Source organism: Pinus tabuliformis, chromosome 3_2 (genome assembly GCF_031772625.1).
Source record: "Pinus tabuliformis cultivar Carrire ecotype Pingquan chromosome 3_2, CPIR1, whole genome shotgun sequence".
In the NCBI taxonomy this organism is placed as follows: Eukaryota; Viridiplantae; Streptophyta; class Pinopsida; order Pinales; family Pinaceae; genus Pinus; species Pinus tabuliformis.
In genome coordinates, this window is record NC_142302.1 from 635,231,162 (window position 1) to 635,303,250 (window position 72,089).

Genomic DNA, 72,089 nt, shown 5'->3' on the forward strand with positions numbered 1-72,089 from the left:
GACAAAAGGAGGTCAACCTTCACCAAAACTTCTTGTTTAGACTCCCACACATACTCATAAAAAATGATAGCACAGGTTGGTTATCCAACACCAAATCCATTCGTAACTTGATCCTCGTGAACATCACATGTGGAATCAGAAACAAATGAACACAACACACCAAAATTCGAAGTATTAAAGGAACCAGTGGACGGAGGCCGATGGGATGAGACCATGTAACAATAATCAGGCTTGCAATCTAAATATGTGTAGAGATATAGAGTAGGTGGGGTAGGAGGAGATGGTGACAGTTGAATAGGTGGGTTCACAACTTCTCCCACCTTGTCCTGCGGAGCTAGAGTTGTTTCATGAGAAGGGGACGAGGGGTCACTTGGGACAACAACATCATCCATCTCAAATGTAGAAGCTCCAACACCGAGGTATCGTTGGAGGGAAATGTTCCCCTAGGGATTTTTGGGTTGAAACCCTAGCAGACTGAAAGTTATCTATACAGAGAAACACACATTCACACAACCATTATGCTATTATAAGAAAATTCTATGATAAAGGGAGCATACCTTAGGTCCTACGTTTGAGAAGGTCCTTTAGGGTACAAACCCTTCTTCGAGTTCCTTTTGTTTCTTTGTCCTGCAAAACAGCCAATTCCGGAGAGCACAACAGTATATGGACAAAACCTTATAAAGAAACCATCTTCATGTTATAAAGAAAGGTAGTTAGTTATGAAATTCAAACAACCATTCACGTATGAATTCTAAACATGAATATCATAAACATAAAGAAGATTTATATCAGGAACCAAGACATGTGTTTCTTTTATTATAGACAAACAAAGTAGAGAAAAGGAATAATTTCACCTGAGTCACCCTTTCGAATGCTCCAAGCAAAGCCTTCTTCCGGATTCGTCCAGCTTCAAGCCTTTAACGAACTCTTTCCATGCCTTACTCCCTGATGTCACAAGTGGCGGATGAACATCAACACACAGGGAAACAAGGGTTTCCTGTACAAATGAGGAAAGTGTAGGAGGCACAAGGCTCTTCAGACCTGACCAGGGGAAAAATCTCAGCATAATAACCTTTCTCTTCTTCTTTCCTCCTTTAGGCCTTCCCATTGAGGTCTATTTATACCTCTCCCAAAGTAGTTTTTTAGTTGGGAGTTGGTTGGGAATAGTTGGGCCACGGGCACTAACAGGTGATCAGTAGGTAAAACTCATGATCTCCGCCTGAAATTAAGGATTTTTATATATTTTTAAGTGTTTTAATACATATACGTGGGTTGGGTATATGCCTCCCCGCGTATACATGCATTTAACTCAGGGCAATGTCGCGTATAAGGGATAAAACACTCTTTTTTAAATTTTTGGACCAGGTCTGGAAGGAGGGGTTGCCCTAGGCCATGTGTGCAGCATCACAAACCATAAGAGTGAGACTTGGAGCTATAACAGGTATGTCACGAGGGAGTCAGAAGTTTGTAAATTGTGCCAATTCTTAGAGATGTAAACAAGGTATTGAAATATTCCTTCCATAAATTTCCATTTAACTTCTTCTTCTGGAAATTCAAAACAATAATGAAGAAAATGATCATAAAAGTGATCAAGTCATTCATGAGGTGCTTTTCACAATTTTTATTTTTAATGAAGTGTTATATGGTCATAAAGAATGAAATCATGTCATAATTCTCTGAACATGCAATCGAAAAAGTATATAGAGGCTATAGGTAATGTGTAGCCTTACACCTTACCTTTGTTCTTCTTCCTCTTTTTGCTCCTCTTCTTGTTCTTTCCTCCTCATCTCCCATTCTTCCTTCGATTCTTGTTCTGATTTCTGCAATCTCAGTTTTGTTACCTGTAAGCTCTACTTTTATCTCTTCCTCTGATCCTCCATCTTTTTCCTCTTCTTCCCTTTTTCTTCTGCTGCCAAAGATGCCTGCACAAATATGTAATCCACTTTCAGTCTGCAACTTTGTTGTTCCTCTATTATGTCAGCAACCTCCTCTTTCCCTAACCTTGTACTAGATTTATGCCTTCTGTTGTTGCTGATAGACTTGTTGTAAAGTTAGTGTTGACTCCTTTTCTATGAATAGTTCAATGTCCGCATGTATTGGCAAGTTAATTGGTGCTTTCCCAACTGCTTCCCCAGTACTTCTTTCAGTCATCTTTCTTGAACCAGTTCTCTTTGGTGCCATGGTACAATGCCTACTAGAGAGAAGTGTTTCACGAGTGTGGTACCATGGGTCATAAAGGAAACTCATTACAAGCAAACATTAGCTCTTGCAAATCTAACTTCACAACATGATCAAGAAATAATTGGAGTTTTCTGCTCAAAAAATTCCAACCCCTTCTCATTCTTTAGAACCTGTGTTTATAGAAAAGTCTACAAACTAAAACAAGTTTTTAGCATATTCTTAATTGCAAATTGCTAATAATGAAACAGATAAAGTGTATCTCTCAAATACATGCACATACACATCTTTGCAAGAATCTCTGCATCTAAAGATCATGTTGTTACTGGATTCATGGCTGGAGATAAGGATGATCAATTCAAATTTGATGAGGTGGCATCCAAGTCAACAATTGTCCATGAGATTTTTCCTCACGAAATCCTGAAAAATAGGGTTGAGTGATGCCTTCGAAAATCCATAACCTTGAAAGATGTTAGAAAATAGAGAGAGGTTTTTTTAAATGGACCAGTTAAGGACAAAAAACACTTTTAGTTTTGAAATATGGGTTCTCATTTGTTCAGAATCTGATTTTTTTAAACAGTTACTGAAACATGATTTCAAAATATTGAAAAATAGGATTTCAAATATTCATTAAGATATTACAAACCGTGACACTTGTGTAAAAATTGAGAGAGGTTTTTGTTAATGGCTCCTTGTTCGATAGAAGACTCTTTCATATTTGGAGAATGGGTTTCTAGTTGTTCTAAAATTGCACCCAAATTTACTGTCTTTTATAGGCAAAAATAGAGTTTTAACTGACAATTTTTACAAAAGTTCACTGACACTCCCGTTGTCATTGTTTTACCCTTGTTTATTACAAATTCGCATTGAAACACCCATTATCAGTGCTTCCAAAAAAAATCTCAGACTAAACAATGTGATAACATAGTCTAATCATTTTTGTGCATTTGTAATATTAATTTTGAATAGTGGTTTGGTGTGGACCTCTGGTTGTTTATCTTAAAGGGTTTCTTCAAGTTAGGCAAATTGGTCATTGTTTCATTAAAAGTATTTATTTGAATGGTTTGAAAATCGTTTCTTATTATACTCCATAATATTATGTTCAAAGTGGTTTAACTAGAATTTTTTTGGGAAGAGGTTTAATGACCTATTGGGACAATTTTTGAGTCTTTGATGGTATTTTATCTTTTGTAAGGGACCCATGAATTGTTTTGCTACGTCAAGGACATGTTTGAAAAATTCTCAATGAGATCATTTGAAATGTCTCAAATTCCATAATTTAAAATTGACATCTTTGAAAGAGGCCCAATAGAGATTATCAAATGCATCTGAATGCCAATCTTTCAAGTTGCACAAACGTCTTATTAGGGACATTCAAATGTTTTTCTTTTGTACTATTCTAGTACTTTGTTATGGGCATTTGAATATTGTTCTTTTGATTTGATTTAATTTCTTATTAATATTTTTAATAAGTTCATAGGGACATTCAAATATTGTTCCTTCAAATACTTTGATAATTTGTTGGGAATATTTGAATATTTTTATTTTGAGTTGACTTGATCACTAGTTGGGATTGTTCAACTGTGCCCCTTTCAAGATGGGAAGTTGAAGGTAATCAAAATATGCTCTATTGAGTTGGCTTGATGGCTTATTAGGTGTACTAAAATATTTTCCTCTTAAAAGTGGTTGATTACAACTTCTAACAAGCCTGGTGGGCTTATTTCTTATTTCAAATGTGGATTTCTAGGATTGGCCCAATGATTTATGATGGATAAATAAATTATAATTTTTCAAGTGGGTTTGATGAATCTATTAGGAGTATTCAATTTCTTTTTTTTTTCAAATTGACCCAATGACTTACTAGGGAAATGAGAAAAAGGTTATTTTGGAAAGGTACAACAATATGTTGGGTGGACAATTAAAAGGTTGTCAATGGCCATGTTTGAAAATATCCTAATGGGAAGATCATTTGAATGGTAAGAGATCTCTAGAAATATGTCCAATTGAAATTTTCCAAATATCCTAATGATTTATTTGAGATAGTCAATAGTCACCATAGCTGGCCGTGTATGCATGTTCCTTCTCAACATATAGACAAGGTCATCTTTTGATTAACATAGTGAGTATATATGAACATGTTCTTTGAAATGAATAGTAAAGTAAAGAACATTTGCAGAGGCAAAAATGAATTGGTGGAACCTTAGACATAAAGGAAATGTGAAAATACAAAAGGAAAAAAATGTCCCCTCTTATCAACTTTAGCATGGAAAGGGAAATAAGAAACCATATAAGATTAGTTACACTATGTGGAATATTTCTTAATAACATTCATATTATGTTGAGGTCATAAATTTAATTTAACATTAGAAGGAACCTCCAAACTTTTGGTTAACAAGGACACACTATGACAATCTGAGCTAATCTAGATTTGGTTTTTTGTGATGAAGGTTTTAATTACTTCATTTTAGTGTGATATGATAAGTAGAAAATCTACGAATTCAAGACAAATACTCTAAGAGTTGATTTAACAATACCATCAATATATCTATATTATCAACGTATAAACATTTTTTATCTCATTATTTAACATTTATTATGCGCTTATAAAATAAATGTTAAAAAATTAATTTAAACTTAAACTTAAATTAATTGTTCCAAGAGGTGCTCTATAGAGAGTGCAAGGCGAGATGTATAAACATAAATGTTTGTAAAATTTTAACATTTAATATTTACATGTCAACTCAATTAATTATTAAAGATTAAAAGTAATCCGAAATAATAAAATTCAATTTGTTATATTGTTATTTTCTTTTTTTATAAGTAAAACTATGAACAATTTTTGAGATGAAAGAAAATCATAATATACATATCACATAAAAATATATCACATATAGATAGTATCTATACTTTAAGATTTATTTTTCCATATAAATTAAAACAAGTGTTGCAGGGTAGCTTAGTCCCTACCACATTAGAAATTATGCTATGTGAGAAACTACATAGAAAAATTAAAACCTACATTAGTCAATGCTAAATTAATAGTGGTCAACATGCAAATTGAATCCTATAGTATTTCTTTGGAAGGAGCTAATAAATTGAGATTGCAAGTGGATATATTAATTGATTAAGTCTACACATTTATAGTCTTAGTCCTGCAAAATTGTTGAGGAAAGCATAAATAATTGTGGGAAGTGACTCTTAAGTATATTATTTATTTCCCTCTATGTTTAGGAAAAAACTTGCTTAAATTATGGTGGGAGGTAATTGATGGTAAATATGTTATTTATGTGAGTATGATTTAAGATTAGAGTTAATATTAAGAAGTATCATTAGACTTAAGATGTAAATTTTAATCAATCTGTGATTAAATTTTATTTTATTTTTAAGGGTTTGGTTTCAATTTTTTGTTTGAAATTGGTTGTGAAGACGTGTTTTATAATTTATCGTAGGGAAATGTTCATGTTAAATTGTAATATTTAAAATTAAAGTGGGATAATGATATAAATTAAATGGCCTAATAAACATCAAAAGAAGTATCTAATAATACATCTCATTTTTTCAAGATTTAAAAAAATCATAAAATTACGTAAACCAACATAGATCCATCTTAACTCTATATCAACCAATCACTCATAAAGGAGCGATAAGGGCAAGATGTAGAGAGAGAGAGAGACGAAGGGAGAGAGGTATATAGGGAGACAAGGAATGAAGATAGTGAAAGAGTTGGAGTGTAGAGAGTGTGTGCGTGTGAAAGGTGGGGAAGACAAAGGAAGGTGGCAGAGCAAGGGAAAGAGAAGAAGGAAGAGATATAGAAGTTTTAGAGAGAAGGAGAGAGGGAGGGAAGAAGAAAAGCATAGAGAGAGAAAGGTGGAGAGAAATTGAGCAGGGATGAGAGTGGGAGGAAAGAGAGAGAATGACAGAGTCCGGAGAGAAGGGGAAGGGATAAGGAGAGAAGGGGAAGAGAGAGAGGGAGAGGAAGAGGGAGGGTGAGAGAGATAGATAGATATAGACATAATGTGTGTTTGATTTGGGGATGGGATAGAGAGACAAAGAAGAAGAGATAGAGAGAGATGGAGATATAGATAAAGGTGTGAGAGAGGGAAGGAGAGAGAAATATAGTGGGATGGAGGGAGAGATAAATAGATATGGAGAGAGAGAGGGGGTTTGTGCTTGGGGAGGTGAGATAGAGAGAGAAATGAGAGATTGGAGGATATATATATATATATATATATATATATATATATATATATATATATATATACATATAGATGGTAGGGAAGAGAGGGAAGAAGAGAGAGAAAGAGAGAGGTAGAGAGAGGGAGGGAGTGACTGAAAGAGAGAGAGTGGATGTGAGAGAGGGAGGGGGAGGTATGGTGATATTCACTGAAATAGATCCATTGATTTCATAGTAGATGTTTATTCCTAATCCTATATGATTGATCACACTAGACATAATGTTTTCAATGTGGATTTTCATTTATAATCCTATTCGATTGTATGTACTAGATGCGTTGATTTCAATGTGGATGTCCATTTATAATCCCATTTTATTACTTACTAGATGCATTGATTTAAATGTAAGAACAAATAAAATTATTGATGGCGTAAGAAGAAATAATTTTTTTTATCATTATTCAATATTCAAGTTTTTAAGAGTCTCTATCATCTCAATAAACTAAGGTAACTAAGCAAATTTAGAAATAAATTGACTAAATTAATTTTAAACATATTTAGCATATCCCTAATGACGAGAATAATTAAAAGTACAATAATCTCTTTATGGTTTGCCAAAAGAGCCTATATCCATCTTACTCCTATATCTAACGAAAGAGATCAAATCCCTTAGATTGGAGATTAAGTATCTAGAGTTAAAATAGATATACCCTAATTCATTAATTAATTATAAAAAATAAATTAATATATTACCAATTTTATGATGCTAAAAATAATTAATTATATAAATTTTTAAATATTAAAAATTAAAATTATTTGTTTTATCTTATCTTAAAGTAAGAGATCCCATAATCTTGAAATATTCAGAAAATCCACACCTAATCTCAAAGTGTTGTTCCATTTTCAGGTTTGCAACTTCCCAACGCATACTCCGTCCTTTGGTAATGGGTGCATAGTCGGTTCTATCCCTGGCTCCTGCCGCCGCCTCCGGAAATCGTTCCATTCAAGAATACAAGCAATACATTCTCCTGTGTCCACGAAACAAAAGTAGTTTTCTTTTCGATTTATTTATTTATTTTTTAAATAAATTTATTTATTTATTTATCAAGAAAACAAAATAGCACTCAGTAGTTGGAGTTTTATTTTCTAAAATATTGAGTTTATCAAAAGCTCCTCCTTTACAGAAGCACTTTCGGCCTAATTATCATATTTAAAATGCGAAAAAAATAAATATCTATTATGATAATAAAACCAACTAAGAAAACATTCACGACATGAGGGTATTAAAATTGTTAGACTTGTTTAAGAGGAAATAGATATTTAAGGAAATACAATAATAAAACCAGTTAAGAAAACACTCATAAAATGTAGAAGGTATGTAATGAAATTGATGGAGCATTGTTTATTTTAATTTTCATGGTTTATAAGAGTTTTAAGATGGTTTAGAAATGGTTAGAAATAGTAATTACTTTGGTATACGTGTAATATATAAAGTGTTGGTAAATTATGAAAAATAAATTGAGTTTAATATTAGAATTTAAGTTTAGTGTGAGTTAGCATGATATTGTTAGTCAGAGAAAAGTTAAGTCTAGTTAAAGTTTGCGGGATTCCATATCTAATAAGTTAGATATTTCTATATTTATGATTAGGTCATTTAGATATTTCTATATTTATGATTAGGTCATTGTAGCAAAAGAAACAAGAAAAAGGAGGAATCGCAACTGGGTAGATGTGTGAGTGAATTAAGCTTTTTGTTTAATAAAGTATTTAAGCAACAACTCTTCTCCCTTACTAGCAGATTAATATCAGACTTTAAGACGAATTTCAAGGTCTAAAAAAGAAACATAAAAGGAGGTGAGCAGCTTGCAAAGCCTCTAACGTACTAAGAGAAGAGATCGAGAAAAAGGAGCAGTGAGAAAAGTCATGAAGGGGATAGACGCAATAAACTGACATAGCCCCTCTAGGAAGGAGAGTGCGACAATTTGGCCAAACTTACCACAGAACAAATTTTCTAAATTTGGCCCCAGATTGTCCTGGTCGACAAGTGCATTGACCCTACACTTAAAAAAGGTGCCCCTAGTTGTTTGAAAATTCAATCCATGATGATATTTATGAAGTTTGAAAAGTCTGGATGTCTCCTTGTATTAGCATACTCTTTTTAAAAGGGGAAAAAATATAAACATTTATGACGAATTTATAAAAGGTTTTGTTAAATATTCAGAGATTTATTTGAAAGGTTTGGAGATAAGGTTTTCTACACTTTTTTTTTTTATATTAAAAAAAATATGCGTGGTATGATATTCTAGGTGTGTAGAGTAACAAAATAATTTACTGCTTCAGGAACTCTGACTCTATGCCCATGTATTTGGATATCGTTAGCAATTACCACCAGCAGAATTTGTGGATAGAATCTGATCTCCCCATAACTCACGCATTGGATTTGCCAGGCTAGTCTTCAACACCAATTGATCAACTAAATATTGTTTAGCACTCATGGTCACATTGCATAGGAAAATGGTTGAATGTTGATGCTTTTAATACTTTTATTAAGAGTGTATAAATGTGATCTGCATCAAAATGACACATTTTCTCAAGATGGTATGCATTTCATTATTTATCAGAAGCTTTTATCAGTTCATTTTTTTTTTTTTTGTAGTGGTCATTTTTTTCTTCTTCTTGTCAAAACCCAAAAACCTTATGGAGGGATCTAATGAAATTTTCTTGTTGTTCAATTTTACAGTGCAAGCTTTAAGAGAAATTTAGTTGGATATTAATTTCACATATCCTTTGACTGGCGGTCCATGCTTACCCGTTAATACTTTGTGGGACCGGTTAGGCTATAACAACTATGTATCCCCCAGAATCAAAAGCTTGTGAGTAGTAATTCAAACCCAGCTTTTATGGGTTGTCCATTGGTCCAATTTCTAAAATTTTACAAGTTATATATTTAGTTAGTTTATTTAGATCTCAGAAATCTGTTCTGCATTTCATTTGATTGATTTCGATCTCAGGAATCTCTCGAGCAAAGGAATTACAAGTATACCTTCCAATATTACCCATCTCACAGTCCTTGTTATAATGTAAATGGAAATTCTTGCTTAGTGTTAGAATCGAATTTCAATATATAAATAAAAAATGCACTCTAATCACTATGCTCTTTGAAAATTATATTTGTGCAGCGACTTGTCTGAAAACAATTTAATTGGACAAATACAAGAATTTCTGGCTAATTTGACGAACTTGAGAGAACTGTGAGTAGAATTTCTCTTTGATAGATGTTATATTTATCTGCTAAGGCTACCTTTTTACTTACATGCGCACGACTTATATTCAGAGATTCAATCCAGGAATTTGGAGAACAATAATCTAACTGTTTCAGTGCTGGCTATTTTAAGAAACAACAAAAACTTATCTATCAGGTTAATTCTCTTCTCCAACATGGATTATTTTACTGAAAATTAGTATAGTTTTATCATAGAGATCTCTAAATTTGAGATTCAATATTCTGATTGTGTTAAATGTTTGATAAGCTTTCGAGCAATCCACAAAGACACTTTTTTGTGAAGGCGACACAAATAAGTGCACTAAATCAAAATCTGGTGTTACACAGTAATTTGTCACTGTCTCCCTGTCAGTCACCCTACTATGTCAAGAATTCACAACAATCAAGTTCATGCCTTCTGAACTGGCCCAAAACCCACTTTTCCATAGTTTTCCTCATCAGCGCGTCTGTTTCTAAAATATCCGCGCTGACCGGCGGCTCTTAGTGTATTCAGTGCGCTGCCAGTGCGGAAGCACTTCACTTTTCGCGCTAGTCGCATTTTATGAGCCAGCGCGTCTCTGCTTTGTATTAGGTCACGCTGACATGACTTTCCCAGTTATCGAGGCGCGACGTCAGCGCGTCAGTTGCCTTATAATCCGCGCTGATCCTGTTTGGGCGAATTTGTTCCAACAGCCAGCCTTCCAGATCACTCCAGGTTTGGTTGTTGGCTTTCTGAGTATCGACTCCCTTCTATGGCATGTCTGTTAGACTCTTTGCAACCACTTCCCTCAAGGATAAGCTCATCCTTCCACCTTTTTAGGAGGCTCCTTCTCCTATATAAACTCCCACCATTACCATGAGCAGCTAGTTTTGGAATAGCTTGGATTGTGTAGAGCTTATAGTGCTCAGATTGCTGCTACTATAGGTATTTGGTGTGCTAAGTGTGGAAGTGATTGTTAGCTTAGGGAAGGTTTTTTTCTGTTGCTTGTGTGAGAGAGAGAGTTTCTTGTCTTGGGAGAATCGTTTCCAAAGGTGAATGCTTGAGACGCTTGCTGACTGGCCCCTCCTGAGAAGGATACCGACGTCAGAACATTTGGTTGTACTCTTCTCTGTTTTGATTAATAATAGATGACTGCTATTATTGTTCCATTCTCATTTGTACATGCAATGATTAAATGTGAATTACATCTTTTCTGACCGATGTATGGTTGCTTTTACTAGATTTCACGCTTGCGTTTGTTTCGTCTTCGTGTGTGCAGGTATCTATTCGCGGGGATCGCGGAGGATTGTGACCAGCCGAAGCGAAGGAGCGAAGGCAACATCTCTTCGTCAAACGACAGCGCGGGAATCCAAGTAGGTGCTCTTTACCTCTTGTTTAATTGTAATTAGGAGCATGCATAGCAGCATTGTGTGATTGTTGCTAGACCCTTGCTGGGCTAGTAGGGATCGCCTCTATCCGTAGAGGGGATTTACCTCTCCAACAATTTGGCGACTCCACTGGGGATCAGCCTTTTTGTCTCTTGAGTCCACTTTAGTGTTTGCATTTGATTGTTCTCTCTTGTCGAGATTCTGGGGTTGTTTCCCTTCTTGTAAACTTTCTGGGTGCATCTAAGAAGTGTTTTAACTGTTAAAAGGTCTTTACCTTTGGTTTGGGAAGTTTTTGCTTTGGCTCCACCTGGTTTTTACCCTCAGCGCGCTTTAATTCAAAACAAACGCGCTGATGTCGCGCCCTTTCTTCTGTGTTGTCCTTGTCATCGCGCCTGTACCATAAATAGTCGCGTTGACCTCATTTTTAGAGACAGCGCGCTTTATCCGTGTGCTTCCGCGCTGACGGCGCACGCTTGCTTCTTTGTCCTTCTTGTCATCGCGCCTGTGTGATTAATAGTCGCGCTGACCTCATATTTCTGAGACAGCGCGCTTTATCCGTGTATTTCCGCGCTGACGTCACAAAGTTGCTATGGGACCCCTCCTGTCAGCGCCGAGTTGCTGAAGGTCACCCGCGCTGATCCTGTAAAACTTGATTTTGTCCAGATTAGCCTCCTGAACTTGTTGCTTTAGCTTCCCCCTCTTCTCTCCACTTGGTTTGTGACTTGTTTTTCATCATCCGAGCTCTGAGCTGCTTGCTTGCGAAGTCTTGTTCCACAGGGCTTCGTTTTGCTCATTTTTCGATTTTGCAAATACCTTCCTCTTTGCTTTCGCTGCTTGGTTTGTGTTTCCGCCATCACTTTTACAGTTGCTGGATTGTGTTGAGTCTCTAATTGACTGGTTGTAACTCTCATCCTTTGGGTGTTTGCTTTTCTCCATTGATTTCGCACTCTAGCCCTAGGGCATCTAGTGGCCGTGTGTGTGTCAAGCCTTCCGTCGGGATCTTGTTTGCTTGTTTGACCGGCCAACTTTATATTTGTTGTTGCACTTGTTCAGTGATTGTTGAAGTGTTTTGGGTTGTGTTTCCGAGTGGTTTTCGCTTCCCCCTTGCTTGCAATCCTTGCTTGTCTTGCCGAGCTTAGTTCACATAGATCGTGCGGAACTTAGTTTTCCTTTCGATTTGGAAATCTTTGTTGGGTGTTTTGGGAGCTTTGTATGCTTTCACTAAGTAATTAGCTTGGTGTTCTCGTTCCTCCAAATTCATTTAGATGCTTTGTTTCACTGAAAGAAAATCAAACTAGTAGCTTTGCTTTTGAGAATTGAAAAAGGAAAGAGCATTTCATTGATTTGCATTTTCAAAAGAAAAGTTTACTTTCCTCGCTTTTAGCTGCATTAGGCTACTTGATTGTTTGATTTCATTTTGTTTGTTTGAAAATTCTCAACCTTCTCATAGCTAGAATTGATCGAACAAAATGGTTTTCTTTGGCATGTAGTTTGCATCTAGGTAATTGTGAGTGAACATACGATAGGACCTGAAATCGAAACTTAATTTCAAGATCAACTATAAAATGAACCAAATGAATCTAAAAACGCATTGGAACTAAACGCAAATATCTAGAGGTCTAGGTTAGAGACGTGTTCCAGCGTCTTTAAACATAGTCACTATTGTTTCACATTAGGTTGGGTGATTCCTCCTTCTGTGACTCGATAGTGGTCTAACACGGACTGCGCTCCCACGTACCGTCGCGTATATAGGGAGACCCCACTAGTCTTTTATCCTTTATCCATAGGAAGCCGAGTCTACCGCCTTGTGAACCGTAACGCACCGAACACAGCATTCGGGAAGATTGACTGCAGTACGGAAAGTCCTTGGCTCTCATACGAGTGTTGAGGTGTATAAGCAGTTTTACGGGTTGCTTGGTAAACCTTATACCTAGAGTCGCCAGAGCAGTCACTTTTGATCCTTTTCGGACTCCCTAAATGAAAAGGTGCCTGTGAGCATCTTGTCACTTCGTGCTCATTAAACATTCGAAGGGGACTGGAGTCACCTTTTCGTCCTTTTCTCGACTCTCAAAACATGAAAAGGTCAAGTTTGGTTCTTGTGTCTTAAAATTAATTCGGCCACGATAACATCACCTGATTAGATCTTGTGTGCGATAGTTTTGAGTAGGGTTTTTATCGTCAGTTTCCTTTAGGTTTTCTAAGGGGTCTGGTCATCCTGGCTGACCCATCAACTCCCGGTCCAAGTGATCAAGGTTCTCCATCTTCTGTTGCTCCAGAGGTACCAGTTGTAAGCGGTACTCTTCCCGTTCTTCCGAGTATCCAGCCCATCAACGTACGTGCCCCAGGCGACGAAGATTACATAGAAGATTGGAATCCTATCTGGGAGCCTGATTATACCCCTCGTACCCCTCGTACTCCTCTCGGTATGTCGTCTCCGATGTTTACTTCCCCCATGGATGAGACAGCCTCCAGCACCGGTGAGACGCCCGTGGCGACCGACAATGAGACTCCGATCCCGGCTTCCTCTCCACTCCCTCCACGATATTCATCAGTGAGGGACAGGATAGCCGCTAGAACTACTTCTATGACTATATGGGATCCTAGTCTTATTGCCTCCACCGGGCGCTTTATTTCACAACCCCTTAGTACACCCCTTACGTCCGGGCTTGACACGACCGTTACCTCAGTTCCCACTAGACCCATTGTCTGTGTAGCACGTTCGACTCCGGTCGTCAGTGTTGTACCAGCGTCCTCATCTGCAAACCCTGAAGCTGGCCCCTTTTCTGGTGGCATCCCAGGAGCGGGGCCATATGATGCTTTTGGGCAACCCATTACGGACCCAGATTACGAAGGTCCCCTCTTTTATTATGATGAGAACGGTGAGTACCTCGAGAGCATTTCGGTCCTTCCTCATCGTCCTTTCGAAGAGAACCAGGAACCGTTGGATATCACATATGATCCCGCTACTCACATTTTTCATGGGGCCCGAGATCCTTCCGGACAACCCCAAGGACCACCCAATCAAGGCCAGCCACTCTATGTGCAAACCCCTCAGGGGCAACCACTTTATGGCCCGCCTTACCCAGGACAATCTGGGGGCCCACAGGGACAACCCTACCAGGGACAACCCTCGGGCATTGGAGGTCCGTCGTATTCATATCAAGGTCAACCTACTGGCTATCCAGGGCAACCTGGTACCCAGCAGGGTTACCCATCTGGGCAACCAGGGCAGCCTTACGTTCAGCAAGGCCAACCCGGTTTCCAGCGAGGGTACCCGTCTGGACAAACTGGGTCAGTTTATAATCCTCAAAATCAACCAGCAGTCCAGCAGGGATATCCTCTTGGGCAGGGGGGGCAACCCTACGTTCAGCAGGGCCAACATACTGCCCAGTATGGCCATCTTTCTGGGTAGGGTGGGCAACCCCATGTTCAGCAGGGCCAACCCACTGCTCCATCCATGAATCCTTCTGGGCAAGGGGGGCAGCCTGCTATACAGCAAGGCCAACCTACTGCTCAGCCTATGCACCAAGGAGGGCAGCCTGCTACACAGCAAGCCCAGCCCTCTATTCAGTCTGTGCATCCTCGGGGGCAGACGGGCCAACCTTCTATGCAGCAAGGTCGACCCGCTGTCCGCCCTGTTCGTTTATCTGGACAAACTGGCCAACCTCAGGGCCGACCAGCTGTTCAGCCAGCTCGGTCATCTGTTCCGCAAGGACAAACCTTGGTGGCACATGGACAACCTGGTGCCCAGCAAGTCTATCCTGCTGGCCAACCAGATCCATCTCGAATCCAACCGAGTCAACCTTCGGGACAGATGGTTCAACCCCAGCTGGTTCAAGGACATTACTCTGGGTCTCAAACTCAAACAGGTTATCAACCTTCTTACCAAACGCAGCCTGCCTATTAGGCTCCGTATGGGGCCCAGCAACCATATGGCTACCAGCAACCCCAGGGGAAAAATCAGTTTGCTCCTTATCAAAATTATCAGCAACCACAAGTCACTCCTTACCAAAATTGTCAATATGGTGCACCTGCGGGGCAAGTTGCTGGTACATGGGGAGCTGGGGGGCAGACACAGGGACAACCGTCCACTTATGGCCAGAATCCGTACGAACAAAACCCCTATGGACAAACTCCCTATGCGCCAGGCCCTTTTGGGCCAGGTCCATCGGGACAAAGTTGTTACGCGCCAGGCCCTTTTGGGCCAGGTCCGTCCGGACAAAGTTCGTGGGGGCAACCACCATCTGGGTGGAACCCTAATGTCGCCTCGAATCTGCAGCCACAAATGTCCTTTAACCCGCAGCTACCATTCTTAGCAACGTTGGAACTGCCTGATGTGTCCAAGTTAACAAATGATCCTATTTTGCATAATCCGTATTGGCCACCAGTTCCGACCAAAATGCCTGGTGACTGTCCAAAGTTTGATGGCAAAGCTGGTGAAGACCCTCAGGCCCATGTAATGACTTATCACCTTTGGTGTTCATTTAACTCGTGGCTTGATGATTTTATCTGGCTCCACCTCTTTCATAGGACCCTCACTGGTTCAGCTGCTAAGTGGTACATCGAACTCAATCACAGCATGTTTTCAGATTTCAACTAGTTGGCTATGGCCTTTTTGACTCATTTTCAGCTACCCATTCGGTACGAGACTGGGACCCATCTTCTCACATCTCTCAAACAGGATACGGCTACGCACATCTCTGATCATATACATGAATGGAGAAGGCGTCGGCGCTTGATTAAATTTTGGATTCCTGATCAACTCCTGACCGACTGGTTCACGACTTCCTTTGTCCCTAAGATTGCAAAAGACATCGCAATGGGAGCGTGTGTAACTGAAGAGCAAGCGATCGCGCGAGCTCAGTACCTTGACTTAGTGTATTCTCAGTCGGGTACTTTGTATGAGTATTTGCCAGATGCCCCGAGGCTTGGACAGCCCAAGGCTCCACCAAAGCCTTCTGTTGGTGGAGTCATTCGTTCTGTAAATTCCTCATATAAGAAGTCAGCCGCGAACCCTGGGAAGCAGAAGCAGAATACCTCTAGCGAAAACGCTCCTCAGGGCCAATCAATTTCTAGGAGTACCTCCGAGGTAAACGCCGTTCAGTCCACCGCGGCGGACAAATCCTCGAAAGGCAAGAAGAAAGGGAAGGCCAAAGATAAATCTGGGCAGCCCAAGCAGAACTCTCCTAAACCTCCTTCCGAGGAAGGAGCCAAACGAATCCCTAAGTATCCTTGTCTCATCTGCGAGGAGGATCACTACACCAAGGATTGCCCTAGGCGGTCCAAGGTTAGTCGACTTTTGAAAGGCGCTCTGGGGCCTCCTGCTATGCTTAAAGAGCCCTTCCCTTCCCAGCAGACGCATCAGGTGGTAGATCCCTCTCAATCCTCTTCCTCGTTCGGTTCTCAAGTGTTCATGGCTGGAACGATCCCCATCCATGTTTCAACTCGAGCGAAAGATTATCCATCTCCAGCCGGGAAAGAGCCGGAGGTTACCTCCAGCGCTCCTCCATCCAGTTCTGGTCCCCTTCACATCGAACGGCCCAGCACTGAGACGATCCCCCGACCCCCTCCCAAAGGTGTACTCAGGAAGTCATATTATAACCCCAATGCTCGTGTTGCCCAGCACTATAGCATTGTCGAGGACTTAGCTCAAGCTCCGTCTGCTATGTCCGCATTAGAAGTCCTCCAGAGCTTGCCCCTCCCAGAGGAAGTCCCTGCTATCAGCGATTGGTGGCATAGACCCGACAGATTCGGATTTAATTTATTTTGATCTCGAGGGTTTCACACAGAGACTGCCTCATCAGGTGGCCTTCCTTATACAGGTTCTCATCAACGGCAAAACGATCCATCGTACAATCATTGATGAAGGTGCCTCAACCTGCATCACGTCAGTTGCTTGCTGGAAGGCTATTGGTTCTCCTGCTCTGAGCCAGTCTCCTACGACCCTGGAGGCTTTTAATGGAAGAGAATCTCGTCCATATGGTATCCTCCCACGATTGCCTATCTCTTTAGAAGGAAAAACTATAGAAGTAGAGGTTGAAGTTGTTGACGCTAATCTAACTTACAACCTCCTCCTTGGACGAAGCTGGACATATGCCATGCAAGCCGTGGCGTCCTCCTTGTTCCATGTCATTTGCTTCCCCCATCAAGGAAGAATCGTCGCGATGGACCAGCTGTCCTTTTTTGCTTCCTCTTCTGAAGGGAATGTGCCATTCGTGGAGCATACCTCCAAGTCGTTAGTGAGTGTGGGTGCTGGATTATTCAAAGATCCCTCCTTGATTGGAGTCTTTCCCCTCCCACCTCCGAATCTCGCCCCTATTAACATGATTTCAGTGTGTTCTGATCCATGGGTTCTTCCTCCCTTGAATCAAGAAGACTCTTGCGGTGAGATGATGCCGTTGAGTCCTGCCGTGCTCAACTACATCGAGATTGTCGCTGCATCGGCTCCCCCTCCTGAACCTGCTTTTCCAAGCAGCGTTCCCGATTCATATGATGACTTCCCTTGGTTGGGAGAAGAGGCCACTTCGGATCCCTTGAAGGAATCATTCCCCTCCGATGAGGCTATCATTGAGACTATGTCTCTCGAGGAGCTCCCTTGGTTAGATCACCACCATCGCTCTTCGTTTCTCCCTCCACATTCGGAAATGGTCACATGTCTCGAGCGGTTTGCCTCATGTGTCCCATCTCCGCCTCTCCAAACGCCTATTCAACTGTATCAAGTGTCTACGGAAGGCAATATGGGTAACATCACGCAGACCCACGCCATCGACATCTCTGTCAAATCAGGGATAGTCGATAATATTTTCATTGGAGTCACATGCACTCCTGAGGAAGTTCAACTTTATACCGCTTTATTTCGTGAATTCCGTGATTTTTTCGCATGGTCTTACGAGGAAATGCCTTGCATCGACCCTAGTATTGTGGTGCATGAAATACCTACTTATCCCGGCGCTAAGCCTGTTCGTCAGCGTTTACGTCCAGTGCACCCTCGAAAGGCTGCCGCTATCAAGGCCGAAGTTGAAAAGCTCCTTCGAGCTGGTTTCATCTATGCCATTCCCCTCACAGAATGGGTATCCAATATAGTCCCTGTGAATAAAAAGCAGGGCACTATCCGGGTCTGTGTTGACTACCGCGATATTAATCACGCCTGTCCAAAAGATAACTTTCCTATGCCTTTTATTGATCAGCTTATTGATGACTGCGTAGGAAGCGAGATTTATTCATTTATGGACGACTTCTCTGGCTACAACCAGATCAACATAGCCCCCGCAGACCAGCACAAGACAGCTTTCACTTGTCCTTGGGGCACCTTCGCTTATAAGAAGCTCCCTTTCGGTCTCAAAAATGCCGGTGCCACTTTCCAGCGTGCGATGTCGTATGCTTTTCATGATATCCGACACATCGTACAGCCTTACCTGGATGACCTTCCAGCTCATTCAGCTAAACGTCAAGACCATCCATCTCATTTACGCGAAATCTTTCTCCGCTGTCGACACTACCGTATTCGACTCAATCCGCATAAGTGTGTCTTCTGCGTAGAATCTGGCCGACTGCTCGGGTTCATCGTCTCCCGGGAAGGCATCCGTTTGGATCCCCTTAAAGTCGAGGCCATTTTGAATCTTCCTTCCCCTGCCTCTTTACAGCAATTGCAGAGCCTGCAGGGTAAAGCTAACTTTCTCAGACGATTCATTCTGAATTATGCCGAGGTGGCTAAGGGTTTCACACGGTTGTTAAAGCGAGACACACCCTTTCATTGGGATGCTATCGCCCAGGAATCTTTCAAGCGCCTTAAAGACCTTCTTGTCTCAGCTCCGCTCCTAAGACCTCCGAATTACCACCGCAACTATACGCTCTATCTTGCCGCCGTTGACACCACCATCGACATGGTTCTAGTGCAGGATGATGATGCCGGCACCGAGCACGTTGTCTATTATCTTAGCCGCAACCTTCTGGATACGGAAACTCGCTACGCATATGTCGAGAAGTTGGCATTGGCACCTGTCTGTGCCGTCCAACAATTCCGTCATTATATCCTGTTGCGCACAACGATCGTGATCTCTGATTGCAACCCCATGACCTACATTTTGTCACGTCAGCTGCTGGGGGGAAAATACTCAAAGTGGATTGTAATCCTCCAAGAGTTCGACTTGGAATTCACTGCAGCCAAGTCTAAGGAATCTCTGGTCTTTGCTGAACTGCTCTGTTCCTTACCATCTCATTCTGCATCATCTCGCTCAGAGGAGCATATCCCAGATGAGACACTGTTTCTCATCAGCACCCTCAACCCGTGGTACGGGGACATTATTGTATATTTACAGACATCTTCCTTCCATCCGAATGTATCGAAAGATGCTCAACGGCGAATTCGTCACCAAGCTCAACCCTATCGCATTTTGGGCGATACCCTGTACCGCCTCGGCATTGATTCTGTTCTCCGCTGTTGCTTGACTCTCGAGGAGGTTGAGCGGGTTTTGAATGACTGCCACTCTGGCGCTTGTGGCGACCATATGTCCGGATATTCTACTGCCTAGAAGATCCTCCGTGCTGGTTATTTCTGGCCTTCCATCTTCAAGGACTGCATCCTTGCTGTACGTGCATGTCACGAATGCCAGGTTTACCACCGGAAGATGCGTGCACCTGTTGCACCACTGCACCCTGTTGTCACCGTAGGTCCATTTGCCAAGTGGGGCATCGATTATACGTCCTGTAACCCTCGTTCGGTCGGGGGGCATGGGTACATCATCGTTGCCGTGGATTATTTCACCAAGTGGGCCGAAGCGATGCCTACATTAAATGAAGACGGTTACACAGCGGCGCAGTTTTTATTCAATCATGTCATTACTCATTTCGGAGTCCCTCAGGCTATTGTCACAAATCACGGAAAAAATTTCCGTAATCACATGATGACAGAACTAACGACCCAACTAGGCTTGCGTCAGGACAGTTCAACACCGTACTATCCACAATCTAATGGTCAAGTCGAAGCCGTGAACAAAGTTTTGATCACTATGCTTCAACGCACCGTTAATACGCACAAGTCTAATTGGCATCTGATGTTGTTCCCAGCCTTGTGGGCCTACCGGACTTCCGTGAAGGATGCCACCGGCTTCACTCCATTTCAATTGGTTTACAGACTGGAAGCTACCCTTCCTATCGAATGCGAGATTCCTTCGTTGAAATTAGCTGTCGAGTTGCTTCCCAACACCACTCCGGTGGAGGAACGGCTTCTGTACCTAGAACGGTTAGACGAGACTCGTCGTTTAGCCTCTCTGGCTATCGAAGCGCAAAAGAAGAGAGTCAAAGCTCACTTTGACAAGAACATTCATCCTCGTTCCTTCGTTGAGGGAGATCTAGTACTGCTCTACGATCAAGCTAAAGATAAGTTGGGGGCAGGAAAACTCGAGTCCATGTGGCTAGGTCCCTATATCGTGAAAAGAGTTTTACAAAAGGGCGCATATGAGTTGATCGATTACGAAGGAAATCCTCTTGACAAGCCCCGCAACGGGCTATATCTGAAGAAATATTACGCATGACTTCATGCACTCAATTTGTACATATGCGTGTTTAGTGTGTTTTGTGTGCATTATTTCATGTTATGCTTTGGTGTGAAAGCGTGTTTGCCTCTTATTGTGCTTTGTTCTCCTTGTGCAGATGTCTAGTGCACCTTATGTTGGTTTCGCTGATGGCACCTGTTGTAGTACCTGCAATTTGTCTTCCGTGGCATGGGCGATCTATGATCCTCACGGAGAGTTGCTAGATCTTCAAGGAGTCTGTCTCGGTCGTACCACTAATAATGTTGCTGAATACAGTGCCGTAATTGAGCTACTATCCGAAGCAGTTGATATCGGCATTCGAGCAATGATGGTAAACCTGGACTCCCAACTGGTCGTTCATCAACTGAACGGGCGATATTCCGTCAGAGACCAACGTATCCTAAGGTTGTATCTACGTGTTAGATTGTTGGAAAGGAATTTTGACTATATCACATATCAACATATTCCGAGACGATTAAACACGTTGACTGATGCATTGGCAAATCATGTGTTAGACAGACATTTGGGAAATAGATAACATCATACAAGAAGACATAGAAAGCATAATAGAGTAAAGCATATGTAAATATTTTCTCAAGCATAGTTTGCATGCGTGCTGTGTGTGCTTTTAAGCTTGTATTAAAAACATTAAAATATATGGGTCATGTGTTTTGCAAATCCATACATAAGATCACATTTGTACTAAACATTTGCATAACAAAACATCATCATATGTAAACAAGATCCATCCAAAAATCGGTATGTATATGTATATATATCGTGTGGCGCACTGAGGCGCTCAAAAATAGGTGTATGTGTCAAAAATAAAGAGTCACTGTTCTCCATACATTCGAGACATATGTCTCTCAAAACATCAAAAAGAAACCTAGGCGACTACTGTACTGGGTTGTGCTCTCTGTAGCACACAGCCGCTCGTGCCACCTGCCTCAACAGGCGGTGCACCCCGGGTGCCACCCCCACTGTATGGATCAGGTGCTCTATGGGAACCTCCTCGACTCCCTGATAGTCTGGCACACCCTCCAGCAACCCCTCAAGGTTGCGAGCTATGGTCTCTGAAGTATCAACTCCTGGAGGGACCAAGGCAAGGACATTGGCTCCTTGCCCCTCTCTCCGTGCCTCTGGGGCTAAGCCGATGGGTCTGACAGGTCCCACATCTGCACGCGGCGACATTTGTTAAGACATATACATTAAAATAAATAAAAATATAGATATTAAAAAACTCAGAAAAATCAAAGTGTCATACCTCCATCATCCCAGTGATCTCCCGCAGGTAGTGGCATGTCGGGATCGTTGCGGAAGTCCATACCTGCGTACGGCCAATCCTCAACGAAAACGATCTGCTGCTCCAACCACTCTCGAAAAACCACTCCCCAGGTAGCTGGCCAGCCACCACCTCCGTGTGGCATAATGCGAGCCCACCCAGTGGCCCTCATCTCCCGGGGACTCCTGGGAGGATCCACGGCTATAGTCTGCAGCCGCATGACTGGTACCCGCTCCAGAATGAGTGGGAGTAAGAGCGACCCATAGCCAAACTGTTTCGACTCTCCGCGTCGACAGTTGTTGAGTTGCCTCTTCATGCTGTTGGTCACCGCAGTGGCCCAATCAAACACTGTAGGCTGTAGACAGTCAAGAGCTAGTAGTAAGTGGGTCTTCGAGGCCTCGTGGTTGGCCAAGCATCCCGCTGCCCGGGTCACCATAAAAAGGATGGTGCGAAGGACTATATCTCTCACCGTGGGAATTTCCAGCTTCCCACTCTGCGTTTTCTCCGCCAATGGACATACTCGAGCCATGAGTTGGTCGAGAGTCTCGCCACTGGGCCGCTGCCCCTCCAGAATGGGCCTCGCACCCCGGCGCGACAATCCAGTCAAAAAATATATGTCCATGTGGTCGAACTCAATGTCTTTACCACGGATGGTAAATTTGCCGTCTATTGGGTTCCATGCCCGGATCAGGAACTCAAGCAAGTCATGATGAGCTCTCAAGCGTGGAGTCAGGAAGAATTTTAGGAATCCACACGCCCGCATGGCATCTCGACAATCCGCTCTTGCAAAAGCGGCTATGTCCTCAACATCGTGAGCCCTCTCTTGCCACTGGAAGGCCATTGCGTCCTGCATGAACAATAAAAGCAATTAGAACGCTGGCTAATAAAAATTTCACGTTCAAATTATAAAAAACAAAATTTAACTGCGCCAGCGCGGCTGTTTCTAAAACAGCCGCGCTGACAATGGCAGACCTTTGTATTTTCTCCAGGTCAGCGCGGAAGAACACGGGTTTTCCGCGCTGACCCGAAATTTGGTACGTGTAATTTTCATCGGTCAGCGCGGTCCCGAGCGGGAAACCCGCGCTGACCGAGAGTGCACCAATGGCTCAAAAAATCGCCCAATTGGGCCAATCCCACCATCAAATTACGAATAAAAAGGCTCAAAAAAGGGCGCGTGGCAAGAGGAACCTACCTGGAGCAAGCCGTTCGCCAAATGGTGTCCGCACGAGGAAGAATTGGCTCCGTCAACTTCACAGCTTCACAACGTTCTCAAAGGCTCAATTTGGTAACAATGGTGAAAATGACTATTTACCTTTCTATTTATAGTAAAAATGGCTTAATTGACTATAATTTTTACGAATATGGGTTTATGGTCATACTTTTACCATGGATTTAGCGCTTCTGTCAATATTTTATACATGTTTTAATATGTTTTTAACATGTCGAACGGATTTATGCGGGTATTTTTATTGTGCAGGTCCTTCGAAACGGTGAAAATCATAATGATCCTAAAATCACTTGATCGCAAACAATGTCGTCTTTGAGCTCTTTTCCGACACAAAACAAGAAAAGATGGCCGAGCCTCCTTTCAGCTCGTTAAAGGGAACGAGAGGCGGTCATTTTAAGCTCTTTTTCCGACCGTGTAACTTAAAAAGATTGTCGGGTGTTTGTCGTTTCGCACTCGTTATCGGCTCTAAAACGACGTGTTTCCGACCACTTTTTTACTTTTTCAGGTCGAAGGCACTATTTACGAAAAGTACTCCTCGATCGTAATGGTTGGGCGGTTCTTTCGAGCATTGTTTTATACTTTTTCGGGCTCGAAAGACACAACTGTACGAAAAAGGACCCCCCTGGAGTCTCCTTTCCCGCTGTCCTTTCAGACTCTCTAAACAAGAAAAGACGCTGAGTTTTTCCTTTGTCAGGCTCGTTAAACACTTGATGACATCGGACATTGTCGAAATGACACTCTTCAAGCATATGCTATCCCCGTCAAGCTTGCCATCCAAAAATAATCGAGGTACCTGCCAGAAATGGTGGGGAAAATGGAACTGTAAGTATAGTCGTGTCGGCAGTATGTCGCTCTTGAACATGGCACTCCTCTGCTTCGTGTCTGGGTGGGACCATCTCATCTTGCTTTTTCACTGGCTTCCGTGGGTTTGGGTTATCCTATTTGGCCTATCATCTGCTCATTGTCGTCGTTATCATACCCTTTACTCATTTGATGTCAAATACTGCCAAATCCGCTATAGTGCCGCCGATATGTTCAAGAGAAGTTGACCTCTGCAATAATACAACCTCATCTGCTATCTCACACAAATCATGTTACCTCTGTCTCGTGTCGATGATGTGGGAATGATCATGGCCCACCTTCGATCAAGGTCACTTCCTGTCGACTTCAGCTCATTATCCGGGAAGGTGACTTAGAGACTCCCTTCAGGTGCCTTAGAGCCTGCATGTCTTAATGGCAGGTTCTTCGTGTTCGGCGAGGTTTACATCATTGGCCTCCGATCGAATGATTCCGTGGGTGTTCGACACCAGCTCATTGATTCACACTCCGCGGATTGTACCTATAGTACCTTGAGGGCCATTGTCATTATTGATGGTACCTCTCGCGTCTGTTAACAGTTTTCATCACTGGCTGGTAATCAGACGATGTTCATGCATGTTCGACTTCAACTCATGTATTCACATGCTTGGACTTGTACGTTGTTCGGGTCGGGACGGAGCGCAAGACCCTGGATCCCTGTCTGTTATGGTCCAGGTTGCGATTTTGTGGATGATCATTACATGACTCATTGATGGATGGTTGTGCCCATACCTGAGTCTTCATGGATGGCTGCGACCATACCTTATCATTATTCTGGTCTCTTTAGCTTGGTGGTTGCGTCCATTCCACAGACCTTTTCGCATGTCTTTTGGATGGCTGCGCCCATGCCTAGACTGCATGTAGTTAATTATCAGAGATTTTCGGTCCTTCCTGGTGGTGTTCCAGTTCAGCAAAGTGTTGTAAAGCATTTCACCCCTCCTACTCTCTCGGTCTTCATGCTTTAGGGGGCATCTGTTACACAGTAATTTGTCACTGTCTCCCTGTCAGTCACCCTACTGTGTCAAGAATTCACAACAATCAAGTTCGTGCCTTCTGAACTGGCCCAAAACCCACTTTTCCATAGTTTTCCTCATCAGCGCGTCTGTTTCTAAAATATCCGCGCTGACCGGCGGCTCTTAGTGTATTCAGTGCGCTGCCAGCGTGGAAGCACATCACTTTTCCGCGCTGGTCTCATTTTATGAGCCAGCGCGTCTCTGCTTTGTATTAGGTCGCGCTGACATGACTTTCCCAGTTATCGAGGCGCGACGTCAGCGCGTTAGTTGCCTTATAATCTGCGCTGATCCTGTTTGGGCGAATTTGTTCCAACAGCCAGCCTTCCAGATCACTCCAGTTTTGGTTGTTGGCTTTGTGAGTATCGACTCCCTTCTATGGCATGTCTGTTCGACTCTTTGAAACCACTTCCCTCAAGGATAAGCTCATCCTTCCACCTTTTTAGGAGGCTCCTTCTCCTATATAAACTCCCACCATTACCATGAGCAGCTAGTTTTGGAATAGCTTGGATTGTGTAGAGCTTATAGTGCTCAGATTGCTGCTACTATAGGTATTTGGTGTGCTAAGTGTGGAAGTGATTGTTAGCTTAGGGAAGGTTGTTTTGTGTTGCTTGTGTGAGAGAGAGAGTTTCTTGTCTTGGGAGAATCGTTTCCAAAGGTGAATGCTTGAGACGCTTGCTGACTGGCCCCTCCTGAGAAGGATACCGACGTCAGAACATTTGGTTGTACTCTTCTCTGTTTTGATTAATAATAGATGACTGCTATTATTGTTCCATTCTCATTTGTACATGCAATGATTAAATGTGAATTACATCTTTTCTGACCGATGTATGGTTGCTTTTACTAGATTTCACGCTTGCGTTTGTTTCCTCTTCGTGTGTGCAGGTATCTATTCGCGGGGATCACGGAGGATTGTGACCAGCCGAAGCGAAGGAGCAAAGGCAGCATCTCTTCGTCAAACGACAGCGCGGGAATCCAAGTAGGTGCTCTTTACCTCTTGTTTAATTGTAATTAGGAGCATGCATAGCAGCATTGTGTGATTGTTGCTAGACCCTTGCTGGGCTAGTAGGGATCGCCTCTATCCATAGAGGGGATTTACCTCTCCAAAACCTGGTATCAATAAAAGTGTTATAATCAGTTTGCGAGTTGCTGGAGGGATAATATTAATGCTTTTGTCAATTACTGTTGCAACAGTACTTAGTAGAACATTGAAACAGGCGAGGGCTAGGGTTGTTGGTATGTATATATGATTTGTGTAATTTCTGATCATTCTCTATTGGCCTACATATTTTGTTAGTGATTTTAATATTTGTAACAACATTCTTCTATTGTTCTTGCAGAGAGAAATCCTTTGAAAGAAGCCAAAAAGGGCCATGACTTATCATCACCTCAATGAAGAAAATTTAGTTATGATATCATTGGCAATTACCACCAGCAGAATTTGTGGATAGAATTTGAACTCCCCAGAACTCACGCATTGGATTTGCCAGGGCAGTCTGCAACACCAATTGATCAACTAAATATTGTTTAGCACTCATGGTCACATTGCATAGGAAAATGGTTGAATGTTGATGCTTTTAATACTTTTATTAAGAGTGTATAAATGTGATCTACGTCAAAATGGCACATTCGCTCAAGATGGTATGCATTCCATGATTTATAAGAAGCTTTTATTAGTTCAATTTTACTTTGTAGTGGTTATTTTTTTTCTTCTCATCAAAACCCAAAAATCTTATGGATGGATCTATTGAAATTATCTCGTTGTTCAATTTTACAGTGCATGCTTTAAGAGAAATTCAGTTGGATATTAATTTCACATATCCTTCGGCTGGCGATCCATGCTTAACCGTTAATTTTTTGTGGGATTGGTTAGGTTATAACAACGATGTATCCCCTAGAATCAAAAGCTTGTGAGTAGTAATTCAAACCCAGCTTTATGGGTTTTCCATTCGTCCAATTTCTAAAATTTTACAAGTTATATATTTAGTTAGTATATTTAGAACTCAGAAATCTGTTCTGCATTTCATTTGATTGATTTCGATTTCAATAATCTTTCGAGCAAAGGAATTACAAGTATACCGTCCAGTATTACCCATCTCACAGTCCTTGTTATAATGTAAGTGGAAATTCTTGCTTAGTGTTAGAATCGAATTTCAATATATAAATCAACAATGCACTCTAATCACTATGCTCTTTCAAAATTATATTTGTGCAACGACTTGTCTGAAAACAATTTAACTAGACAAATACAAGAATTTCTGGCTAATTTGACGAACTTGAGAGAACTGTGAGTAGAATTTCTCTTTGAGTATAATCAATTTAATAAAGAAACTATTACAATTGCTTGCTTCAACTTTGAGCTTAACCTGCAAAAGAATAATTGTTCTCTCTAGTGAATTGAGAAACTCTGCCCAACACTTAGTTAATTATTTCTCACCTGGACTTCCATTTCCTTGTGAAATTCCAAAGGAAATTATCACCTAAAAGATAGGAATTTCCTTGTAATTTATTGAACAATTCCCATGGATTGGTCTCCTGATTTCATGTACCACCTGTAAACTCAAACTACTATGGAACTCATGTTACACTGCCTTGTCATCTCCGCTTCAGCTGAGAAATTCAAATTCAATGCATGCATTAACTATTTCGGGTTGATTAATCAGTTAACTGATAGATCTATGAGTTATACTATGTTGACGGTGTTGGGTCCGCAAACATTCAAGGGGATCTCCCTCGTGATATGTCCAATTAGACCTCAGACCATTCGAGTAGGATTCCTAGTAGTGGGTGGTAATGTAGTGCCTTGAATATGGTAGAAATCAGAGATAAGTATGATGATTTTGGGTGGAAGCAAGTGTGTGACCTTGTAGTGAGTCAAGTGAGATGCTGGGAGTTCTTACACATGGAGGGGAAAAGGAAGTGTGCTCCTTAGAAACCTGTAATAGTAACGCACATTCAACAAGATTCATACAATTGCATACAAAGTAATTCATGAACAAATGTGTAAGTTAAACAACATACATTTTGAAAGGACCCAGAATAGTCCAACTATAATAACAACATATGCATGAAAGTGTGTTCACTCTTTTATTATTATTATAAGTGAAATTTCCATCCATACATGCACCATTAACAACCACTAGCCCCAATAGTGGAACACTACAACCAAGAACACCTGCTCCTCCAAAGAGGTATACTTGGTCTACGTTGTGGAGAAGCCAAGGCTCATCACAATACTCCAAAGCCTTCTCTAAGCCCATGCTTAGCCAAAATCTTGGCTCCCAAAAGCCTTGGTCTATGAGTTATGAGGTTATATTTATAACAAAGGGTGTGGTGACCCTTGACATTCCCCTTTGTAACTCTTTGACTACCCTCATAAATTTTTAACTTCTTTACAAATAACCCATTACATTTCATAATGACTATTCACATTCCACTAACGACACTTAGAATTTCATTTACAACATATATAAAAATAATATTACATTTTCCACATGTACCCATGTGAGACAAAATAGGCTAGAGACAACCTAACAAGACAAAAATATGACTCAGAAGTTTGGGGAAATACTAACTTGACAACCTTTCCTTGATGCTTCTCAGTCAGATACTGATGCCAAGCTTGGTACTCTTCGATGACGTCCCCAAACTGCTTGATGATGTCATTCTGATAGTGAACACTTACCTCCATAGAATTTGGGTATATGGTCTTGAAACCCGTATCCAACTCCTTCTGAAGCATGAGCAGCATGATGTTGATCTTAACAAGACCATCGATGTACTTGTACACATTGTGTGCATTTAGCTCCAAGTCTTCCCTGGTGGCCTCTCATCTTAGCTTCTCTAATTAGTCATTGGTCTCTAGTTGAACTTGGTTCTTGTGTTTAGCATTGGTGAGGGAAGTTGCACCTATTCACTCTCTTCCTCAGTTGTTGGATCTTTTAGCTCATCAACCTATATTGGTGGTGTTTTCTCTGTCATTGCGCCTTGCCTTTTTTCTTATTCATGCTTCTTCTTCTTTTCCTATTCTTTCATCCTCAGCTCCCGTTCTTCCTTTAGTTGTTGTTTTGCTTTTCGCACTCTCAATTCTTCTATTTGAAAGCTCTGCTTTTCTCTCTTCCTCTACGCTGTTGTCTGTTTCCTCTGCTTCCCTATTTCTTCTGTCACCAAAGATGCCTGCATGAAGATGGACTCTACTTTCCCTCTGTAGCTTTGTTCACCCTCTATTATGTCAACAACCTCCTCTTCCCCTGATCTTATATTGGATTGCTGACTTTTGTTATTACTATTAGAATTGCTGCCATGTTAGTGTTGAGTCCTTTTTTATGAACAGTTGAGCATCCACATGTATTGGCAAGTTAATTGACTCTTTCTCATCTGCTTCCCAAGTACTGCTTTTAGTGATTTCTCTTGATTCAACTCTCTTTGGTACCATGGTACAATGCTTGCTGGAGAGAAGTGTTTCACGAGTGTGTTACCTGTGGGACATAAAGAACACTCATGGCAAGCAAACATTAGCTCTTGCAAATCTAACTTCACAACATGATTAAGCAGCAATCATGGCATCTGATGAGAGGGATTACATGGCTTTGGATGAAAATGGTGACGGGATGACTGTGGTAACTATGCACTACGTAGTCCCAATAGTCAGTGTGGAATCTTGATGACTAGAACTACACAATGTGCAGTTTAGTCTAGGCCAGAGCTTGGGAGAGACTGTGCATTGGGCAGTATCAGTGGTAGGTTGGGAGACTAGCTCATGGAACTACACAATGCCTAGTTGGAGCTAGGCCAGGATAACCTTTGCGTAACTCCAAAAGCCAAGGCAGAGGCCTTGAGCCACCAAATTGTGCAATGCATGTAGTGAAGTGTGAGATGCGGGCAGGGTGGAGCCCAGATTTGCCAAGGGAATGTGAAAAACAAGAAAATCTGAAATTTGGCGTGAGGCTGAGTGCAGATCTAATTAAGTGTATATGCATGCATGTGAAACAAATGAAAAAATTGATTAAACTGAAGGGCAATGAAGCATGTGAAGAGAGTCTCCGCAACGACAACCTTTGGTGCAAAAACGGGAAAACTCATGTGACACTTGGGAAATGCAATATATAACTTGAAACAACACTTCTACAAGCTAAATCAAGTTAAAACGTCATCATTATTTCAAGAAAATAAGTGAAACAACACTCTCACAAGCTAAATAACCAAAAGAGATAGAAAAAGTGGCAAAAGACTATAAAAGCAAAAACCCACCCAAAAAAGCGACGACAATCGCATCCAAGGTTCCTTTATCTCCTCGGGAATACTAGAGCTCCAATATCAAATATTAAAATGAGCTCTCACAACATCGATTAAATAGATTTAGTTGATTTAGGGTTTAATATGTGAAGGCCAAAAATCAAGCAAAAAGTGACACCTTTTCCAAAATAACTCAAGTGCCTCCTCTGGGCTGCTAAAAATATATCCATATTTTCTAGGGATGGATTTTGGCTTTTTGATTCTTTCTTTTTTCAGGAAAATATGCCATGCATGGCCTGGATAGATTGCATAGTTCTCAGAAGGATTGGGCAAGTCACTAGCTCATGTATTGAGCAGCTTTTGAGCAAGAAGCTTCTGCACAATTTCTGGGTTGAGTGGATCTAAGAAACCTCTCATTCTCTACACAATTTCCAAGATGAAGGTTGGTTGTCAGCTGGCTCTACACAATTTTGGAGTTGAAGGCTCACTGTCAACTTGGACTGTGCAATTCCCGAGAGCAAGGTTGGTTGCCCTCAAGGATTGTGCAATTCACTAAGGTAAGCTTGGAACTGGGTTGAAACCAAGTCAAGAGATCGAATTTTGTGTAAGACAGTAAAACAAGTAAGAAAACAAAAGGAAAAATTAAAAAGATGAAGCTCAATCAAAGCACAAGTACCTAGGTCGATGCGAGATGAATTGTTGTGATTCAAGAGGTAGGCTCCAAAATTAGGCACAGGAAAATTTTTGGAGGGTGGTTGTGGCCACTACAACATTGGAGACACACTAGTAGAACTCCAACTCTCTGTATCGACCTTGTCTTGTGTAAACCAAGTCTAACTCTTCTGGAAGTTTTACACAAGTCTAACTCTTCTGGAAGTATTGTACGATTCTTAGATTGTCATAGCTTCTTCACTAGCTCAAGTTAAAGATGTAATCCCTACCATTCTCTTCATCAGCAACACACATACCATGTCAACTCAACTGAGTTTTTTCGATTGTGGATGAGGGGTATATTGATGCATCACTAATATAGATTGTCATAGTTTTAGTTTCATCTCTAGTGTTTCTCCGTTGCAAAAGGCCTGGACAGTACCTCGACGGAGTCACTTCAGGAACATAAGCATTGCTCCACTGCTAGTGAGCTTGGACAGTACCACAACAGAGTTACTTTATTCACCTCTCGGTGCAAGTAGCCTTTCTCTTCTTTCGCCTTTATTTCATATTTTTCATTTAATTTGTAATTTTTCAAATAAATGTTCATAGGAACTTATTTATTTTATGAGGTAGAAGAGGGATAATGAATTATTGAGAGGAGAAGAGGTTGTCCCTTCAGATAAGGACGTTTATATATAACTCTGACATACTTGTTAAAGTTTTCCCCCTTTCCTTACTCTACTTAACTTAGTTGACAAGGGTTAACCAAATATAGAAAATCGATTAGAGTAGGTGGTACTAGTTAAGAGTGCAAGCATCACGTTTTCACTATGATTCTCTCTAAAAGGAATGTATTTTCCATTATGGTATCATCACCTAGAATAAATGCACAATCTCCATAAAGAGAGGCAATAAATAGATAACGAAGTGTTGATAGTTGTACAAGTCCTGTTTTATTTCACCCTACTTGTCTCAATAAGTGAAACTCGGTTTCATGGGTAAACTAATCCTATGGGTGCACAAGCAAATAAGCAAAGGAAATAAGTAATACGAAGTAAAACAGAGTAAGTAGAACAAAATAGGAAATCAAAGACTACTCCTACTCCTAATCTATGCAAAGCATGGGCCAACTCACAGGAAGTGATATTTCCAATGCAACCACTAGCACATTGGTTGAACCATGTAGATGATAGCATGATTGACAAGAAATATATTGAAGCATACAAAGAGACAAGAAATATAAAAACAATGCATACCAATTCGTTCGAAGTTTGAATGCATACACATAAAAGAAAATATTTAAAGAACATGAAAGGCACTGTATAGATGAATCATGGTGTTTTGTCACATTGTGCGTGGATGACAAGAATGTACACACCTTCAAACTTGAAAAGTGAGCAAACATGAAGAAAGAAAAAAACAGTTCTTTCGCAACAGTGCTTGCTACATGTGACTCCTCCAATGCATGAGAAATAGGATCTTGTTATTCTGGTGGAGGATGCGAGAACTATGAATTAGATTGATTTTCAATGTGAATAAGAGAGTGATGAGGAGCCTTGGGAGATTCAACATATTTTTTATCAGAAGTGGAATTGACCTCAAGGCTATGAGAACTTGACATAACCATAAGCTTGGGGTGAAGTGCCTAGACACCTTAAGGAGTTTCCACTTCATCTGAATATGGATCATCAAATACTAGTGGCTTATAAATATCAATAAGAGGTGAATCTGAATTGTGATCAAATGAATGAGTGAAAAGACCTTGAAAACTCCAATCAAAAAATTCAAGATGGACAATGATATCCTCATGATCTGACGAATCATAAAGAGGGGGTGATGTAGAACAAAAAATTTCAGCCTCTAAGTTTCCAGAAATGAAATATGAGAGATCGAGTAGATCCGAGAAGATAGATTTTTCCTCTCCGTAATCAAATGACATATTTACATCCCATGTATTATATGAATGTTTGGAAGTGGAAACATCCAGATATGGATTTCCATAAGAGGGAACAGAAATGGAAGAATCATAGAAGATGTCACGAAAAAGAGGGTGAGGAACGGATTGAAGGAGGTTGCCCTTCACCACAAATTCTTATTTAGACTCCCACACATACTCATCAAAAATGATAGCACAGGGTGATTGTCCAACACCAACTCCATTCGCAACTTGATCCTTGTGAACATGAGATGTGGAATTAGAAACAAATGAACACAACACACCAAAATCCAGAGTATTAAAGGAACCAATGGACAACGATCGAGGGGATGAGACAACGTAACCATAATCAGGCTTGTAGTCCGAATATGCGTAGAAATATAGAGAAGGTGGGGTAGCAAGAGATGGTGATAGTTGAATAGGTGGGTTCACAACTTCTTCCACCTCTTCCTGCGGAGCTAGAGCTGTTTGATGAGAAGGGGACAAGGGGTCAATTGGGGCAACAACATCATCCGTCTCAGATGTAGAAGCTCCAACACCAAGGTATGTCGTGAGAGAGTCAGAATTTTGTAAATTGTGCCAATTCTCAGAGATGTAAACAAGATATTGAAATCTTCCTTCCATAAATTTCCAGTCAACTTCCTCTTCTAGAAATTCAAAACAATAATGAAGAAAATGATCATAAAAGTGATCAAGTCATTCATGAGGTGCTTTTTACAATTTTAATATTTTTTAATGAAGTTCTTTATGGTCGTAAAGAATGAAATCATGTCATAATTCTCTAAACATGTGATCGAAAGAGTGTATAGAGGCTATAGACAATGTGTGACACCATTGCTTGACGTGCCCTTCGAACGTGAATGGGAAAAACCCATACGAGAAGTCATTCGATGGGACATCATTCCTGCCACAAAATCCCAAAAAGGAAATTGCGTGAATTAATAGGCGTGTTCCATTTTCACCATCAAATTTGTATCTTGACAAGTCATTTATAACATCTGCCGACACATGAAAATCAACAATGTGAGAAAAACATGTTGGGGTTCTGATTGAGATCTAAGTCATGAAGGATGTGAAAAAATTCAAAATAGACTTCAAGGGCTCAAATTTCCATTTATCCCTCCTTCTAGAGCCATAAATGTTGATGGTGTTGGACCAATCAACATTCAAGGGGATCTCCCTGACAACAAGTCCCAACTAGACCTCAGACTGTCTGGAGTAGGAGTCCGGACAATGGGTGGTAATGTAGTGACTTTACCATGGTAGTGCATATAGATAATTATGATAACTTTGGTTGGAGGAAAGTGTGTGAACTTACCACGAGTCAAGTGAGATACATGGGGGTTCTAACACTTGAAAGGGGAAAGGAAGTATGCCCCTTAGAATCCTGTAATAGTATGTAGCTTGAAAGGAAAAGAAAAGCAGAAAGACATCACATGTTAACATGTAGAATAGTCCACAAGTTAAAGCGATGTGTTAATCCAAAAACACACTTTCAATAAGATTCACACAATTGCATACAAATTAGTTCATAAGAAAATATGTAACTTAAACAACATATGTTTCTAAAGAAACCAGAATAGTCCAACTATAATAATAACATATGCATGAAAGTGTGCTCCCTCTGTTATTATTATTATAAGCGAAAGTTCCATCCATACACACACCACTGACAACCACTATCCCCAATAGTGGAACATTATAGTTAAGAACACCTTCTCCTCCAAATAAGTATACTTTCTCTACGATGTGGAGAAGCCAAGTCTCATCGTAATACTCCCAAGCCTTCTCTAAGCCTAAGCCTAGTGAAAAGCTTGGCTCCCAACAACCCTGTTGTATGAGTTATGAGGTTCTATTACTAACAAATGGTGGGGTGACCCTTGACATTCCCCTTTGTGACACTTTGACTACCCTCATGACTCTTCAACTTCTTTAGAAATAACCCATTACATTACATAGTGATTTTTCACATTCCACCAATGACACTTGGAATCTCACTTACAACATATTTACAAATAATATTACATTTTCCACATGTATACATGTGAGACAAATAGGCGCCAAACAACCTAACAAGACAAAACATTATGATTCAGAAGTTTGGGGATATACCAACTCAGTAACCTCCACTTGATGCTTCTCGGTCATGTACTAATGCCAAGCTTGGTAGTCTGCGGTGATGTCCCCAAATTGCTTGATGGTGTCTTTCTGATAGCGAACTATTGCCATCATAACTTCTGGGTATACAGTTTAGAAACCCGTATCCAACTCATTCTGAAGCATGAGAAGCATCATGTTGATCTTAACAGGGACGCTGATGTACTTTTTCATGCTATATGCATTCATCTCCAAGTCTTCCCTGCTTGCCTCTCATCTTAGCTTCTCCATGTACTCATCGATCTCTAGCCATACTTGATTCTTATATTTAGCATTTGTGAGGGAACCTACATATATTCACTCTCTTCCTGAGTTGCTGACTCTTCTAGCTCATTAACTTGTAGTGGTACTGTTTTCTCTGCCATTACACCTTACCTTTGTTCTTCGTCCTCTTTTTGCTTCTCTTCCTGTTCTTTCCTCCTCATATCCCATTTTTCCTTCGATTCTTGTTCTGCTTTCTGCAATCTTAGTTCTGCTACCTGTAAGCTCTACTTTTCTCTCCTCCTCTGATCTTCCATCTTTATCCTCTTCTTCCCTTTTGCTTATGCTGCCAAAGATGCCTGCACGAAGATGTAATCCACTTTCACTTTGCAGATTTTTTGTTCCTATATTATGTCAACAACCTCCTCTTTCCCTGATCTTGTACTAGATTGTTTCCTTTTGTTATTACTGCTAGACTTGCTGCAAAGTTAGTGTTGAGTCCTTTTCTATGAAAAATTCGGTGTCTACATGTATTGGCAAGTTAATTGGTGCTTTCCCAACTGCTTCACCAGTACTTCTTTCAGTCATCTCTCTTGAACCAACTCTCTTTGGTGCCATGGTACAATGCCTACTAGAGAGAACTGTTTCATGAGTGTGGTACCAATGGGGCATAAAGGACACTCATGGCAAGCAAACATTAGATCTCGCAAGTCTAACTTGATAACATGGTCAAACAATAATTAGGGCATCCGATGAGAGGGATCACGTAGTTTTGGCTAATAGGGGTGACAGAATGACTATGGTAACTATAGACTATGCCATTCCATCAGTTAGTATGGAATATTGATGACTGGAATTGTGCAATGCGTAGTTTAGTCTAGGCCAGAGCCTGGGAGAGACAATGCGTTGCGTAGTATTAGTGGCGAGGTTGGAAGACTAGCTCTTGGAACTGCACAATGCATATTTGGAGGCAGCCTAGGATAGGTTGTGCATAATTCTAAAAGTCAAGGCAGAGGCCTTCGGCTCACAAATTGCACCGTGCATGTAGTGAAGTGTGAGATCCGAGTGGGGGGGAGCCCAGATCTACCCAAGGGAGTGTGAAAAAAAGCAGATCTGAAAGATGGTGTGAGGTTGAGTGTAGATCTAATTAATTTTATATGCATGCAAGTGAAACAAGTGCAATAATTGATTAAGCTGAAGGGAAACAAAGCATGTGAAGAGAGTTGCCGCAATGGCGACTGTTGGTGCAAAAATAGGAAATGTCATGCGACACTTGGGAAATGCAATCTATAACTTGAAACAAAACTTATACAAGATAAAACAAGTTAAAATGCTAGCATTTGTTCAAATAAACAAGTGTAAAAAAACTCTCACAAGTGAAACAACCAAAAGCGACAGAAAAAGAAACAACAGATTATAAAAGCAAAAACTCACCAGGAAACGTGATGACAATCGCACCAAAAGTTCCCTAATCTCCATAGGAAGGCCAAAGATCCAAGATTGAATGTGGAAATAAGCTATGGAGGCTTCGAATATTGGTCAATTTAGGGTTTATGATACGAAGGCTAAAAATCAAGAAAAAAGCGACACTTAGCGGTAGTTTCCAAAATAACTCAAGTGCCTCCTCCAGATTGCTAGAAATAGATCCCTATTTTCTAGGGATGCTTTTTCAGTTTTTTCCTTTTTTCCTTTTTAGGACAAGCTATCATGCATGGCAAAGAGAGATTGCGGAGTCCTGGGAAGGACTAAGAAACTCACTGGCTCATGAATTGAGTAGCTTCTAAGCAAGATGCTTCCGCGTAATTTCTGTAATGAGTGGCTTTGGCCAACCTCTCATGTTTTGTGCAATTTCCCAGCTGAAGGCTGGCTCTATGTAATTTTGGACTGAAGGCTCACTGTCAACTTAGACTATGCAGTTCCCAAGAGCAAGGCTGATTTCCCTCAAGGATTGTGTAGTTCACTAAGGAAAGCCTCGAACCGGGTTGAAACCAAGTGAAGAGATTGACTTGTGGGTAAGAAAGTAAAGAAAGTAAGAAAGCACAAGCCAAAATACAAAAGATGAAGCTCAATCAAAACATAAGTACCTGGGTCAGTGCAAGATGAACTATTGTGATTTAGAAGGGAGGCTCCAAAACGAAGCATATGAAAAATATGAAGGACGGTTGTAGTTGCTAAAACAAACTGCTATCTCATTGCACAAACGACCTTCAACTGAATCTATCAATAGTTAGATTTCAATTAATTGAAGACAATTGAAAATAACTGAACTAGATTGCTAAAATTTAACAATCACACATGCACGACTAAACTCCAAGCCCATTAACTTAAATTTATTGGGTTAACTTAGTGACAAGATCCTTATCGAACTAGTTAAATGCCTCCAAGTTGTCTTGCTAATGTGGAAATTTGATTTTTATAAATTTCACTAAGGTTAAAGTCAAATTGAGCCTTTCTTACTACATTCTTTTCAACGCTCCTTCTTAGCAAGAAATGGATTTTTCTCCAACCCTATCTTGCACCTATGGAATTAAGACTTATCTCTTGCAAATTCCTTTATCAAAATGTTAGATATTTCACCTTAGTTGGAATATATTGTAGCAACATAATTCTCCCTACACGTAGTTCGAAAAATGATGATATTGGATATCAATATTCTTGGACCTGTCATGAAATATCAGATTCTTGGAGAGCTTAATGAAACTATGATAATCACAATATATCACTGTAGGATCCATCTCCTGGCTGAAAATACCCACAAGTCGTTTTCTCATCCATATGGCCTCACATGTTTCTTGCCTTGCAGCCATGTATTCAGCCTCTACTAAGCTGAGTGCCACAAACCTCTACTTTGTGTTGTACCATCAAATAGTTTCAAATATTAGGTTCTTATTTAGCCCATGTATAAACATAAAATCTTTGAGGTGAAGGGGAGAGGCTCTCTCCCTCTCAAAGGTGACAATTCCAATTCCAATATAAATGTACCTCCCATTATCCCCCATTTCGATATGCATATGGATATCCTTCTCCTTCGGGCTAATGAAAAACTCCTTGCACCTTTTCATATGGAATGAGGCATTGGAATCAAGGTACCACATACAACCCATAACAATTTTGGCCATGCATGCTATTAGGTTGAAGTTTAATTCAAATTGTGAAGCCAGTGCTTGACCTCCTGCTCCTCCTAAAGGCTTCTTCATAGAGTTATTATGTGAATATTTTGTTATATATTGCCCATATTTATTGCAGTGGAAGCATTTTATCTTGCTCAAGTCTTTCTTCTTGCCATTATTTTGGTTGAATTTAGGTTTTCTTGGGTTCTTCTTTCCCTTACCCTTCTTCTCCTTTCGAACCAAGGTAAAATTCACTTCATCCTTTTCTCTAGATAAATTTCCATCTCTAGTCTTTCTTCTAAACTCTTCTTGAACCAAATCAGACCACAACCTTTTCCAGTTTGGTAATTTTTCCCTTCCATTCGTAGAGTCCTAGTAGTTGTGCTAGAATTTTGGAAGTCCTAGAAGAGCTAGGCTCACTAGATCATATTTTGCAACATTCACCCCAACCCCTCCAAGCTCATCATGAACTTGAGTAAATCTGGAGGGATATTGTTGAATGGTATTATTCTTCTATATCCCTATGTTTTGAAGTTTGTCTTTAAGAGCCAATTTTCTATGGTCACTACTATTTTTGAATACCTGAGTCAGCTTCTTCGCATAACAAATGGGTCTCTTTTCCGTGGAGATTTGAGATCACATGGTCTCTCACACCTTCTAGATGAATCCTTTTGGTCTTCACAACGTCCTTCGTCCATTGGTCTAATTGTTGTGCATCCAATTGTGGAGGTTGTGCAATGTCATTTTTAACATATTCTAACACACTATTATCATCGAGCATTCCTTTCATTTGAACCTTCCAAAATATAAAATTAGAGCTACCCTCCAGGGCATACTCCAATATTAGTCTGTTGAAAGACATTCTCTTGATCCTCAAGAAAAATTGTTGCACTAAAGGTGAAAAATCGAAATTCCTAAGTGAAAAATTTGAAATATTTGTTCTAATCTGTTTTCATTCCTTTGATAATATGTATAAATTTGATATAAGTTGCAACTACTCAAGATTTCAAACTGAAAAAACATGAGACACAATTCTAGTCTACTAATCTACAAAATAGAAATCACAATTTAGAACCTCATGCATATACATGCAATAAGAAAAACCACAATTACAAAATTATTTCTAGGGGAACCCTACTAGGAAAAACCCCTCAAGCCTCTTTGCATTAATTAGTTGAATAGAGAAAGTGTTACAATTGCTAGCTCCAACTCTCAGCTCAACGTGCAAAAGAATAATTGTCCTCTTTGATGGATTGAGAAACTCTGGCCGAAACTTAGCCAATTATTTTATAAGCTAGCCTCCTACTTCCTTGTGCAATTCCTAAGGAACTTCTCCCCTAAAACATAGGAATTTCCTCGTAATTAATTGTGTAATTTCGAAGGATCAATCTCTTGAATTCATGCAACACTCATACACTCAAACTAGTATCAACTGATATTACACTGCCTTGTCCCCTCCACATCAGCTGAGAAATTCAAATTTTATGCATGCATTAGCTATTTTGGGTTGATTGATCAGTTAACCAATAGATCTATGAGTTATACTATTGTCTCGCTACACAACTAACCTTCAACTCACTCTACCAATAGTTAGAGTCCATTTAATTGAATACAAATGAAATTCACTGAACTACGTTGCTAAAATTTTGCAATAACACATGCATGATTGAACTCAAAGCCCATTAACTATAATTTATTGAGTTAACTGAGGGACAAGATCCATGTCACACTAGTTAACTACCTCCAAGTTGTCTTATTGATGTGGAAATTCGATTTTAGTCAATTTGACTAAGGCTAAAGTCAAATTGAGCCTTTCTTGCTACATATTTTTTTCAATAGTAACCCATGAATGTTATTGTTATTCTATATTTTGTCTTATTTCCATATCACCTGTGTTGAGCCTTAAACCTGCACTCATTTAACTATCCTCCCAACAACTTTTTCCTACTCACTTCTCTCTTTTGTCATCATTTCCTCCATCAACTTGTTCAATTCATTGCATTATATGTATTTTTAACATGATTTGTTGATTGTGCTAATGACTGACTATTGGTTTAGAATTTTGGTACATGTACAACAATTCCGTAGCTGTTCTGCAATTCTGCAGCTGTTCAGAGATTCCGCAGCCTTTTTGTTGTTTGCTATACTCCACGTGTCTTCTCAAGGAACGGGCCACATGGGCACGTTGGTATGGATGTATCCATGGTTCGTATGCTATTAGTTGGGCCAAATCGGTCACATATGCCCCCGGTCAACGCAAGTGCACCCACGATCAAACAGCAAAGTTCCAAACGGTGGCACGGCTCTGCGTGAGCAAATGAGACACGGAACCACATCTGGCACTTCCTCCACGCCACGAAGACAGTAAGGGACAGGATCTAACCATAGATTTACTCCCCATGATGACCGTTTCCTCCAAATGTGCACGGAGTTGCCTGCGTGTTGCTGCATAGTTAATTAGTCAAGACTGTAGTTGCTTAGTTTACGCAGAGGATAGTTTGTCCCTGTGCCTATAAATAAATCGTTTGCCAACGCTTAGAGATTAGCTTTTTAATATTGTAATTACTGTAATTATTTTGGTTACCAAACTCTGTTTTAAAGACTGTTTTTACAACAATTTTCACTGTATTTTGACACGCTGATTTAATATAAGAAGATTGTTCCTGTTCATCTCTACATAGCCGATCTTTAGCTAGTTGAGTGGATGGAGGGCCCCCATCTACCACAACCTATGTACAGTAGCATTTAACTTTATTTTCCTACCTTTCTTTGTTTTCATTTTCACATGTACAATAATGTATAGTTTGATTTCTGCAGTTTTTCATTTCTTTGAACATGTATAATAATGTACAGTTTGGTTTCATGCCTTTACATTTCCAGCACTTTTCAGAACTGATCAGTTTGTTTATGCAGGTGTGTTAGGAGCCCAGGATAGTGTGTTTTTATTTCTTTTTATCACTGGTGGTATTTGAAGTTGTCTTGTCTTAGCTGCTGATTTTTACCTTGCTTACTTAGTTTTATTGCTAGTTTACTTTATCAAGTTTTTGACAAGTTGCTTACTAACCTTTTGATGGTCTTCTCATCATAATTGACTAACCTTTATTGGACCAAAATATCATTGAGTGGCAGCTTGGTTTGATTAGATTTTGGACTCATATTACTGATTCCTTCTTAATTATTTTTCACATGAACAATTTCAGCTAGAGGCAGAATGTTAAGGAAGAATGAAGTGTTATGATTTGTCATTTAAGTTTTGCAGTTAAAGTACTGTTTTTCACTTTCGATTGAGTTAACATAGATGCTATTTTTGTTCTTATCAGCAGCATAGATAGTGGACTAGTGCCATTAGTCACTTTGTTTGATGCTTTAGTTTCATTTGAAGCTTTAATTTCATTCCAAGTTATTGTTCAAGTTTTCTCTTTAATTTCAAGAAGCAATTAGAAATCACCACATACACACACATTCAATCACTTGTTTATAACTCCATCACATCACATTAGGAAGATAAGTCACACATGAACTAAAAACGACAAAAGGAACTAGAAAAGGTCGCTTAAGTATATATTGTACACTTCACTTCATCAGCTTACGAGCCCCGGGTTGACAATTTATGGTAGCAATTTAGACAACACTAAATTGACCAAACATTTTGGCGCCGTTGCCGGGGAAGTGAAATTAGGTAGCCAATTTCTAAAAAAAAAATTAAGAAAATTTCAAGAAAGGCAAATTGATAACCTCTCAAAGTATGCTCTCCTCTTGCACCTAGAGTGATCTGGAGGATAAGAAAAGAGAAAGTTATTGGTTTAATAGTTTCTTAAGTATGCTCTCTTCTTGCACCTAGAGTGACCTGGAAGATCAGAAAGAGAATTATTAGCCTGACTTGAAGAAAAAAAAAAAAAAAATGACATGCATAGAGCTAGAGATTCTAGGGGAAGGTTTTTAGCTAGAGCCAAGAGTTCGATTTTCACAAGTCCATCTACTTCAAGGAATAGACAAGAGACACCTTCCTCATCTCCAACTGACACTCCTAGCCCTAGGATTCCTGGAATTCAAGAAGCAAGAATTGACTCTCCCACACCTTCTATTGAATTTGAATCAGAAAGAGATCCTTTCCTTCCTTCTACAGAAAGACCAATTGTAATTGAAGAAGTAGAATCATCTGAGGAAGAGGGAGAAATTCCTCCTCATTCACCCTTTGTAGAATAACTAGAAGATTCTGAAGTCTCTAGGGAAACCATTATGACAGAGGAAGGAGGTGGTAGAGGTAGAGGTAGAGGGGGAGGAGGAGGAAACAATGGAGGAGGTAGAGGTCACATTGGAGGAAATAGAGATGGGGATAACTCATTTGGGTTTCCTATCGGTTATGAGGATTCCCGAGCCACTATGAAAAAAATATCACCATCTGTCCTCCCAAACTTCCATGGGTTAAGAACGGAGGACCCTGAAACATTTTTATTCGAGTTTGAAGTCGTGTTTCGAACTTATGAATATCTGGATGACACTCAAAAACTCAAATTGTGCCCTTCCACATTGAAAGGACAAGCTTTGAAATGGTTCATGGGGTTACACACTCAATCCATTAGGTCTTGGAATGATATGAAACAGACATTTTTGGATAGGTACCTGGACTATTGTATGCCCACCAATCACAAGGATGAGGTATTTAAAATGGTACAAAGAGAAGATGAGAACTTATAGGATTTACTTGAAAGATTTCAATATAACCTGAAAAGAGCAAAAATGAGTAGCTTAGATGAGGAGACCTTGAAAGCCCTCCTATTAAAATCCATTAGAGATGAATGGATAGACATTCTGAACATGATGGGGAAAGGAGATATATCTCAACTTTCACTCAATGATATAGCAGAGCTATGTATCCATCTCTCAAGGGGCAAATAAAAAACTCAAAAAGGGCCTAGAGATCCTTCTCTCCTTAGAGCAAATAAATCTGCAACTGGATCAGTAAGTAGGGCTGAAATCAGCAATATGCTTGATGAATTCAAAACTGACATCTTAGGGAGTCTTAGTGAACAATTAGACACCCTTAAGATCCACAATAAACAGAAAGCAGAAGCCAAGGCCTTGGCCATCTTTTGCCTGAAATGTAGGAAGAAACATGCTTTAAGGGAATGTCCCTTGGAAGCACAAGTTGTGGAAACATGTGTGATTTGCTCAGAAAACCATGAGACCAAGGATTGTCCTTCAATCCCTGGGCTCAAAGCAGTCTTTCAAGAAGATCCAAATACACTTGAATCTCTCAGTTTTGTTGCAAGGAGACCTTTGCAGGGGCAACAAAATCAAGGGTTTAACAACTCTATGAATTTTCAACCCCAACCAAATTGGAATCCTTGGCAACAACCTTGGCCTCATCCTCAAATTCCTTTTCAATCATGGATGCAAAGCATGCAAAATCCTTATGGGAGATTTGCTCAATTCTATCAATATCCTCCATCTTTTCAGAACCAGCAAGCTCCACAACTTCCAAATCAAAGTCAGCAACTATCATTGCCATTCCCTCAACAACAACAACCTTCTCCACAAAATCAAAATTCTCAACTCTTGCTTCAATCCCAACAGAAGTCAAATCAACTTTCTTCTCAGCCATTGCCAAACCCCAATAATAGGAACCCTCAAAATGCTTACATGATGGAAGGTCAACCATTTCGTACCTATATGATTGTTCCTCTCAATGAAGTACAACTCAGATCAGGTAGAATCCTAGATCAACCTTCTATAAATGTTCAACAGCCAAGCATTTCTGAGGAAGAATCTCTTAAAGCTAATAAGGGTTCTGAAGCATCCCTTCAAAACCCAAACACTCAAAAAGAAAAAGAAAAAGAATCAACCCCCACAACTCCCATAGTTGAACAACCTACATCTTTGGCCACACCTCCTTTTCCTGAAAGGTTACAAATTGACAAAGGAGTGGAAAATCAAATTTGGTTGCCTGACTATAATTTTCTAGATGAATTGAAGAATGTCTGTATCAAGATTCCCTTGTTACAAGCCATTAAAGAGATTCCCTTTCTAGCAAAAACAATAAAGGAGTTGAGCCTTAAAAGACCAGGAAGGAAACCAAGAGATACCAGAAGGATCCACCTGGTAGGAAAAATTGCAGATATTATGATGGGAAAGATTACCATGCAGAAATATGTAGACCCTGGTAGTCCAATTGTCAAAACACATATCAATGGGGTAGAAATACCAAATACTTTGATTGATTTAGGGGTTGCTATCAACATTATGAGTAGACAGACCATGGACCAGTTAAAACTTCCTAACCTTCTCTTTACACCTACTTTACTGCAACTTGCAGATAGATCAATCATTAAACCTGATGGTGTATTGGAAGACATTCCAGTCTCCCTAGACGCTTGGGAATATCCAGTTGATTTTATGATTTTAACTCCCAAGAACAATCTAGGAGGACATCCTCTTATTTTAGGAAGACCTTGGCTAGCCACAGCTGATGCTTTCATAAGTTGTAGGTCTGGGGATATGTATATTTCTGATGGAAATTCAACAAAGAAGTTCAATCTGTATCCTCCAGCGAAAGCAATTACAGAAATAGGAGATAATGAGTGGGTTGATGATGAAGATACTATACAACCTGTCTTTACCATTTCTGAGATTAGTGAAGATAGTCAAATTCTGAATATATTAGAAAACTTTGAACCATATTCAGAATATGACACTACACAATTTCAGTTGGATTCTGACATAGAGTGTCTATCATCTAGACAAATGTCGCTTTTCTCTATGGAAGAATTTGGTAGTTCTGCCATTGAGATCCTTCCAGGAAAAACATTAAACATTAACAAAAAATTGGAAAAATCCCAACAGGAAGAGCTAACCAAAGTCTTGCAAAGACATTCTACTGCTTTTGCATGGGAGTATACCGACATGAAAGGTATTGACCCCAAGACTTGCATTCATCACATCTACATTGAGGAAAACAGTAGACCAATCAAACAACCTCAAAGAAGGATGAATCCAAACCTTAGGGAGATAGTGAAAGAAGAACTCCAGAAGTTACTCAATGTAAACTTCATTTACCCCATTTCAGATAGCCGATGGGTTTCTCCCTTGGTTATAGTACCTAAAAAGAATGGTAAATGGAGGGTTTGCATTGATTACAGAGAATTGAACAAAGCAACCTTGAAGGATCACTTTCCTTTTCACTTTATTGATCATGTATTAGATACTTTAGCAGGTAAAAAGTTTTTCTCATTTTTGGATGGTTTTAGTGGTTACAATCAAATTCAGGTAGCACCTGAAGATCAGGACAAAACCACATTTACTTGTCCTTGGGGAACTTTTGCTTACTGAGTACTTCCTTTTGGATTATGCAATGCACCCGCTACATTTCAAAGGGCTGTACTAGGAATCTTTTCAGATCTAATTCATGATTGTGTAGAGGTCTACATGGATGATTTCACAGTTTATGGTAACACATTTGAAGAAGCATTAGAAAATTTGGAAAAAGTCCTAATTAGATGTAAAGAAACAAATCTTTCATTAAGTCATGAAAAGTGTTTTATGATGTTTACTGAAGGGATTGTTTTAGGACATCATATTTCAGGAGATGGAATTAAAGTTGATAGATCCAAAGTTGAAGTTATCTCCAAGTTACCTCTTCCAAATTGCCAAAAAGATGTTAGAAGTTTTCTTGGGTTTACAGGGTATTATAGAAGATTTATTGAAAACTTCACCAAGATAGCATCTCCTCTCTTCAAATTACTTACCAAAGACTGTGAATTCAAATGGGATCCTGAATGTCAGTCTGCATTTGAAACTTTAAAGACTAGAATATCTGAAGCACCCATTTTGAGAGGGCCAAATTGGAAACTCCCTTTCCACATTTCTACTGATGCTTCAGATACAGCTCTAGGAGCTGTCTTGGGACAAAAGGATTTGGTCCCTTATGACATTTATTACACCAGTAAAAATTTGACTCCCACTGAGTTAAATTACACTGTGACTGAAAAAGAATTCTTAGCCGTTGTTCATGCAATCAACAAGTTTAGACATTATATAACCGACTATGAAACTTTTGTCCATACTGATCACTCTGCAATTAGATATCTCATGAACAAACCTGTTACTAATGGCAGAGTTACAAGATGTCTTTTACTTTTACAAGAATTCAACATCACTGTGTTAGATAGACCAGGGAAACAAAACACAGTAGCTAATTTCTTGTCTGGAATCCAAAACACTAACGAAGATTCTCCTGTAGAGGATAAGTTTCTGGATGAATACTTGTTTGCAGTAACTACCAAAACTCCTTGGTATGCAGATATTGCTAACTATTTAGTTACAGGGAAGCTACCTCCACACTTATTTCCTAATGAGAAAAGGAAAATCATTCAGGAGAGTTCACATTATTCTTGGATTTCTAATGAATTGTTCAAAACAGGGTCAGATTGTATGATTAGAATATGTGTTCGGGAAGATGAAATGCCTGACATCCTTAAGGCATGTCATGATGAACCGTGCGGCGGACACTTTGCTGACAAGAGGACGGCCTATAAAATCCTTTCTTTAGGATATTATTGGCCTTCTCTCTTTAAAGATGCAAAGCAATATGTTAGAAGGTGTGACAGCTGCCAAAGAGTTGGGAGACCAACTCCTTCAAATGAAATGCCACTACAGCCACAGGTATGCATCGAACCCTTTGAGAAATGGGCTCTAGATTTCGTTGGACCTATTAATCCACCATCTAAGAAAAAGAAGTATATATTGGTTTGCACTGATTATGTTACTAAGTGGGTATAAGCCAAGGCATTGCCTTCCGCCACAGAAAATTCAGTTGTTCAATTTCTTTTTGAGGATATTTTTACTCGTTTTGGTGTCCCAAGAGAAATTGTGACAGATCAGGGAAGTCAATTTACATCTAAATTGATGGAGAATCTGATGGAGGAATACAAAATCAAGCACAGAACATCTACTCCATACCATCCGCAAGCAAATGGTCAAGTGGAATCTACGAATAAAGTTCTTGAAAGCATCATCACCAAGACTGTTCATCTTCATAGAAGAGATTGGGCAGAAAGGCTTCCTAAAGCCTTATGGGCCTACAGAACTACATGGAGGAACACAACAGGACATTCTCCCTATGAACTTGTTTATGGGAAAGAAGTCCTGCTCCCCATTGAGTTCCAAATCAAGACCTTCAAGATGGCAGTTCAATTGGGGATGAGCCTATCAGAAGCCCAAAAGCACAGAATGGACCAGCTAAATGAGCTAGATGAAATAAGACAAGATGCAATTCTAAGGACCGATCTAGTTCAGCACCAAAGAACTAAGTGGCATGATCGACACATCAAAGAAAGAAAGTTTCAGAAGGGAGATTGGGCACTATTGTTTGATTCCAAGTTTAAGGATTTCAAAGGAAAATCTCAAACTCATTGGCTTGGGCCATATGAGATTGATGAAGTCTTTAACAATGGAGCAGTTCGAGTGAAGACCATTGACGAGCTTCAGACTCCTCTCATTGTGAATGGCCACCGATTGAAAGTCTACCACAAGCCACTCTCAAGGGAGGAATTTGTTAAAATGTTCCAAGAAGATTCTGCAATGAGGCTAGTGGAGAAGAATTCTTCTCCTCCATCAGCCTAATCTTTGTTTCTTTCAGTTGAAAAAAAAAGAAAAAAAAAAAAAAAAAAAAAAAAGGAAAAAAACTCTCTTGTATAAGCCTGAAAACCAATCTTGGATTGGAGGTCTTATGCAGAAAATATGAAGTGAAAATCAGGGTCACCTGACACTTTATATTTTCCAAAAAAAAAAAAATCTCTCTCTTTCTCTGTCCATCTCATCCATCGCATCATTTTCATTCCACTTCATTTTCTTCCAGTCCATTCATTCCATCTCATTTTCACCAAATAAAGTCCCTCTTAGGACTATTCCATTCAGCCAAGTTGTTTTAATCCTCTTTGTGAAGGCAAAAAAGTTTGCTGCAATTTCCGCAGCTAGGAGCCAATTCCGCAGCTGATATCAAGATTTCGCAGCTAATACACTCTGTTCCTGCAACAAAAACAAACTCTGTTTCAAAAAGAAAAAAATCTGCAGTCAAAAGCACCAGCATCATTAAAGAGCAAGGACACATAGCATATACAAAGGCAGCAATAAATCAAAGGTTAGCATCATAATTAGCAAAGGGATCAAAATGCAAATACACGAAGGTATGTTCTAAATTTCTAACTAACAGTTATATCATTTATGTATGGTTTTCGGATTATGGTATGAGGCACTTAATGTAATAATTGACAAGATCCCCATCCACTCCTCATCCATTATTCTGCGTAATCCACCTCACCACCTTACTAACGGTTCCCTAGTTTCTGTTGATTCGAACTTAATACGGCCTGCTCTCTCATTAATTCTTCGTACCAGAGTGACGTGTACTGTTGTACCACGGCTCTCCAATTGATCATTCCGCAGCCAGGTGTACACAGCCACCCGACGTCCATGGGATTCGGTTGTTTCATCCTTTACTCATAACACCCTTCTACGCATGCATAACCCCATTTCTATCGTTGTTCACTCCCTCATTCCACCGTTTTTCACTCTCGATTTCATTCACTACTCTGTTTCACCGTAAACATTCTCTGTTCTATTTTCCTCACCTCTCCACTCAAAACCATGACCACCAGTCTTGTAATTGCATCACGGCCATTCTATTGTAGCCATAATACCCACTGCTGAGCACTATTTTCCCATATAGCTCTCTCCTCCAGTATTCAAACAGCGCTGTCAGAGCAGCAAGAGAGCTGGTAACCGAAATGGGCAAGTTATTAAGAGCAGAGACGGAAGGTTCTAAGTTTCTAGACGGTTACCCACAAACAAAGGATGCCCTGCAGAAGGCCAAGTGGTTAAAATTTATTCAGAAATTCAAAGGATATCACAAAGAAGTTACCAAAGCGTTTTCCCGATCATTTAATGGAAAAACAAACACTGTGGAGGTAGGAGACCTGCAGTTCACTGTCACAGAGAGCAGCTTGGCTCAAGCAACTGCTTTGCCTCGTACTGGGGAACGTTGGTTCAAAAATCGAACTGTTGAAGACCAAGAGTGGAAGAACATGTTGAAAAATCCAGGTATGGATACCACTATCTTCACCAAAGGAATACCTGTAAGTGTCATTAAAGAGGAATGGACTGCCTTACTTTTGCTAGTTCATAAATTTTTAACATGTGAAGGCAGATTTGGTATAATGTATGTTTATCATGCAAAGATAATGATGCATTTTATGGGTGAACATACCATCAATCTCCCTTATTTCTTGCTAGCTAGTCTAAGAAAAATGAGTGCCATTGTTCAGAAACACGTGGGAAACATTGAACCCCACTTATGTCACCATGGACTCATTAAAATCTTGATTGAGGAGCAGTTAAAAATTAAAAAGGATACATGGGAGAAGTTCCTTGTTAGAAACCATTTTCAAGAGGCAGCTAAAGCCTCTAGTAGCTCTCCTAGGGTACCAAAGAGAAATAGAAGAAAAGGGAAAGAAATGGTTACCCAAGAAATTGCTATAGAAGAAACTGTTGCCCAAGGCACTGCTGTAGAAGTTGAAGAAACTGCCCAAGAAATTGTTGCAGAAACTCTTCAAGAAATTGCCCAAGAAACTGTCCAAGAAATTGTACAAGAGGAAAAGAAAAAGGGAGGCAGAACTAAAAGACAAAAGAGGGATAAAGGGAAAGCCATTTTGCAAGAGTCATACCCTTCACCTGAGCCCTCAATGGAAGAAGATACCCAAACACTAGCTCATAGGCTTGCTCAGCTCCATGAAACTGCCATCTCCAAAAAGAAACAAAAGCAAAAACAACAAAAGCCAAAGAGTACTAGCCTGCAAGTGAGAAGAAGCAGTAGACTTATAGAGAAGAAGAGTGTGACTAAAGAGAAACAGTCCCATTTCATTGATTTGGGCACACCTGAGAAGACTCCAATTCGGCTAGATATTGAGCTAAGTCCTCCAAGAGAGGAAAGTCCTTTCCAGCAAGAGAGAGAAAGCAGTTTTCAAGGATTTGAATTTAGGCCAAGAAAAATACCTGAAATTGACCCTGTCCAGTAGGAGGCATATGATTATTTGGAAACATTAGAACAATCTGCTGCCGGTCCTAGCACTGTCTTGCCCCTTGAACAATAGGTTCAATCTCTGAAGCAAGAAGTATTTGAGCTAGAGGTCCTAAATCGCCATATCAAACAGGAAAACGAAGCATTGAGACAACAGAGCAAAGTGGACAAAATGGTCCACGACAACACAATGCTTCATTTGGGTCTTTGGCAAAGAAAGAAAAGGAAATTGAAGAGGAAATGCAAGAAATTAAGTAGGGCCTTGGTTAACTTGAAATTCAGGTGCTTGGTTATGTTATAGACATTTTTGTGCCTAACAGCATGGAGCATGAAATGTCAATAATCTGAGGGATCCAAAGTCCCTAAACATGTTGTTCTTACCCTTAGAGGAACAAGGTCTGCAAACCACAACACTAAGAATCAGTTCTCCACCCAAAAACACTCAAAAATAGGCTATTTCTGGATCATGTCAGCTGCTCCACTGAGCATCTGCGCTGAATGTCAACTGCTCCTCTTTGTACCTACGCTGAAGGTCAAAACTAATGAAGGCTACCTACGCTGGGCGAGATTGGCCAAGTGGCACAGTCATTCTGCAAGGTGTCAACTGCCCAGGAAGCTTCCAAACTGACACTTGGGTCAAGGAATTCGCCTAGTGATGAGTAAGAGGGTCTTGATCTCCAAGTGGAAGCAAGATTCTCCAAGTGGACTCAAGAGCTGAAGATTAACTAAAGTGGGAGAGGACACTAGTTAGCTTCATGCCAGCCTCAAGCTGACTCATCCTTTCTCCAAATCTCCTATATATAGAGCTCTCTCATGAGGTCTAAGGAGGCTGGAATTTTGTGCAAGTAAGGAAGTGCTGTTGGTTTGTGTATAGAGCTATTGGGTGTTTTGCTTGAAGGAGGTGAAGAGGAGATTTCTTTCAGCTGGGAGGTGTTGCTGGATTGGGCCCATTATGGTTGTAACTCTCTCAGAACTTTACTTCTATTATCAATAAAGTATTTGAGGTTCTTCTATATGCATGTGCCTTTATGATGAATAGATGCTTGTATATTTGATTTATGCTAATCCTATAATCGATTATGGATGTATGCTTCTTGTAGTTTCCTTTTCTTGTGCTTTTACAGGATCTGTGTGTAGCTGGGCCGGTGAAAGGGTAAGGAGCTAGGAGCAAGCAACAAGGAGTGAAGACTGTATCGACTATTAGCACAAGATAACGGTTAGTAGATCATCCTTTTCTTCCTTCTCTCATCTCGTAAAGAAGAAACTTTGAATAGCTTTGCATTCAGTTGTTGCTGAAGTACTATCAGCTTCAGAGTGGGATAGAGGCATTCTGCATTAGATACTTTTCCCCCCAACAAATTGGCGACTCCGCTGGGGATCGTATCTTGTTGGTTTTTTGTGGTTTTTTGCTATTCATTTCATAAACAAAGGGAGTACCGAATCGAACTGTGTTTGAATCCATCAAATACAAAGTAGAGGGCAACTACTCTAGCTCAGTTTCTGGGCAAGTTTATGATTTGAAGAGTTGATCCACAAGGACTCTAATAAGATCTTAGTGATAGCTTTTCATCCTCCTTTACATCCCTTAGTGTTTCCTTGACTGATAGCTTTTGATTTGAGCAAAAACTGTGAATTTTTGAGCAATCTGTGACCCGGAAACCAAGACGGACGAAAGTCTCATTCTTCATTGCAGGCTTTACAAAGGCTGTCTGCATTTCAGCGCAGTTCCCGAAGGGTCTACCTGCGCTGAAGGTCAAACAGGCAGTGTTACACCTGCGCTGGACCAGTCTTGGCTTGAGCTACTGGGGTTTCCTGTTGTGTCTTGCCTTGTTTTCACTCTTGTTTTTGTTGTTTGTTACCAGTCGGTGGGCCTATCTGAAACCATCTTCCTTTGTCATTATTCCGCCTCAGTTGTATAAAGAAACTGTATTTGTTCTTTTGTATTTCTTGTGTCATTTACAGTTTCCCATAACGAAAGTGAACTAGTCTTGCATTGACCTCTTAGATCTAGACCTGTGATTAAGTGTCGTTTTGATCTTAAGAGTTAGTTTATTTGCTGCTCATAGCTGATTGAGTTTGTCGCTTTCATTATATGGTTTGAATTTATATATTTCTAGTGTCGAAACAAGTAAATCTTAAGGTGTCTCTTTTGATTTTGGACAAACTTGTTTGCTTTCGCTTGAAATTGAATTCAAAGTTATACAACAGCTTTCTTTTTGCATTTCATCAAACATTAAGGAAGAGAAAAGAAATACTTGCATTTTTGCATTTTGCATTAAGTTTGTATGTTGATTTAGGGAAAAAGTGCATTAGCGAGTGCTCTTTGATCTGTGTGAAAAGGATTTTATCTCTCTTTTCCCTCAGTAGTTAAGATTTTCATAAGTCGAAAAGATTGGAAAAGCTTGCTTCTCATCTTAGACTGCATTTAGGAATTTGTATCAATACATCTCGTGGTGAACCTTGAAAAGCAAACTTTAAAAAGATCAACTTAAAATATATTGAATGAACCTAACAACGCTTTGAAACATAACGCAAACATCTAGAGGTCTAAGCTAGAGACATGTTCTGACATCGTTAAACATAGTGACTGTCGATCTCGACGAAGGTGGGTGATTCCTCCTGAGAGTCGGTGGCACTAATACGGACTTGTGCTCCCACGTACCATCACGTATATATTGGGAGACCCCTATAGGATCAAAGCCTTTATCCATAGGAAACCGTGTCGGCCGCCCTACTGATCGCAATGCAGTGAGCACATCATTCACAAAGATCGACCACTCGTACCATAAAACGTATTCTGTGGTTTTGCGAAAGGTTTGGCACACCCTCTGCCTAGAACTCCAGAGCAGTTTCTTTTGGCCTTTTTCAAACTCTATAACTGAAAAAGTCCATCCGAGCATTTGTCACTTCGGGCTCGTTAAAACATCGAAGGAGACTAGAGTCATCTTTAGCTTTTTCTCGACTCTTTAAAACTGAAAAAGCAAGTTGTGTCTAAAGCGTCGTTATAAAATTTATTTTAAGCAGAATAATCATCACCTTTCCCTTGTTGATCTTCGAATTTGGTCCACCACAAGTGGAAGTTCCTGTAGAATCGCTAAGAAATCTTTTGGATAGACTAGATATGTCTGAACAACCGTCGACATCTAGGACTGTGTCGTCCGACACAGCAGCAGCAGAGCCTCCTGCTACTACTCCGACGATGTTCGCTGGTATACCATCTGTCCCGGCCAATTGTCAACAACAAGCCAGAGTCCAATCAGGGACAACGACATGGTTAGTTCCTATTTCTTCATCCGGATTATCATCTGGTATTTCTTATGTTGAAACTCAACAAATTGATCCAATGATTCTTCAAAGGCCAATTTACCCTTTAAGTACTGGATTTCCACCATATGGAGGGCAGTATGCTCTTTCATTGTTCCCTCCCAGAGAACAACCATATGGGAGTTTACAACAAAGTTCAGGTCAAACTGGAATTACATCCAGCGGTTGGGTACCAATACTGCCTCAACAACCAGGGGTTGTATATTCAATGTAACCAGTACACCCTGTGTCAAACATTCCCACCATACCTGCTATAGTGAATGTGTCGCAAGTACAAGCTCCACCTGTTGTATGTCAACCCCAAGTTTCTCAGGTTGCAATACAACAGCCTCTTGTCTCAACGACTCAATCACAATCTCAGGGTAGTGCCTCCTTATCTGGAGCGACTCAGACTCAAACAAGTATTGTGACTCCTCATCTTGGTCAATCATCCAGTATTGGTCAACAGGAAATGGTCCAAAAACCAGAGCTGGTTCAATCTCAACAACCGCCATTCCAGCAATCATATCAAGGACCTGAGCAACAAGTCTTTGTAAGTAATGGGCAACCATGCTATAATGGTCATGCCCATCAACCTTGTCAAAGTTGCCAGCATTATGCTGGTCTGCAAAGACCCATTGCTCAGGCGATACCATCTTATCCTGGATATGCTTCGCCTAACCTGAACCAACAGTTGCCCTTTGTAGCAACTCTAGAATTACCAGATCTAAACTAGCTGATGAATGATCCAATTGCTTATGCCCCTTGGTGGCCAACGATTCCGCATAAACTTCCGTCAGATATTCCTAAATTTAATGGAAATCCGGGTGAAGATCCGTCGAATCATGTGATGACATTCCATCTATGGTGTTCATCGAACACTCTGAATGATTATTCGATAAGACTTCGCCTCTTTCAGAGGACGTTAACGGGTCCAGCGGCAAAATGGTACATTGAATTGCCTAGAGCTTCGTTCGACAACTTCAGTACCTTAGCCACAACCTTTTTAACCCATTTTCAATTACCGATAAGGTATGAAATGGGAACAAAACTCCTTACCAACTTCAAACAGACGACTGCCACCCACATATCTGATCATATACATGAGTGGCGCCGTCGTCGTAGGATGGTGAAAACATATGTTCCCAATCAGCTGTTAGCTGAATGGTTTATAAAGTCGTTACTTCCTGCTATAACGAAAGATGTGGCCAAGGGGGGAGTCGTAACAGAGGAGCAAGTTATCGCTCGTGCACAGTATTTGGACTTAGTTTATACTCAGTCCGGCATGCTCTACGACAAAATACCCGACGCTCCTAGACCGGAATTTTCAATTCCTCCTCCTCCTAAATCAAACAATGACTCTCACGCCGGTGATGGCGTGATTGGCAAGCACAAAATTTATAGTCAAAATGCAAATGAAGAACTTCTTGCCTCAGAAGTAAATGCCATGTCGACCGACAAGGGCAAACAACTGAAGCAACCAGGGAGAAAGAAGAAAAAGAAAGGGAGAAAAGGAAACCCCCAGCAGGGTGTCATATATGCGATGAGGATCATTGGACGAAAGATTGTCCACATATAGCTGAAGTTAAGAAACTCTTTAAGAGTTCAAAAACCCCAGCAGTATTGACTGATCCGTTTTCTAATCCAGGTCAAAATCTGGTTGCTAATCAAAATGCTTCCCGGTCCCAAGTGCTTATGTTGTCTACCTCAAAGCATCAAACTAATGCTTTGATGAGGAATAAGGATTACAGGAATCCAAAGTTGTCAAACAACAAGGCTAACGAACAACCTAGTAGTTCGACAACAACTTTGACCGAAGTTGTGCCACCCATCGTCCTTGAGCCAATAATAAAGTCGCAAAAGGGAGCAGTACAAAAATTGACATTTAATCCTTGTGCGAAAATAGCACAGATAGAGGACCTGGCCCAGTCGCCGTCCGATATGTCGACACTTGAGGTACCGCAAAATTGCTTCTCCCAAGAGCAAGCTTTATTATCAGCAATAGGTGGGATTGGCCCAATGGATTCCAATCTTGTGGCCTTTGATCATAAAGGATATGACCCTCAGTTACCAGCTCAACTAGCTTTCCTTATTCAAGTGAAATCCCTAAACAAAACTGTTCATCGGACAATTATTGATGAGGGGGCATCTACATGTCTTATGTCGATGAGTTGCTGGAAAAATTTAAGCTCACCACCCTTGTCGAAATCGTCGACGATGTTAAAAGCATTTGATGGATGATCATACACTCCATACGGGATTTTAAGTAACTTGCAAGTTGAGCTGGGGAGAAAAACAGTAGAAGTTGATGTTGAAGTAATCGACGTAAACCTCGATTACAACATCCTACTGGGAAGGCCCTGGATATATGCCATGGCCGCAGTTGTGTCGACCTACTTCAGGAAGATTGCATTTCCCTTTCAAGGAGGAATTACAGTCGTCGACCAACAAACTTTCCACCCCGATAGTTCACAAGTTGCGGGAAGCATTCCAATGATCCATGGAAGCAATCATTCGCTTCAAAATATTGGAGTAGGCCTCCTAAAAGACCATGCCTTAATGGGTACTTTTGCCCTACCGCCTGCAAGTAATCTGACGGAAGTGGCCACAGTGGAAACCTACAATATGAAATCTTCTATATCTAATGGATTCAGAAGATTCCTAAACATTTTGTCAGCGTGGATCATCGCCCTAATAGAAATACTATAAATACAGTGGGCTCCGAGGACGGTTCTTATCTCGTGTCAACCTCGTTAAAAAATGAAACAAGGAGTCAGAGGACAGTTCTTATCTTGTGTCAACCTCATTAAAAAATGAAACAAATCCCCTTTCTCAAAGGTAAACCTTCATTCCAACCACCGAGTTGAATGCAATGAAGCTTGGGGGGCATGCACCTCGATTTGCGTTATTATTCTGGGGGCATGCAAACTTATCATCGAGCAGTTTTAGCATAAAGTTCATGCTAGTTAAAAAATAAACGCAAGTTCGAGTAGTTTTACCGAGGAATTTATGCTCGTTAAAAAATAGAAAAGCGTGAGCAAGGGTTCCACCAGAGTTCAAGCTCATTAAAAAATGAACCTATCCCGATAAATAACCATTGTGATCGTAAATTTATTAGCCATAAAAGCCTTGGTTGTGTTTGCACCCGCTACCTCCATTTCATTTGGCCGATCGTTCACCCCCATATGATTGTTTACCCATTTTGAGGAACAGCTGCGAAGAGTGATTTCACTTAGCCATCCTTGTGACACTACCGTGATTGGAAAATTCCAACCTGTACCTGGAATCTGCTGTTATCCCTGTTTATCACTCGTTCCTCAAAAGACGAGTCTTATTTGAGCTCTTTTCATCTGAATCGTAAAATATGAAAAGTTTGCCGAGTTTTGGCCTTCTAGCTCGTTAAAAGGACCGGAAGAGCTATCCCTCCTCTAGATTTTAATCTTTTTGGACCTGAGGGATTATTGCACAAAAAGGTCGAGCGCTTGTTTTATTCGGCTCGTTAAAGTTATCGAAAATTCATCCCTTTTGTATTGTTTTATACTTTTTCGGACTTAAGGGATTAGATGACGAAAAAGGAATTTTGGAGTTAAATTTCTGTACCTTTTCAGACTCTCTAAAAATGAAAAGGACCGAGTTGTCTTTGTCGCTAGACTCGTTAAAATGATTAAATACTGACAAACTTGTCTTTAGACGAGAACGAGTTTCCCTATCGCTAGGCTCGTTAAAACATAGCGATGGGCTTGCCCGAAGGGTAGGTTATAGAACAAGCATATGTTATCCTCCTCAAGCTTGACAAAAATAAAGAGGTACTGGTCAGAAATGACTGGGGAAAAATTGGGAGAGCCTCAAAGCTTTGATTGTAGCAAGTCGCTCTTGAACATGACACTTTGTCCTCCGTACCGCATCGGGTTGGGTTGTTTCATTCACCGGTCTCATCACCATGGTCCTCGCCAAACCATCCGTATTTGGGGTAATGCTACCAATCCATCACATTAGTGTCGTTATATGTTCAAGAGATGTGTTCAGAAAGAGTCAACCATGTCCCATCCACTGCCATACATTATCCTTCATCCACCCATGATCGCCACCCTGAATCATATCTCACAGATTGTTTTCACCTCCACTAAAGTCATTAGCTCCGTTCCGTGTCACTGATGCGGGATTCATTAAGGCCCTCCTTTGACGGATCGCTTCTTGTCGACTTCAACTCATTATCCAAGAAGTTGATCTAGGAACACCCCCCAGTACTTTGAAGCTTGCATGCCTCAATGGCAAGTTTCTCACTTCCGGCGACAGGTATACATCAATGACCTTCGACCAGAAGATTTTGCGTGGTGTTCGATGCCAAGTCCTTTATTCACACCACGTGAATTGTACTGTAGTACCTTGAGGGTCATTGTCATTATTGGTGATTCCTCTCGCGCTTGTTAACGGTTTACATTATTGACCGGTAATCAAGCGATGTCTTTCCATGTTCGACTTCAGCGCAATTCTCACATGGATCGACTTGTACTTAGAGTGAAGATCGAACGAGATTGAAGACCCCGGATCTAGTTTCATCCATCCGGGCTGCGATATATATTCAGGAAATATAAAGACATTTGATATGTACATTATTGCAGCAGATGATCATCCTACTCAAAGGATGATAATTTCAGCAGAGAATTATCAGTCTATCATCAGACGATCGTCTGTTATGTGTACCAAAATGAATTTATAAAGCTGAGCATGGGAATTCCCACCTCAGCTAGATCATGAAAGCAGAATGAAAAATAATGTATTGTATTGTATTTTATTGCAGGGCACCTCTCAGTGATTGAATGAACTTCGGATCCTCCTAATAAAGAATTTCACCCGATAAACGGCCTCATACTTTAGGGGGCAACTGTTATAGACATTTTTGTGCCTAACAGCATGGAGCATGAAATGTCAATAATCTGAGGGATCCAAAGTCCCTAAACATGTTGTTCTTACCCTTAGAGGAACAAGGTCTGCAAACCACAGCACTAAGAATCAGTTCTCCACCCAAAAACACTCAAAAATAGGCTATTTCTGGATCATGTCAGCTGCTCCACTGAGCATCTGCGCTGAATGTCAACTGCTCCTCTTTGTACCTACGCTGAAGGTCAAAACTAATGAAGGCTACCTGCGCTGGGCGAGATTGGCCAAGTGGCACAGTCATTCTACAAGGTGTCAACTGCCCAGGAAGCTTCCAAACTGACACTTGGGTCAAGGAATTCGCCTAGTGATGAGTAAGAGGGTCTTGATCTCCAAGTGGAAGCAAGATTCTCCAAGTGGACTCAAGAACTGAAGATTAACTAAAGTGGGAGAGGACACTAGTCAGCTTCATGCCAACCTCAAGCTGTCATCCTTTCTCCAAATCTCCTATATATAGAGCTCTCTCATGAGGTCTAAGGAGGCTGGAATTTTGTGCAAGTAAGGAAGTGTTGTTGGTTTTTGTATAGAGCTATTGGGTGTTTTGCTTGAAGGAGGTGAAGAGGAGATTTCTTTCAGCTGGGAGGTGTTGCTGGATTGGGCCCATTGTGGTTGTAACTCTCTTAGAACTTTACTTCTATTATCAATAAAGTATTTGAGGTTCTTCTATATGCATGTGTCTTTATGATGAATAGATGCTTGTATATTTGATTTTTGCTAATCCTATAATCGATTATGGATGTATGCTTCTTGTAGTTTCCTTTTCTTGTGCTTTTACAGGATCTGTGTGTAGCTGGGCCGGTGAAAGGGCAAGGAGCTAGGAGCAAGCAGCAAGGAGTGAAGACTGGATCGACTATTAGCGTAAGATAACGGTTAGTAGATCATCCTTTTCTTCCTTCTCTCATCTCGTAAAGAAGAAACTTTGAATAGCTTTGGATTCAGTTGTTGCTGAAATACTATCACCTTCAGAGTGGGATAGAGGCATTCTGCATTAGATACTTTTCCCCCCAACAGGTTAGGAAGCCAAGAGCAAATTTGACAACAAGGAGGAAAAGGAGAAGGTTGGATGTCTTGGCAGAGGCATCTAAACATGTGGACTGAAAGATTATGACAAAGTTTTGGTTGAATGAGGACATGCAACACCCTCACAGTGGGGGTATGTTGAGTCTCAAACCTGCACTCATTTACCTATCCTCCCAACAAATTTTTCCTACTCACTTCCCTCTTCTGTCATCATTTCCTCCATCAACTTGTTCAATTCATTGCATTATATGTCTTTTTAACATGATTTGTTGACTGTGCTAATGATTGACTGTTGGTTTAGAATTTTGGTACATGTACAACAATTCCGCAGCTGTTTAGAAATTCCGCAACCTTTTTGTTGTTTGCTATACTCCACGCGTCTTCTCAAGGAACGGGCCACATGGGCACGTTGGTATGGATGTATACATGGTTCGTATGCTATTAGTTGGGCCAAATCGATCACATATGCCGCCGGTCAACGAAGGTGCAACCACGATCAAACAGCAAAGTTCCAAATGGTGGCACGGCTCTGCGTGATCAAATGAGACACGGAACCAGAGCTGGCACTTCCTCCATGCCACGAAGACATCAAGGGACAGGATCTAACCATAGATTTACTCCCCATGATGACCGTTTCCTCCAAACGTGCACGGAGTTGCCTGCGTGTTGCTGCATAGTTAATTAGTCAATACTGTAGTTGCTTAGTTTACGCAGAGGACAGTTTGTCCCTGTGCCTATAAATAAATCGTTTGCCAACGGTTAGAGATTAGCTTTTTAATATTGTAATTGCTGTAATTATTTTGGTTACCAAACTCTATTTTAAAGACTGTTTTTACAACACTTTTTCATTGTATTTTGACATGATGATTTAATATAAGAAGACTGTTCCTGTTCATCTCTACATAGCTGATCTTTAGCTGGTTGAGTGGATGGAGGGCCCCCATCTGCCACAACCTATGTACAGTAGCATTTAACTTTATTTTCCTACCTTTCTTTGTTTTCATTTTCACATGTACAATAATGTATAGTTTGATTTCTGCAGTTTTTCATTTCTTTGAACATGTATAATAATGTACAGTTTGGTTTCATGCATTTACATTTCCAGCACTTTTCATAACTGATCAGTTTGTTTATGCAGGTGTGTTAGGAGCCCGGGATAGTGTGTTTTTATTTCTTTTTATCACTGATGGTATTTGAAGTTGTCTTGTCTTAGCTGCTGATTTTTACCTTGCTTACTTAGTTTTATTGCTAGTTTACTTTATCAAGTTTTTGACAAGTTGCTTACTAACCTTTTGATGGTCTTCTCATCATAATTGACTAACCTTTATTGGACCAAAATATCATTGAGTGGCAGCTTGGTTTGATTAGCTTTTGGACTCATATTACTGATTCCTTCTTAATTATTTTTCACATGAACAATTTCAGCTAGAGGCAGAATGTTAAGGAAGAATGAAGTGTTATGATTTGTCATTTAAGTTTTGCAGTTAAAGTAGTGTTTTTCACTTTCCATTGAGTTAACATAGATGCTATTTTTGTTCTTATCAGCAGCATAGATAGTGGATTAGTGCTTAAGTATATATTGTACACTTCACCTCATCAGCTTACGAGCCCCGGGTTGACAATTTATGATAGCAATTTAGACAACACTAAATTGACCAAACATTTTGGCGCCGTTGCCGGGGGGAAGTGAAATTAGGTAGCCAATTTCTAAAAAAAAAATTAAGAAAATTTCAAGAAAGGGAAATTGATAACCTCTCAAAGTATGCTCTCCTCTTGCACCTAGAGTGATCTGGAGGATCAGAAAAGAGAAAGTTATTGGTTTAATAGTTTCTTAAGTATGCTCTCTTCTTGCACCTAGAGTGACCTGGAAGATCAGAAAGAGAATTATTAGCCTGACTTGAAGAAAAATAAAAAAAAATGACATGCATAGAGTTATAGATTCTAGGGGAAGGTTTCTAGCTAGAGCCAAGAGTTCGATTTTCACAAGTCCATCTACTTCAAGAAATAGACAAGAGACACCTTCCTCATCTCCAACTGACACTCCTAGCACTAGGATTCCTGGAATTCAAGAGGCAAGAATTGACTCTCCCACACCTTCTATTGAATTTGAATCAGAAAGAGATCCTTTCCTTCCTTCTACAGAAAGACCAATTGTAATTGAAGAAGTAGAATCATCTGAGGAAGAGGGAGAAATTCCTCCTCATTCACCCTTTGTAGAAGAACCAAAAGATTCTGAAGTCTCTAGGGAAACCATTATGACAGAGGAAGGAGGTGGTAGAGGTAGAGGTAGAGGGGGAGGAGGAGGAAGCAATGGAGGAGGTAGAGGTCACATTGGAGGAAATAGAGATGGGGATAACTCATTTGGGTTTCCTATCGTTGATGAGGATTCCCGAGCCACTATGAAAAACATATCACCATCTGTCCTCCCAAACTTCCATGGGTTAAGAACGGAGGACCTTGAAACATTTTTATTCGAGTTTGAAGTCGTTTGTCGAACTTATGACTATCTGGATGACACTCAAAAACTCAAATTGTTCCCTTCCACATTGAAAGGACAAGCTTTGAAATGGTTCATGGGGTTACACACTCAATCCATTAGGTCTTGGAATGATATGAAACAAACATTTTTGGATAGGTACCTGGACTATTGTATGCCCACCAATCACAAGGATGAGGTATTTAAAATGGTACAAAGAGAAGATGAGAACTTAGAGGATTTACTCGAAAGATTTCAATATAACCTGAAAAGAGCAAAAATGAGTAGCTTAGATGAGGAGACCTTGAAAGCCCTCCTATTAAAAGCCATTAGAGATGAATGGATAGACATTCTGAACATGATGGGGAAAGGAGATATATATCAAATTTCACTCAATGATATAGCAGAGCTATGTATCCATCTCTCATGGGGCAAATAAAAAACTCAAAAAGGGCCTAGAGATCCTTCTCTCCTTAGAGCAAATAAATCTGCAACTGGATCAGTAAGTAGGGCTGAAATCAACAATATGCTTGATGAATTCAAAACTGACATCTTAGGGAGTCTTAGTGAACAATTAGACACCCTTAAGATCCACAATAAACAGAAAGCAGAAGCCGAGGCCTTGGCCATATTTTGCCTGAAATGTAGGAAGAAACATGCTTTAAGGGAATGTCCCTTGGAAGCACAAGTTGTGGAAACATGTGTGATTTGCTCAGAAAACCATGAGACCAAGGATTGTCCTTCAATCCTTGGGCTCAAAGCAGTCTTTCAAGAAGATCCAAATACACTTGAATCTCTCTGTTTTGTTGCAAGGAGACCTTGGCAGGGGCAACAAAATCAAGGGTTTAACAACTCTATGAATTTTCAACCCCAACCAAATTGGAATCCTTGGAAACAACCTTGGCCTCAACCTCAAATTCCTTTTCAATCATGGATGCAAAGCATGCAAAATCCTTATGGGAGATTTGCTCAATTCTAGCAATATCCTCCATCTTTTCAGAACCAACAAGCTCCACAACTTCCAAATCAAAGTCAACAACTATCATTTCCATTCCCTCAACAACAACAACCTTCTCCACAAAATCAAAATTCTCAACTCTTTCTTCAATCCCAACAGAAGTCAAATCAACTTCCTTCTCAGCCATTTCCAAACCCCAATAATAGGAACCCTCAAAATACTTACATGATGGAAGGTCAACCATTTCCTACCTATATGATTGTTCCTCTCAATGAAGTACAACTCAGATCAGGTAGAATCCTAGATCAACCTTCTATAAATGTTCAACAGCCAAGCATTTCTGAGGAAGAATCTCTTAAAGCTAATAAGGGTTCTGAAGCATCCCTTCAAAACCCAAACACTCAAAAAGAAAAAGAAAAAGAATCAACCCCCACAACTCCCATAGTTGAACAACCTACATCTTTGGCCACACCTCCTTTTCCTGAAAGGTTACAAATTCACAAAGGAGTGGAAAATCAAATTTGGTTGCCTGACTATAATTTTCTAGATGAATTGAAGAATGTCTGTATCAAGATTCCCTTGTTACAAGCCATTAAAGAGATTCCCATTCTAGCAAAAAAAAAAGGAGTTGAGCCTTAAAAGACCAGGAAGGAAACCAAGAGATACCAGAAGGATCCACCTGGTAGGAAAAATTGCAGATATCATGATGGGAAAGATTACCATGCAGAAATATGTAGACCCTGGTAGTCCAATTGTCAAAACACATATCAATGGGGTAGAAATACCAAATACTTTGATTGATTTAGGGGCTACTATAAACATTATGAGTAGACAGACCATGGACCAGTTAAAACTTCCTAACCTTCTCTTTACACCTACTTTACTGCAACTTGCAGATAGATCAATCATTAAACCTGATGGTGTATTGGAAGACATTCCAGTTTCCCTAGACTCTTGGGAATATCCAGTTGATTTTATGATTTTGACTCCCAAGAACAATCTAGGAGGACATCCTCTTATTTTAAGAAGACCTTGGCTAGCCACAACTGATGCTTTCATAAGTTGTAGGTCTGGGGATATGTATATTTCTGATGGAAATTCAACAAAGAAGTTCAATCTGTATCCTCCAGCGAAAGTAATTACAGAAATAGGAGATAATGAGTGGGTTGATGATGAAGATACTATACAACCTGTCTTTACCATTTCTGAGATTAGTGAAGATAGTCAAATTCTGAATATATTAGAAAACTTTGAACCATATTCAGAATATGACACTACACAATTTCAGTTGGATTCTGACATAGAGTGTCTATCATCTAGACAAATGTCTCCTTTCTCTATGGAAGAATTTGGTAGTTCTGCCATTGAGATCTTTCCAGGAAAAACATTAAACATTAACAAAAAATTGGAAAAATCCCAACAGGAAGAGCTAACCAAAGTCTTTCAAAGACATTCTACTGCTTTTGCATGGGAGTATACCGACATGAAAGGTATTGACCCTAAGACTTGCATTCATCACATCTACATTCAGGAAAACAGTAGACCAATCAAACAACCTCAAAGAAGGATGAATCCAAACCTTAGGGAGATAGTGAAAGAAGAACTCCAGAAGTTACTCAATGTAAACTTCATTTACCCCATTTCGGATAGCCGATGGGTTTCTCCCTTGGTTATAGTACCTAAAAAGAATGGTAAATGGAGGGTTTGCATTGATTACAGAGAATTGAATAAAGCAACCTTGAAGGATCACTTTCCTTTGCCCTTTATTGATCAAGTATTAGATACTTTAGCAGGTAAAAATTTTTTCTCATTTTTGGATGGTTTTAGTGGTTACAATCAAATTCAGGTAGCACCTGAAGATCAGGACAAAACCACATTTACTTGTCCTTGGGGAACTTTTGCTTACCGAGTACTTCTTTTTGGATTATGCAATGCACCTGCTACATTTCAAAGGGTTGTACTAGGAATCTTTTCAGATCTAATTGATGATTGTGTAGAGGTCTACATGGATGATTTCACAGTTTATGGTAACACATTTGAAGAAGCATTAGAAAATTTGGAAAAAGTCCTAATTAGATGTAAAGAAACAAATCTTTCAATAAGTCATGAAAAGTGTTTTATGATGTTTACTGAAGGGATTGTTTTAGGACATCATATTTAAGGAGATGGAATCAAAGTTGATAGATCCAAAGTTGAAGTTATCTCCAAGTTACCTCTTCGAAATTGCCAGAAAGACGTTAGAAGTTTTCTTGGGTTTACTGGGTATTATAGAAGATTTATTGAAAACTTCACCAAGATAGCATCTCCTCTCTTCAAATTACTTACCAAAGACTGTGAATTCAAATGGGATCCTGAATGTCAGTCTGCATTTGAAACTTTAAAGACTAGAATATCTTAAGCACCCATTTTGAGAGGGCCAAATTGGAAACTCCCTTTCCACATTTCTACTGATGCTTCAGATACAGCTCTAGGAGCTGTCTTGGGACAAAAGGATTTGGTCCCTTATGCCATTTATTACACCATTAAAAATTTGACTCCCACTGAGTTAAATTACACTGTGACTGAAAAAGAATTCTTAGCCGTTGTTCATGCAATCAACAAGTTTAGACATTATATAACCGGCTATGAAACTTTTGTCCATACTAATCACTCTGCAATTAGATATCTCATGAACAAACCTGTTACTAATGGAAGAGTTACAAGATGGATTTTACTTTTACAAGAATTCAACATTACTGTGTTAGATAGACCAGGGAAACAAAACACAGTAGCTGATTTCTTGTCTAGAATCCAAAACACTAACGAAGATTCTCCTGTAGAGGATAAGTTTCCAGATGAATACTTGTTTGCAGTAACTACCAAAACTCCTTAGTATGCAGATATTGCTAACTATTTAGTTACAGGGAAGCTACCTCCACACTTATTTCCTAATGAGAAAAGGAAAATCATTCAGGAGAGTTCACATTATTCTTGGATTTCTAATGAATTGTTCAAAACATGGCCAGATTGTATGATTAGAATATGTGTTCGGGAAGATGAAATGCCTGACATCCTTAAGGCATGTCATGATGAACCGTGCAGCGGACACTTTGCTGACAAGAGGACGGCCTATAAAATCCTTTCTTTAGGATATTATTGGCCTTCTCTCTTTAAAGATGCAAAGCAATATGTTAGAAGGTGTGACAGCTGCCAAAGAGTTGGGAGACCAACTCCTTCAAATGAAATTCCACTACAGCCACAGGTATGCATCGAACCCTTTGAGAAATGGGCTCTAGATTTCGTTGGACCTATTAATCCACCATCTAAGCAAAAGAAGTATATATTGGTTTGCACTGATTATGTTACTAAGTGGGTAGAAGCAAGGCATTGCCTTCCGCCACTGAAAATTCAGTTGTTCAATTTCTTTTTGAGGATATTTTTACTCGTTTTGGTGTCCCAAGAGAAATTGTGACAGATCAGGGAAGTCAATTTACATCTAAATTGATGGAGAAGCTAATGGAGGAATACAAAATCAAGCACAGAACATCTAATCCATACCATCCGCAAGCAAATGGTCAAGTGGAATCTACGAATAAAGTTCTTGAAAGCATCATCACCAAGACTGTTCATATTCATAGAAGAGATGGGGCAGAAAGGCTTCCTGAAGCCTTATGGGCCTATAGAACTACATGGAGGAACACAACAGGACATTCTCCCTACGAACTTGTTTATGGGAAAGAAGTCCTGCTCCCCATTGAGTTCCAAATCAAGACCTTCAAGATGGCAGTTCAATTGGGGATGACCCTATCAGAAGCCCAAAAGCACAGAATGGACCAACTAAATGAACTAGATGAAATAAGACAAGATGCAATTCTAAGGACCGATCTAGTTCATCACCAAAGAACTAAGTGGCATGATCGACACATCAAAGAAAGAAATTACCTGCATACGAATTCTAAAACATAGAAAATAAACAATGTGAGAGCATAACACATAAAACACATATACACAGAGATTTTCCCCTGGATCCCAAAACCGAGACTACCAGCTTCATTTTTCATTATGTTCCTTTCAATGTTACAATACATATTTGTACATGTTGAAGCATCCAATACCATGAACGAAAAACCATCGTGTCCAAAACCATGGATGGAAAACCATCCCGTCCAAAACCATGGATGGAAAACCATCGCGTCTAAAACCATGTGTGCAAAAGATGCACAAAACCATAGGTAGGTCCACCCAACCTAATATAGGGTCCAAAAAACAAAATTTTTTGGGGCGCTACCTCAGACCCCATAGAGGGGGCTTACCTGCACCCCTCACACCCCTATGACCCCCCATCTACGCAATCGACACAACGAAGGGGGGGCTCCGCCCCACCTCTAACCCCCTGGTTAACTATGTGGGCTAGTCATGGAAAGAATATAACACAACCCAACATTCTCCCACTTGTTGTTTTCTTTCTATTGGGGCCACAAGAGGGCTTAGTCATTTATCCAACCCTGTAATGCCCATTGTTTCTCTACACCAAGAGAATTTCTCAAAGCTCACAAATTTTGTCTATACATCTACAGTATTCTTCAAAGTGTCCACCTTTACCAGCAATACCTTTTTATCTTCTATCATATCCCTCAGAAAGTGATACTGAACATCAATTTTCTTTGTCTTTGAATGATATGCAGGGTTCTTTGCCAAGAAAATTGCACTTTGGCTGTCAGAGTATATCCTTATAGCTCCCTGTACTAACCCCATACTTGAACATAATCTTTGCAACGAAACTGATTCCTTGCTTGCATGAGTGGATGCCAGGTATTCTGCCTCTGTAGTTGATAGTGCCACTACAGATTGTTTCTTATTCATCCAACTGAGTGCACCTCCAAATAGGTTAAACACATACCCACTTGTAGATCTTCTCTGATCCAAATCTCCAGCCCAGTCTGCATCAACAAAGCCATGAATATCCAACACTCTGTCCAATCCTGGTCTTCCTTGGTAGTACAAACCATAATCACTAGTGCCACACAAATACCTGAAAACCCGCTTCACTGCTGCCTAGTGCTCCTTCCTTGGTTTTGACATAAACCTGCTCAATACTCCAACTGCATGTGCAATGTTTGGTCTAGTACATACCATTGCATACATCAGGCTACCGACTGCACTTGCATATGGAACATGGGACATGTCCTCTTCCTCTTCTTGTGTCTTGGGACATTGTTCAGCAGATAACCTCACACCTATAGGAATATGAACCTTCACCGGTTTACTATCCTACATATTAAACCTCTGTAGTATTGTCTTGACATACTTCCTCTAGTTTAACCAAAGCTTCCTCTTTTCCCAGTCTCTTTTAATTTCCATGCCCAAAATATAGTTTGCAACACCAAGATCTTTCATGTCGAATTTGGAGGACAATTGGGTCTTCAAATCCTCAATAATTTCTTTGTCATTTCCAATGAGCAACATATCATCCACATACAAGACTAGATAAATAACACAGTCACCAATTAATTTAAAATACACACAGTGATCTGCTTTGCTTTTGGTGAAGCCAAGTCCCCGTATAAATGTATCAAATTTATGATACCACATCCTTAGTGTTTGTTTTAACCCATACAGATACTTCTTTAACTTGCATACCATTTCTTTCTTACCCTTCACCGCAAAACCTTCAGGTTTCTTCATGTAGATCTCATGATCCATATCCCTATGAAGAAATGTTGTCTTCACATCCATCTGTTCTACCTCAAAATCAAAAGCAACAACAACAGATAAAAGTAATCTAATAGAAGCTACCTTGGCAACAGGAGAAAAAATATCACCAAAATCTATTCTTGGCACCTAGGAATAACCTTTTGCTATCAACCGAGCTTTGTATTTCTCCACCTTTCCTTTTGCATTTATCTTCTTCTTGAACACCCATTTGCTACCAATGGGTTTCCTTTAAGCAGGTAACTCCACCAAATCCCAAGCCTCAATTTTGTGCAAAGATGCCATTTCATCAACCATGGCCTCTTTCCAGAGTTTGTCATCCTCTGAGTCTACTGCTTCCTTCATATTTCTGGGATCATAATCAGTAACAAATAAATAAAAATTTGAATAGAAAGCAGATGGACTATACCTTTCCTGTTGCCTTCTTTCTCGAATTGATCTTCTCAAACCCAATGTTTGTGGCTCTTCATCTTCTGATTCCTCCTCTACTGTAGAGTCTGATTCTTCCTCCTTAAGCTCAAACTATATCTTCTTAGGTTCCTTTGGTTGGACTTCATGTTTAATAACATATTTCACCTCTCTGAACACCACATCTTGGATGTACACAACCTTCCTCGTTATTGGGTTCCAAAGCGTATAACCCTTTAAACCATCCTTATACTAAATAAAGATTCACTTTTCATATTTACTATCCAACTTGGTTCTTTTCTCCTTTGGAACATGTACATATGCATCACATCCAAATACCTTCTGATGTGAAAGAGAAGGTTTCTTACCAGTTCATACCTCTTGTGGAGTCTTATCCGCCAACACTGGTGAAGGTGATTTGTTGACCCGGTAACATGCTATCTCCAGTGCCTCTACCCAGAATTCCTGTCCTAACCCGGCACCACTGAACATGCTTCTTTTCCTTTCCATCAACGTCTTGTTCATTCTTTCTACAACTCCATTTTTCTCAGGTGTGTATGGAGTAGTCTTCTACTGCGCTATACCACACTTTTTACAGAATTCTTCAAATTCTTTACTGCAAAAATTTCCACCATTATCTTTCCTCAACACCTTTATCTTCTTCTTTGTCTGGTTTTCCACCAGAGCCTTAAATTCTTTAAATCTGTCAAAGACTTCATATTTCTTCTTAAGGAAATATATCCATGTATTCCTTGAGAAGTCATCTATAAATGATACATAGTACATAGACTTACGATGTGATGGAACCTTCACAGGTCCAAACACATCACTGTGCACACGATCTAATATCTGTTTCGCCCTCTTACCACCAGAGGGGAAACTCACCCAATTCTACTTCCCATATACACAATTTTCACAGAAATCAAAATACAGAGAGCTATTACTCATACCTTCTACCATACCTTTACCATGAAGTATTTGAAGGCCCTACTCTCCAATATGTCCAAGCCTTTGATGCCATAGCATGGTATTTTCTCGAGAGACCACTAGATTTTCTGTTCCATTTTCAGGAACCACATAACTATTGCACCCATCAACAACATTGCTACCTTTCAGCTTGTACAGAGTTCCAATTCGAACTCATTGCATCAATACTAGTGCCCCCCGAACCATCTTGTAGGTATCCTTCTCGAACATTGTTTTTACACCTCCATCATCCAGCCTGCTTACAAAAATCAGATTTCTGGCTAATGTAGGAATATGAAAAACACCCAGAAGTGTTCTAACCCTTCCACCTTGCAACTTCAACTTTACTTTTCTGCGACCAACAATTCTAGCCTTCATGTCATCCCCTAAGAAGACATCACCACCATCATATTTCTCATACTCGTAGAACCACTCTCTATGGAGAGTGAAGTGAAAGGATGCACCTGAGTCAATCAGCCATGCCTCATGATCTACATGTGTACTTGAAGAAGCCAAGTACACATCCCCACCAAGGATAATTTTAGGGGCGAATGTTCGCCCTTTGGCGAAATTAAGGGGTTTTAAATTTTTAGTGGGCGAATATTTTGTATCATAGTACATTTTTACAAACCACCTCAAATAGCCCACCTTATTTTAAGGGAGAGGGTAAAAAAGGTAAATTTAGCCCTTGAAATTAGGACTTACAACCTTCCATTCGCCCATTTTCAAGAATAGGTTTTATTTAAGTGAATTCTATGGGCCAAATACCATATTTATAAAAGAGGTATGGTAAATTAATAAAAATATAAATAAATGAGAGGTATGGTAAATAAATAAAACATTTTTTATATTTACACCATAAGTCACCTTATATACATGTAAGGGTGTAAACAAATAAAAATATAAGTGGAGGTATGGTAAATAAATAAAAAGTCTTTTTATACTTACTCAAAAGGTATGGTAAATAAATAAAAATATAAATAAACTAGACGTATCGTAAATAAATAAAACGTCTTTTTATATTTTGTCCATAACCCTCTTTCTATTTATGAAGGCTCAAGAAAGAGGTTTTATTTAAGTGAATCCTATGGGCCAAATACCATATTTGTAAAAGAGGTATGGTAAATTAATAAAAATATAAATAAACGAGAGGTATGGTAAACAAATAAAACATTTTTTTATATTTACTCCATAAGTCACCTTATATTTACGAACACTCAAAAAATGGGTTATATTTAGGTGAAACCTATGGCCAAAATACTATGGGACAAATACCATGGACTATATTGTTATTAATACCATGCAAAAAACCATTATTAAGCCTAATATTAGAATTAATAAAAATAAAAATGGCACATGGTATTGACCCATGGTATTCACCAAAATGGCACATGGTATTGACCCATGGTATTCACCAAAAATGTAGCCTATTTAAATGGGGAAATTAAACCAGCATGTAGCCTATGCTAAGATTCACTAGGAGTTTACAAAGTTTTATTATTTAGTGAAAGACTCGCCAAGATCTTACAAGATTTTATAATTGAGTAAAATAGCCTATGCTAAGATTCACTAGAAGTTTACAAAGTTTTATTATTTAGTGAAAGACTCGCCAAGATCTTACAAGATTTTATAATTGAGTAAAATATTCGCCATGCCTGGTGAGAGATTCGCCAAAAAATTATATATACATATTATATTATTGATAAAATCGCCATCCATTTTTCCTATATACCATGGAGATTCGCCCATTTATTATATTTATAAATTTAGGGGGGGTTCTTAAAATTTTCCCTGATCCCCACCTTCATGTAAGGTGGTTTTCGCCTCTGCAGAAGGAGCATCATCAGATCCCTTTCCTTTATAAGGAGCTTTAGATTTACATTCCCTTTTTTAGTGCCCTTCCTTTCTGCATTTCCAGTACACCACCTTTATATGTTTTCCTAGAGATTTAGATCTCCCTCTAGATTTAGACCTCCCACTCGATGACTTATTTTTGTTTCTATTCTGGGACCGTCCTCGTACAGACAAGGAATCACCATTCTGGCTCTCCATATTTTTCTGTCTCATTTCC